At 47.2% G+C, this 60,392-nt stretch overlaps 3 protein-coding genes and 1 non-coding gene across 5 annotated transcripts; 3 read left to right on the forward strand and 1 right to left on the reverse strand.

Annotated features, from left to right (window-relative positions):
* Window positions 1–1,893: 1,893 nt before the first annotated feature.
* On the reverse strand, window positions 1,894–16,160 carry PIDD1 (p53-induced death domain protein 1). The gene is made up of 15 exons (XM_041421155.1): window positions 15,821–16,160; window positions 13,673–14,086; window positions 12,822–13,025; window positions 11,916–11,970; window positions 11,534–11,735; window positions 10,745–10,873; window positions 10,272–10,451; window positions 9,545–9,692; window positions 8,404–8,539; window positions 8,024–8,174; window positions 6,636–6,759; window positions 6,168–6,286; window positions 5,642–5,749; window positions 4,495–4,700; window positions 1,894–3,766 (listed from the first exon to the last, which is right to left on the reverse strand). The coding sequence occupies exons 1-15, from the start codon at window positions 16,092–16,094 to the stop codon at window positions 3,529–3,531; spliced, it is 2,688 nt and encodes an 895-aa protein (XP_041277089.1). The 5' UTR covers window positions 16,095–16,160; the 3' UTR covers window positions 1,894–3,528.
* Window positions 16,161–20,164: 4,004 nt separating this feature from the next.
* RPLP2 (ribosomal protein lateral stalk subunit P2) lies at window positions 20,165–24,745 on the forward strand. 2 transcript variants are annotated; one of them, XM_041421180.1, is made up of 5 exons: window positions 20,165–20,259; window positions 20,689–20,815; window positions 22,530–22,578; window positions 24,118–24,216; window positions 24,628–24,745. In XM_041421180.1, the coding sequence occupies exons 2-5, from the start codon at window positions 20,693–20,695 to the stop codon at window positions 24,702–24,704; spliced, it is 348 nt and encodes a 115-aa protein (XP_041277114.1). In that variant the 5' UTR covers window positions 20,165–20,259; window positions 20,689–20,692; the 3' UTR covers window positions 24,705–24,745. The 2 variants fall into 2 exon arrangements, with proteins under 2 accessions (XP_041277114.1, XP_041277113.1); XM_041421179.1 differs by having other exon boundaries at window positions 20,219–20,265; window positions 20,692–20,815.
* On the forward strand, window positions 22,712–22,844 carry LOC121344885. The gene has a single exon (XR_005953894.1). It is a non-coding gene; the product is annotated as a small nucleolar RNA SNORA52 (small nucleolar RNA).
* A 5,943-nt stretch (window positions 24,746–30,688) lies between the features above and the next one.
* On the forward strand, window positions 30,689–59,890 carry PNPLA2 (patatin like phospholipase domain containing 2). Its single transcript, XM_041421211.1, has 9 exons — window positions 30,689–31,052; window positions 46,182–46,414; window positions 46,600–46,665; window positions 50,626–50,835; window positions 51,770–51,830; window positions 52,507–52,674; window positions 53,113–53,245; window positions 53,650–53,772; window positions 54,595–59,890. Exons 1-9 carry the CDS (start codon window positions 30,866–30,868, stop codon window positions 54,857–54,859), a joined length of 1,446 nt encoding a protein of 481 aa, XP_041277145.1. The 5' UTR covers window positions 30,689–30,865; the 3' UTR covers window positions 54,860–59,890.
* Window positions 59,891–60,392: the final 502 nt, after the last annotated feature.

Below are 60,392 nucleotides of genomic sequence, written 5' to 3' on the forward strand. Positions count from 1 at the left end.
TGTGCTGAGTTTTACAGCATTACTGCCTGCCCACAGTAAACAGAGAAACTGAACACAGCCCCTGTGGGCTCACTCTCAGTTTTGTATTTCAGTCAGGTCTTTTACTGGGAATTATACAGCATTTTACTGACAGGACTGTGTAAACAGTTTAACCCCCTGCAGAACATAATCAAGCTTCCCCTTGTATTTTTTGTGGAATTAATAAACTGATTTGAGCTTTGCCTGGGTTTTCATTTCTCAGGGATTTTTTTATTAATATCTGTAGGAGCTGGAAGCATCTTACCTGGATCTGTCTTCTGGCAGCTAGAGGACTGTCATGGTTAGAAAAAACTTCAAGTGGTATGTGGGAAACATCCAGGTCATTTTGCTGGAGATCTGCAAGTTTATGAAGTAGAAAAGGGTTTAATTATGACAGTTAAAGAGCTATAAATGTTACAGCCAAAAAAAAAGAGAAAAAATGTTCTCACTTGCAAACAATTTCTTACTTTACTTTTAAAATTTTTTCACAAGTAGGCTTTTCCTGGTAAAAATTTATTTGGGAGAATTTTCAACACATCAGGATCATGCACAGTAAGAACCATAAAATCTGCCAGATCATCTGTAGGACACTGTAAGGTGCATATTAGGCAGCAGGAAAAGCCAGATAGCTGGAAAGGGAAAGATACTACTCCACTATGTGATGAATTCATGACAGAAGTCAGAAAGGAATGCCATATTTTGATTCAAAAGATAAATGCCAGGTTAGTTATTTCTTTTGCTGTTTCAACCATCTACTGCAACTGTTATCAGCCATAGCAGTTATGGGCTTATGAAAGACTTACTGTGCCTCAAAGAGATTATTGATGAAGATAACACACCTCAAAATAATGTTTTCCACTGACTCTATTCCAGGTCAAATATTTGCTGCCAAGTCAGCTGAGGAAAGAGGAGTTGAACAGTTGTTCTGATTTCCCGACAGCACCTCGGTGTCCTCAGCTGGGTGCTTGCTTTGGTGTCACTCCAAGGAGAAAGCCAGATGCCTGCAAGGAGGCTCAGACCAGCAGCTATGGCTCAGCAGGAAAGACTGGAGATAACAGTTCTTTTCTGGGGTACAATACTTACCTTTCCTTAAGTTATCAGCCCAAATCCCGAAGAGCTGTTCTACTGATGGAACTGTCTGGGGTTTGGTATCTGCTGTGGCCTGGCCTGGCTGCAGCCCACTGCAACAGTAACATGAACACCTGGCACCAACCTTCCTCTCTCTTGGCACCAAGCTGTTTTCCTGAAGAGCTGTAGCTCTGCTGATGCCTGGATGAGTCTTCCACAGAGTCCAGCCTACCTATCCTTTATTCCAGCATTGCCTCAGCTCTGGTCTGACTATCACAAATGGAAAGCTAAGTGCAGCCAAGCTTCATCCTGTTGTAGCTGTGGATGTTGCCTAGTGCTTCCTGTAGACTTCTCCCACACCTTCACTGGAGGACAGGCTTACCCTACACACTGTCCCTTCTAGATTAGGGACAGTGCTTGTTGCTCTCTAGATCTGCTCCACCTGAGCCTCAGCTCATTCCCTGAATGTTTTGTTTCCTGGTTTAGCCCCACTGCAGCAAAGCCACCCTCCAGGGACACCATTAACTCAGCTGCACTCTGTCCTGTGCTTTGCAACCAGCAGTATCCAAACAGGAGCTCTTCTCCCATTTCTGCACAGCACAGCCAGGCTCACCCGTGCTCTCCTGCCAGCAGGTTTAAAGGGACCAGTCTCCATCTCACTCAAGGCATTTATGGAATAGCAGACCATGCTGTGAAACAGTTAAGTGCTGATTTTATTCCCAGTGAGAGCAATATGCTCAAATGCATCTCTCCAAAACTGGAGGAAAGAACAAATACCTTGTTGGTATCCATGAAAATTACAAACAATAACATATGACACAGAATACAAGAGAAAATGTACATTCAACAGAGCACTGCTGACTTGAACCCAGCATGAAACTTGGGGCAGCACAACCTAAGAAACCAGATCTGTGGAAGTCCCTAGGCCCAAAGTGACAGCTCAAATCTGCAAGTCCTTGTCCAGTGCTCTGGACTGGACAGTAAGCACTCTGTAGCCTGAGATGCTGGAACAGCCTTAAAGCAGAACGATTTTATGCCTCTTTCAATAATACTGATGGCAGGTCTGAAGCAGCATCAGGGAAGCCACCAATGATTCTTCAGGAGGGGTAGAAAATGCCAGGTTTTATCCAACCTGCAACAGCACGCTGACTTTGCACGTGCAACCTGGCATTTTTAAACACACTTTTGTTTTTTCAGACTAAGAACAGCCCTTTAAGTAATGTTTAGAGAGTTATGCTGAATTCAAACCTGTCTTGAAAGACTTGAATTTATTAAATGACAGCAGTCTTTCAAAAAGCTTGCACTGTCATTAGTGGGTCATTAACTGAGGGACATTATGAGATGGGGAAGAGAAGGGCATCTCAGTAATAAATCATTGAGCAGCTAAAAAGCCACAAATGCTTCCAGCCTTATACATGATATTCAGGCTGAAAAACTGGGAAGTTAGCTCACCATGGTTCATGCCAAACACACAACAGTGCCTTATTTCAAGCTGGTCAGACCAGTTTTTAAAATGCAAATTAAAGTAATGCTTTTCACCAAACTTCAGGAGGGGTCACACCTTCACCACTACACAGTCACATTTCACTGGGAAGATGTGAGGACTACCCCTTGGAAACTACAAGGAAAATTTTAATTTCACTTAAATTAGAGTCTGTCACAGAACAGGTCACGGATTTTTACTTTTTTGTATAAAACAAAACTGGAACTTTGTCAAATATCAGCAGTATGTAGGTGTCATCTAAAAAGGTGCTTGCAGGTGCAGCAGGCTATTTGTTTCATGATAGCTTCTGGAGCAAAACAAAAAAAAAGAGTAATTTTTCTAGAAATCAGTTTCTTCTTTCTTCCCCACAAATACTTAGGTTTTGTTTGGACTTAAGGGAACTGGAAGAGATTTGGAAAAAAATAGAAACCATTTTCATGGGGAATACAGTTCACATTTTCATGTGAGCAGAACACATCATTGACAGAAATGACTGAACAGTCCCCACCACATCACAGGCCTTCAAAACATGACTGCATCTCCACTCTCCTATCAAGCACTGGAGCACAAATGGACCCAAAGGCTCACACCCAGTGTTTCCAGCAGTGTTTCCAGTTTCAGGAATAAGTTATAAATAAATACAAGTAACATGAGTATTAACTCATCAAACACTACTTAAGCCACTACTCAGCTGACAGACAAACACTCCAGTCTCTAAATTTCTCCACATTTCTGAAAGCTAAAGCTGAAGGTCACAAAGTGGAAGTAGAAAAAAGGTTCATAAATGCACTCTAAGCTTCCTGGGATTGGCAGAAGTGGCATGTGAGTACAGACCCGAGAGAATCAATGCCCAGCTCCTCAGGAAGACGCTGGCCCTTGAGGAGGGAGCAGCCCTCAGGCGCCATCACTCTGGGCACACAGAGGGGTCCCACACAAACCCCATTTTTCTCTGCCAGGTGCTACATCATAGCTATTGCAGAGTCCTCAGTGCTGCTCTCCTGCTCCAGGCCCAGCCGGCGGATGGACTCGCTGTATTTCTGCCGGCCCAGCTCAATGATGGCTTCAACCTCATCAGCGATGTCCTGGCGGCCACTCTCCTTCATGGCTGTGATCAGCTTGCTCACACAGTCAGGATCCTCTGAGTTCTGCTGAGCCCACGAGAAAAGCATGTCCAGGATCTGCTTATTGAGGTCCTCTCTGAAGAAAGGAGGAAAGACAGAAGTTACCACCATGCTCTCCTGAGTAGCAAACCAAAGAGACCTTACCTAAGTCCCAGCCATGGCTAGAGCCTTAAAGAAGCCATCCAGACACACAAAGCACTCAGTGGGCCTGCCTCTTTCCTACCCAGCCTACAGGAGTTGCAGTTCCTGCATGAATGTTTCTCTACAAAATATTGTCCTTATAGAAGTATCCAATTAAGGCATTCTGCTTTTGAATATGACTTCCTCACAGGAACATTAGGTTGATTATAACAAGTCTAATTCTCTCCTACTGTTTTGGCTTTTCAGTCAGACTGCATGTCCCGTGATGTACCACAAGCTCTTTTTGAATAACAATGATATTCAGAATTAAAGCCATAGATCATTTCTCTTTGTAAGAGATGGAGTCTGGCCAGGAATCTGATCATAGAACAAAACAGGAATGCAACTCAGCTGAACTACAAAGCTCATCTGGTTTGTTATTTCCCAATTTTGTTTTTCAAACAAAAAAGCTTTATTTTATAATGGCAAGAGAACATAATCAGCTTTCCATTATAAAAGGTATTATTTTCAGAAGAACCATTAGTCAACCCATCTTTAATCCAGTGAAACAATTACAGTGGAAGAACTTTCAACCAGCCAAGCATTGATTTATACTATTACACTGCAGATAGATGGACAGACATATATAATGCATCACTGTTGATTACTGTGTCCTATTCTCACCTGTTATTGTATCCTATGCGCTCAATCTGCTGGTAGGTCAGGCCCAGGTTGAGGCCGATGCTCTGCCAGTCAGCTCCCACGCGCCTAGCAATGCTCAGCAGGTTTGCCTGTGTCAGGTACCCAGTCTCAGCATTGCCCAGGTTCAGGGGAGGGAAGGAGAAGCCATACAAGGGACCAGGGTTCTCATCCCACCGGGGTTTCAGTTGCTGTGACACAAAAAAGAGAGAGAATGAACAGTCTTTCTTCTCATAGAGGAGAGTGTCTGGCCACTCAGTCTCCACAGTGAAATCTTCCTTCTACTGGGGAAAAAGGAAGTACTTGGGGCTGAAAGGTCAGGCTGTAAGAAGCAAGGAGGACTTACACTGGCAGTGACCAGCAATGCTCAATGCCTCAGGAACATATCAAATTGTAATGCTCACAGTCATAACTCACATCAGAAATTTCCTTTCCTGCATTTACAGAGCAGTTTAAAATAAGCCACATCCCTGGAGCATATGTGCCTCAGCAGTAAGAGAGCACTTAGTGTAGGTTTGTAGTTGAGGTTGCGTGTGTCAGAAAGGGATGTGAGATCATCACACGTGATCGGAAGGGAAGTATTCAGCCTACCAAGGTATTTATTGTTTTAGGCTTCTCAAATGTCACTTAAATTCCGTAAGCAAAAGTTGCATTTCTCACTGTAACCTACAGCTCAGCCTTTACAGCTCACAACATAATACCTACACTCAGTGTCTATGTTCAAATCCAGCACAACTACCTCATCCTCTTCCTTTTTTTTTTCCTGCTGCATGAGCTGTGCGACTAAGAAATTTATAAAAAAAACATTTCCTTAATTATAGCAAGCTTCCTTGCTACCTTCTCATTTATTCAAAGGATCCACCCTCTCTGACTCTCTGACCAACCACCCAACAAGCCTATGCTTGAAAGGCAAGATGAGCAGGAGAGGTGGAAACCACTCCCAGCTCTTCATGTTCTTGTTTCAGAAGAGCTCGCTCACAGGGAGTGCAAAATCTCCACCATGACACGGCTGGGCAGCTATTTCTTGTAGTTATTCATTGCATGCCTTCTCATGGAGGAAACAAAATTAGCTGAGCAGGAATGCCATGCTCTTACCTCATCTAGATTAATTTTTCTGTAGGAGACAACTCACAGGCAGTTTGATGGGCAGAGTAGCAAGCCAGAGGGAGTCTGGACCTTTTCTCCTCCTGCTGGCATCTTCAGGGATGCTGTCTGGAACTGCCCCTCGGTAGAAAGAGACCTTTGCAAAGAGAAAGATTGCAGTGAGACTCTGATTCAAGCACAGTGGCCCAGCCTATTGGCACCATGTCTTTTCCATTTGGGAAAGAATGAATTCAGCATTCTCATCGATCCTCAGCCCACAAATATGGCCTCTCAATTATGTGTAACTGGGAGAAGCACTGAGGTTCTGCCATAAAGGCTGGACTTTCTGCCAGCACCCCAAAAATTAATGGCAGGAATGTAAGTCAGACAGTTAAGTGATGAGTGATCCTTTGAGATTACACTTCTTGATTATTCAGAGTTTAGTCAGTAAAATGCAAAGCCAGAGAAAGAGGGTAGGAAAAGAGTCATGCCCAGCACTCAGAGATTATTATAATGAGTACTGTAAAAGCAATGATGAAGGAGGAAACAAGAAGTCGGTGTAACTGGTTGTTCACCTGGCCTTTTACAGCTTGGCCTTTTCTGTCCACAGGGGAGGTCACATAGATTTCCTTCATGTTCTTCAAGTGGGAGTAGAAAATAAATGAGAGACGTCCATCCACACAGTCAGGGCGATCTGTGCAGAGAAGCAGGAAGCATTCAACTTGTGGAGAAAAAGCGTGCAGAAGCAGATCAGTCATAAAAATAAACCCACCTGGCTATTGCCCTCTGCAGGCTTACAAGAGCATGAGAAGAAATGAAAGTCTGCAAACAGCACTTCCATAAGGAAAAGTGGATAGAAAAGTTACGTGACCAGAGAATGTGACAAGTTCAATGTCCAGGGGCTGGCTGCTGTGAGTAGTGGGGGAGCTGGAGACAGAGAGGAATGCCATGGAGGAGTACAACCCACAGCAGAAACACATCTAGGGCCAGAGCAGGACAAGAGGGAGGGAGGTAGGAGCAGAACAAGCCCCGTACTGCCATACCCATATCAATGCTGATGCCTCGCTCAAAAGCTGCAAAAAACTGCTCTCCCTCAAACATCTCCACCATGTCAGATGGCTCAGGTCCTCGATAGCGGTCCTGCAGCTTCTTCAGCACTGGGTCAACCTGACAAGGATGACAGTGTTTGGTCAGAAACACATCTGTCCCCCAACCCATGTTCCTCTCACCTTCTACAGGAAAGACTAATTTACATGAAAAGGATGTAAACAAATGAACAAAGCCCATTAAAAAAGCATTAGCACTGTCTCTGTCTTTTTAACAGGTCTTTTTAACTTCAAAGACATGGAGAGATTTACTTGCAACCATATGCCACTCACTATTCAAATACATTTTCTCTGCAAAAAGACACATGCTACAACAGCATACAGCTGAGGACATCAGAAAGCTTTCTAGCCTGTGATCACAGTGGCAGTGCAAGAGTCAGATTAGATTCTTCTTTCTATTCGTAACAATAAACCTCTCTCACTCCATGACCATTCCCAGCAGAACTACAAACACACCCAAACAACCATCTCACTCTGAGTGTCATTGATGCCTCATCTGGAGACAGTTTTAGCTCAGAACCCAATACAAAAAATCCTTGCAGATGTTTGTGCCCACAGGTCACTTTAACACAGGAGCACAGGTAAAGAGAAGGAGCAACCAGAGCAGAGAATTAAGCAGAGCTGGATATGCAGCTCAGTAGTGGCACCTTCACCTCACCAAGGTGCACTGCCTGCCAAGGGACATGTTCTCCACAGCTGTACACTCATGCTCACACTAATCTGAAACAACACTGCTGAGGGCTGATACCCCTAGGAAGAGGCAGCAGAAAAGAATGTATGAGCACTTCCCTTCTCCTTCCTGACAAAACCAGATTAGCTGACACTCATCCCATAAACTAACCTGATGTTGCATTAAAGCAGACTAAGGAATGCTTATATGTTCTGTTCCAGGGCTTGAACTGAGAACAGCAAGGAACATAAGGAAAACTACCATTTCTAACTACTCCAGCTGAAAACAAAGCAGTGCTGCTGCCCACACCACTAGCTCATGTCAGACAAGTGACATGTAAACTTTGACTTAAATTTAATCCAACATGTTTTACCTCATGTTTGCTGGATGATAATAGCATACACATGGCCAGTAACTGTGGTTCAGCTGATTTTAGCAGCCCAGTCCTCAGAGTTTGCAGGGGAGGAAATCAGTGCATGACATTTACCACTGCATAGAACGAGTTTTTTTCTTCCCCCAGTTCCCTGTGAGTCAGTATCACACCACCAACAGAGTGGTGACACTGCTGGTCACCCTTTGGTGCACTGCTGCCTTTACATCCTACAAAGGGAAGCCTGGGAAGCTCAGGAGCAAGGCAGTGCAACCCAGATCAGACCTTGTGCTTGGGGACACACTGTAGCAGGACTTGCTCGGGATCCCTCTTCCTCTGCAGCGCAATGAAGTTCACCTGGTACAGACGCAGCCGCTCATAGACCTTCTTGGCAATGCCTCCAATGTAGGTCTTGGTGGTGTACCACAGCCAGTACCTGGAGACAAGGAATTAAAAACAAATGAGGGACCCCACCCAGAGAAAGGTGCCAGTGTCACACCCACATCATTGGAAAGAATGACAGGTAGAGACAAAGTGCTACACTGGGCCTGACTTGTAAAAAGAAAAGGGAACAGAGAGTTAATGTCATGGCCTCTGGTCAGAGTGTTGGAAAAGCAAGGCAGAGGAACATCCCATCTTTTCCTCAGGACTAATCTTGCACTTACCAGGAGAAGTGAGTGACTTCAAACACTGCATAAAGATGGGTGAATTCCAGCGCCACCTCACTGGTGATGTCATTCCAGGTTTGGCCCTCCAGGTCACCATGGAGAATATGCAGCCTTGACCGATCCAAATTCAGCCCTAAAGACACCAACGGTCACAAGATGCTACATGCAGCAGAAACCTGTATTCATGACTTTACAAACCCAGCCACAGGTTTGGGTGATTTACATTTTAAAGCCATCAAATAAGGGTTCACAGCCTTCTCTTCAGCATCCAGGACTGAACTTTGGTCAAAGAAGAGCAGCAATAACAAGACCACACTATCCCATTGCTTTTGGGATATTCTGGGAAAATATGCAGAGTTAAAATGATAGTGTGCTCATTCCCACCAATAGATTAATTAGACAATTCTCATCACTAAAATCTAGGGTTATTAATTAAGTTCTATCTCTTTCTAATGTACATCTAGCAGACTTTTCAATCCTGATGCACTTCAGGCATACAAATACCAGGTAGTGTTATAATGAAGGTCATGTATTTCTTTACAAGAAAACCAGGAGAGGTCAAAGAAAATAGGAGTAAGGACATGCAGGGTACTCAGCAAACAGAGGAATCCTTGGCATGACTGAGGCTGTTTTTAGCAGTTTTCAGAGTGGGATGTGGCTCAGCATACAATCATATATTTCTAAATGCAGTGGCTCAGCACCTGATTCATATGCAAAGAAAAGAGAAGGCAGACCCCTGGAGGCAGCACATTCATTTCTTCCTTCAAGCTCTTCCCAATCATGAATCAAACAAAGCCCTTTTACAATGCATCTCCTCAGTGGGCAGGAGTGCCTCTCCAATCCATCACAGTAAAACCAGCAGTTAAAATACACAGTGGTTTGGCAGAGAAATCCTTTTGCCAAGACCATTCTCCCAGCTTGTCTGGTCTGTGAACCCCAGCCCTGATCTGATGGACCTGAACTACCTTCAGCTCCCACCGCTCTGCACCCCCACAGAGTCAGCAGACATACCTTGCTGTTCCTGCAGGGAAAGCAGCAAGCTTTATTAACAACAGGAGAGGCAGATAAAATTCTCTCTTGCCATTTGTGGTTTTCCAAATATGGCATTTCCCTTTGTCAATTTTGGGAATAAGCTGACCTGTGACCCCAGGTGGAAGAGGCAGCTGAATTCTCACTGGCTTGAGAAAATCCACCGTGGAGTCCTGGGAGAGGTAGAGCAGGGGACTGGCTCTGCACTCTGCATGGGCTGTGATTTCCTGTATCTCTTCTGCAGAGACTGGCAGCACCTGGATGTGGCAGACAGCACAGTGAGCAGAGCAGTCAGGCACCAAATTCCCACACTGCTCACTCAGCTCCTCCAGCACCCAGCAGGCAAATGCTGCTCTTGCTGCAGGGCCCGTTGAGAAATAAAGCACAGTGAACTTCAGCTGAAGTCTGGCAACCTGTCAGGCTGGGATGGACTTAAAGTATTAAAGTATTACAAGAGCATCTAGCAGCTCTACAGAACAATTCATTTTAGTGGGGTGATTTTAGAATTAGATCCACATTAGATTCTCCCACCACCCCCAATTCCCACTGAGCTGTTTTGTTAGGGTCAGTTTTGCAAGGGAAAAAGAGGCAAAATCTTTTTGTGCTCCCTTCATAGCAGCTACTCACTGGTCTGCTGGAGATCCCTTTCCCACACAGGGCAGCACAGAGCATGGCCCATGTTGCAGGGAAGTGAAGAGAAAAGGTGATATGAGATGGGTCAGCCCATGAAGCATCCTCATCTAGACAAGAATTACCCTAGGGCAGACATCTCTGCTCGGCTCTGTACTGAACAGGAGAAAACAGCTGCACCAGAGCTCACCAAAAAGCATGCATACCTGCAGCTTGACACTACGAGGCTCTTTGGTGACTCCAGGAGGAAAGATCACTTTGATGTTTGGATCCACAGTGGAAAAGAGTAATGTCCCCTCTACTGGCACTTTGCATTCATTTTGGACAAGTCGAGACACAACAAGGAACCAAGAGAAGTGAAGGACACAACAGTGGGCCACACACTTCTGTGACAGAGGAAAAAGAAGAAAACATATAGGCATATAACTTTGGAAAATGAGTACCAGCCAAGCAGAAGAAAGTACTAAATCAGGGAAGAAACATGGCAGGATGCAACTCATCAACTTCAGGAGGCACACCTCCATGAGAGAGGAAACCTGGAGCTGAAATCCAGTACATTTCATAGCTGCTGGTCAAAACACAGCTCATGAGTTGTTTCAAATAGGTTCACTCTTGGCTGGACAGAACCAAAGAGGGGAACAGGAGCAAAGTGTGCCACTGGTAATTTCAATCTGCTCACCTTTGATTTTCTCTTCTGTTTCACTCTCGTTTTCAGATCATTCCAGCTCTGCCCACTGAAGGTCCGAACAACCACCTCATGCTGGTGAGGGGTTTGAGGTGAGATATATGGCATCCAGATCTGCACCTCCTGGCAAAAAAGCATTCCTGTGAGACACCAACTTAAAGGATAAAACCAAGGCCAGCTCTGCTCTGTGGCTTCCTATGCAGATGAGGAAGGGCAGAGCATGGCCTGTTTGCAGGGAATCAAAGAACCTGCTTGCCCTGCAGTCTCTGGGGAGGTGACAGAAAATGTCAGGTCTGCTATGGACTGTGATGGTAGGAAAGGTTCAGCAGCTTCTGAGCAGAAAGGGCAAAGCAACTTTTGCAGTGAGTTGCTGTCAGCCATGATGGGGCTGGTAGGTGGTGTAACTACTCCCCAGCTTGAATGCAAACCACACAATCAGACTTTTAGAGAAGGATGCAAAGCATTCTCCTTTCAGGCTAAGGCCAGGTGCTGGACTTATCCTCTGGTAGAACAGGGGGGTTGTGAGTGAGAAAGGTTATAGCTCAGATCAATCAGGAGCAGTGGGGAAGGCAAAGGTGCCAGGTCAGCACAGTATCAGAGAGGCTGGCTATGTCCTTTCTGATTCTCTGCAGCAGGGCTTCTTTGAGAGGCAGTCCTGCAGCTACTTAAAAGCACCAGGGATGGGAGTAACTGTCTCACAGGCCCCACAAGGCGCTCTGAGAAGACTCTACCGACCTACTGCAAAGGCAGATTCATAAGGAGGTGACCTGGGTGTATCCTCACCTGCTGGAATTGGACCCCATGAGGCTGCAGCTCCAGGACTCTACTCAGCAGGACATCGTGGTGTCTCAGCTTTACCCACTGCGGATCCGGTGTGAGGGACTGGAAGTGGATCTGCAGAGGAGCAGAGGCAGCCCCCAGCGGAAAGTAGAAATGGATGCCACAGGCCAGGACCACTCTGCAGCCTTCAGAGGTGACAGTAAAGCTTCCAGAAGACATGCATGAATTTATGACATTGTGCAGTGACTTCAGCCCTCCAAAAACCGACAGAAGAATCTCATACTTGTGTTTCACTGGCCTACCAATGCTATAGGCTCCTACACATTTCTGCAATACCCACCATGCACCTTGTCTGTAATGTAAGTTCTTAATAACAGAGGCTTACCTGCCCTCTCCTGATGGAAGGAAGATTCTTTTCAGCTTTCTGGTACTGGATTTATCTGTGGCAATAAGAAGATTTGGGTAGGAGAAGCAGACAGAGGTTACTTAAACCAAGGTAAAGAAAGGCTGAGCAGTTTTGGCTTAATCCTAATCTGACAGAAGTCATTAATGGAATCCTGGTCACACTGCAGTGGGCTCCAGAACACACTGCAGCAAGAGGATGGCATGTGGCCTCGAGGTCCCAGGACATACTGAAAATGCTAGCTCTCCTCCAGGGAAACTCAGAAGCAGAGGGAATTCAAAAATATTTCAGTTTACCTCTGCAGCTATCAGGGCCATGTTTTATTGCCTGGGGCCACCCTGAGAATCAGTGCTTGCTCTTGTGAACATGAGCACCTCTGGGAAACCCTGCTCAGATTCCTGCTCATTTCATCACCTTCCTCTTGGACTAAGAGCTGCTCCTCTGCAGCCTGTGAACCTCAGGAAAGAAGGAGGTAACTGCACAGCAGAATGACCCCTTGCTGCTCTCTGAGGTTCTAGCATGAGCCACCACAGCCTTAGGGCCATGCAGCAAGTCCAGGAACTGGTGCTCACCTCTGCTAAAAAGGCTGGACCCCTTTAGGGACCTCTCCTGATCTGTTTCCTGTGAGTCCCATTTTCACTTTCACTGTGAAACCCTACCAAGAAAGCCCAATTCCAGGGACCACTGAGCGCTTCAGACCAGGATAGGCCTCATAAGAACATAACTAGAACTGTCTGTATCCTTACAACTTAATAATTATTCCAGAGAAATAAATGCTGATCTGATTCCCCCCTGCTTGTCTTCTCTAACCCAAACTCATCTACACATGCTGGGCTGAGTGAGGGAGCAGCTGGGCAGAACACACAGCAGCAGAAGCCTTGCAATTACCAGCCTGCGGGGATGGCTCTGTTTCTCCCAAGGGATTGCCCCGGACGTGCACGAACGGCAAGGTCTGGAGCTCAGCAGGGATGGCACGGAGGCAGTTGTTCTGCAGATCAAGTCTGGACAAGTTGGGCAGGCTGGCAAGAGAGGCAGGGACTGTCACCAGGAGATTGCTGTGGAGATGCAGGCGACGCAGAGACTTCAAATTGGCTGCAGGTTGGAACAAGAAGTGACCCCCCATCCGTGCTGTTAATTGCATCGCGTATCAGCTCAAACCCTCGCTCTCTCCTCAGCCCATGTAAACACACACATAATGAGAGAAAAGCACAAAAGCTTAACTTCCCTTTAGCTCACAAAATAAATGAGTGCAAGGAATTAGCTGAGAGGCAACACAGCCTCCTCTGTCCTCTCCTTTTTAGCTACAAGTAACAGCATCCAAAACAACCTCAGTCACTAAGTAACACAGGACCCAGGAAGCTGGGCAGCAGAAGCCAGAGCCCAGTTCTGTGGACTGGTCCACACTGGACAGTCTGATTTCAGGCCCAGACTCTCATCCCATCAAACCTCAGCGCTTCTGCTACCCAAAACCAGCCAGGCCAGATCCTCAGTCACTGTAAATTGTATTGAAATCTCAGCAGTGTCGCTGATTCACAGAAACAGAAAGTGTGGTTCAGAGAGTTGTTAATGCTTAAAGGCACTGACTGAACCAAGCATGATCCTTCTGGAAAACCCTTCCTTTTGGCTCCAGTATAAAACAGTTTATGCTAACAACTCTGGGGATAGAGACCAAGGGTCTCAGAGATTGTACCAAAAGCTTGGCAAGCCCATGTCCTTCTCTTCCCCAATAAAATACATACCTAGGGAGTCTGGGATGCTCAGTAAGCGATTCCCAGAGAGATCCAGCTCTGTGCAGTTGTGCAGATTCCCAACTTCTTCAGGGAGAAATTCCAAAGCATTTTCTGAGAGATCCAGATCCTGCAGCATTGACAACTCCCCAATGCTCTTAGGTAAGTCTTTCAGCTGATTTTTCATTGCAGAGAAGAAAGACAGTTTGCTCAGACAGCCAAAGTCCTCAGGAAGTGTCACCAGGCTGTTGTGGCTCACCAGGAGCACACGGAGGCTGGGGAGGTGGAGAATGCAGCTTGGCAAGGTGGAGAGTCTATTGAAGCTGAGATCCAGGTGCGTGAGACACCTCAGGGTCCCAAAGTCTGGTGGCAAGCTTGTCAGGGAGCCATGCTGATAGGAACCAAACTCATCCCTAGCATGGCCACCTGGGTGGAGGGAAATGGAAGAGGTCAGTACGCTACCAGGAGAGCTCACCAGCCTCATGTGAGACTCAGCACAGAGATCCACAAGACTGGGAGTTACTGATAGCAATGAGCAGCACTAATCACAAAGTACTCAGAGAAGTGAGTTTTCTGTTCCGTGCCTCAGTTTCCTGATCAGTGAAAGTGAAGAGCTGTTATGAAATCAGGAGAAGCCACAGTGAACCAGTACAGCTCTGCTAAACACATCTGGAGTCAAAGCTCAGAACGAGCCAGGCCACCCCACACATTTACCACACTTCAGCAGGGTGGCCCATATACCTCCAAGATCCCACCCCCCTTCCTCACTGCTTCCTCACTACCAGTGGCCAACACACAACACTTTATGGATCAAGGAAATAGTCCTTGTCCTTAAGGATTTATCCATGCTGCTGAGAAGCAAACAGCCCTGCGGACTGAAACCTGCCCTTGCAAAATTGGAGGGCACACCTGAGAAAAGAGCAGTGAAAAAGTGGGAAGGAAAAGTAGGCAATTCAGTATTTTGTAGGGCAGACAGCACAGAGTGGGAAGAATGAAAGTTCCCTATCCCAGCTTCTGACTCTCCAATTACAGAAGGGCTGCACCCCTGGAAAGTAACTTGAGCAAACAAAAGAAAACTTCCAAACTTTTCCACTCGTTCTTTGTTTCATACTCCTTCTCTACTGTCTTCTATTTATAGCCATATACAGCAGAGGGCACCAAACATTTTTTTATGCTGCATAATGGTACAAAATGAGAACAACCAAACAGGCACATTGCACTTTGTACATAAGATTTTACTGAACTACTTTATTGCACTTCAGGATGCTCAGGGTGTGTGTGCATCTCACAAAACAAGACTGATAAAAGGTACTGCTGTTATTGCCACTTTACTAAAGGGGGGAAAGACAAATCAAATTATTCACATGAGAAATTTGTGACAGATAGAGAAACAAACCTCACACTTTTCAGTTTTCAGCTGGAACCTTGAATTCTGCCCCCAAACACCCCTTTTGTTCTCATTTACTTTTAAAATTCTACCTCCCAAAGAGCAAATTATTCAGTCTGAAACAGAAACTATACAAATTGTATTGATATCCTACCACAATAAATAGATGAGACAGTCGACAGTCAAAGAATGATCTAATATTTATAGCTCTAACAGTTATTTATTAATTTGCCAGTTAATTTGCCAAATTACAAGCACGCCCTGTGTCCCATTTTAGATAAAATGTTGAACAGCCTCTTCTGGTGTGTCTTGAAATTTGCTAAACCTACAGTCACTGACAGTAAGCAAGGATTAAGCATGGATTGATTCAGGCAGAAACACAACAAAGACAGCTTATTATAGTCTCAAAAATGAAATAGGGGCTGAACATTCACCAAAAAATTCAACACCTTTCAATCCCCCTCTTCTTGCATAACTGCGAAAAAGCTCTTCTTCTAGAGAATGGCTACAGAACATGCTTCAGCATCAACCCAATGAGACTCCAAAAACCCAGTCCCCAGGCAGCTGTAAAAACAAAAGGAGGAAATAAGAGTCCAGAAGCTGTATCTTTTTGAAATCTGCATTCAGCTCTGAGCAAGGCTGAGCCAAAGCTGAGCTAAGGGGCACTGGAACAAAACACTTCCAAGGGCAGTTTGTCCTGCAGATGTGGAGAGAAGGATTAACAAAAAATCTGAGCCCAGAAAAGCTGGATGGTGATGGGCCCCGGAATTTACCTTTAAGCACCAGGGATTTCAGGTGCTTCAGATGAGGAAGGTTGCCCAGGGTGGTGTCAAGGAGGCAATCGTTGCTGCTGAGCCGGAGGAACTCAACCTGGACCAGCTCTCCCTGTTGCTCCTTGAACAGCTGGAGGAAACGGCGGCAGCCGTCAGGATAAACATCCAGGTTCAGTCTGTTGTCAGCAAGGCAGGAGCCAGCGAGGGCAGGAGCCCCCAAAGTCCCCTCCCCGCACTCATCACTGAGCCCCAGCAGCTCTGCCATCTTCTGCATCTCATCCACAGGGTCCAGACATGCTCTGACTTGCCAGGCAGGCAGGCACTGGCAGCACCACAAGGCAGCTGGGACAAGGAGAGGAGGAAAGATGGCTCTGAAAAAGAACATAGGTGCACAATGAAGGCTCCTGCCCCAGTCCAGAGTGGCTAAAAACAGCTCATAATCACAAACAATATGGTAGGAAAGATTATATGCATGTTACTGAAAGCTTTGGAGGCAAGGAGCAGAGAAATGCAGCATGACAGATGTCACAGAGCCTTCTCTTAGAGAAAACCTCTGAATTTTTCCAGCCAGCATCTCAGCAGAGAATGGAGCAATTATGCATCATCAGAATAAAGACCAATATTAACTTTAAAGACATAAATGTAAATGCCTATGCCTAATGCAGATTTCAAGGTGCCTTAGTAGGAAGCTTTACAAGTAGAGAAGAAAACTGGGGCAGGGAGTGCTGAGCCACAAGCAGAGCCCAGAGGTGCCTAACAGACTGTGACAGGTCCTCATCAAACCCGGTTGTGAAACCCAGTGTCAATGAAATTAAAGCAAGTGGACAAAGGGCAGCAGAGAAAACGTGTCAGGGCCAGCAACAGGGTTAGAAAAGGCATGTTGGTGGTGCAGGAGCAACACCTCCTGAGCTGGCAATTAAACTAGCTCATGGTGTGAGTATCAGGAGCTCTTTGTAAACCCTGCCATGGACTGAATTGGTAAATAGAAGTTTTCCTTTGAGTGATGCAGAATTAGAACAAACTTGGCTCCAATGTCTGAGGCCAGCAAGCCAGAAACAAGATAATGCCCCAGCAATACCCTGAGGAGCAGTGCTTTTACTGTTAGCCTGTGGGACATGACAGCACTGATGTTCCCAAGGCACAGTCTGGGGGAGGCATCATCTCCTGAAAGGGCAGAAATGTCTCACCCTGAAAGGACAGAAATGTAAAGGCAAGAAGAAGAGGAGAGAGGCAGCTTGCAAACTGTGCTGGGTCCTCGTTGAACCCGGTTTGTGAAACTGAGTGCCAATGGGATAAAAGTGAAACTACTGCTTTAGTATAAAGGTGAGCATTTCTTACAAAGACGTTGTGCACAAGATGTACACAGCCCCATTACAAACATGTGTAAGAAAAAAGCCCATCAGCTATAGCTTTGTAAAACTGTCAGTGGTGAAGGAGCCAGAGGGCAGCTCCAGAAGCCACAGAGGCAGCCTCGGAGCCAACAGACACAGACAGATGTGGTGCCACAGACATTCTGAAACACACCCCTGCACATGGACACACAGCCCCGCACATGGACACATAGCCCTGCACACGGACACACAGCCCTGCACACAGACATACAGCCCTGCACATGGACACACAGCCCCGCACACGGACACACAGCCCCGCACACGGACACACACACAGCCCTTCACATGGACACACAGCCCCGCACACGGCCACACACAGCCGGGCCGGGCTGTCCGCAGCACGCTGTGCCCTGCCCCGTCCCCCCACGGCCGCTGTGCAGGGCCCGCAGCAGCCGCAGCCGCGCCCCGTGCCCGGCCGAGCACGGCCCCGCTTGTCTCACCCCTCCGCACCGGCCCCGGGCACTCGGCAGCCGGGGCTGGGCTGGGCAGGGCTCTGCCCGCCACTTCCTGAAAAGTTCTCGGGAGCTGAGCCGCGATCCGGGGCGGGACGGGACGGGGAGGTGCCAGAGGCAGCGGGACATGGGCTGGACGCTATGGGGGACCGTGTCCAGGCGTCCTGCTGCCGCAGCAGGGGCACGAAAGGAGATTTTCCCGACACGGCCACGGCCCTGGCACCGCAGCCGGTCCCGGTTCGGCTCCCCTGGGCTCCAAGGGAGCGGGAGGCACGTGCAGCTCTGGGTGTTGTGCTTATTCCATACAAATCCAGGGAGAGAAATGCGCCTAAGAGGACGCAGGGCTGGGGCTGCCCTGGAAGGAGGTTTGCAGCCAGGTGGGGCTCAGCCTCTTCTCCCAAGCAACAAGTGACAGGACAAGAGGACATGCTCTCCAGCTGATGTCCAGGTTCAGGCTGGACGTCAGAACTGCTTCACAGAAAGGGGGGTCAGGCATTGGAATGAGATGCCCAGGGAAGTGGTGGAGTCACCATCTCTGGAAGTGTTTAAGGAAAGACTGGACATGGCACTCAGTGCCATGGTCTGGGTGACAGGGTGGTGTTGGTCATAGGTTGGACTTGATGATCCTAGCAGCATGTCCCAGCTTCTTGATTCTGGGACTCTGGATGCAAGGTGCACTGGCCCTGAGGGAAATTTCTCTTCCTACAGGTAGTAGACAGTAATCACTGACTACTGCTCCAAGCTCTGGCTCAGTTATACCACTCTGAGTCTGGCTGTTTCCTGAGAGCACCTGAGCTCCCACAGAAGCCCCACCACACTGGGGATCTCTGGGGCAGCCCCAGGGCAGCAAGGCAGGGACAGGCACAGCCCACACACAGCCCTGCTGCTGAACCAGCACTCCTGGTTTGTTTGGCTCCAAGGGGTTTCAGCACAGTGTTAACTTTTTACTTTTATTCCTTTCCCCAGTGCAGGAAATCAGGTGAACAAGCGCAGGTGGTGACTCCCATAATCCCATGGTGAGACCTTGCCACAGGATTACCGCCTCCCAGCACGGAGAGCAGCCCTGTCCCTCTGCGGAGAGCCGTGCCTCAGTGTGCTGTCCCACAAGTGGGTTCTGTCACCTGGGGGCAAGAAGCCACTCCACACACGGAGTTGAGGTGTTTCACAGAACCACAAAGTCATTCAGATTGGAAAAGACCTCCAAGGTCATTCAGTCCAACCCATGACCAAACACCACCATGGCAACTAGACCAGGGAACTAAGTACCATGTCCCGTCTTTCCTTAAACACCTCTAGGGAGAGTGACTCCACCATTGCCCTGGGCAGCCCATTCCGATGTCTAATCACCCTTTCAGTGAAGAAATTCTTCCATTCGAATATATAAGCTGAACCCTCCCTGACGTGGTTTGAGGCTATGTCCTCTTGTCCTGTGCTAATTGCCTGGGAGAAGAGGTCAACCCTGCCTTTCTACAGCCTCCTTTTGTACAGAGTGCTAAGGTCACCCCTGAGCCTCCTTTTCTCCAGGCTAAACAACGCCAGCTCCCTCAGCTGCTCCTCACAAGACTTGTGCTCCAGACCCTTTCCCAGCTCCATTGCCCATCTCCGGACACTCCAGCACCCCAATGTCTGTATTGAAGTGAGGGGCTCAGAACTGGACGCAGGCCTTGAGGTGTGGCCTCACTTGTGCCAAGTACAGAGGGATGATCACTTCCCTCATCCTGCTGGCCACTCCAAGATCATCAAGTTCCACCACTGACCGAACACCACCGTGACAACTAGACCAAAGCTAACTGGTATGTCCAGTTGTTCCCAGAACACCTCCAGGGACAATGGTTCCGCCACCTCCCTGGGAGCTTTTTCCAATGCCTGACCCCCCCCTTTCCATGAAGAAACCCACCGAGCCAGGCGCTGGCTTTCTAGATTCATCACACACTGCCCGTCTCTGCACTGACATGAAATAAACAAATATGAGGACTCTGTGTGGATCTGCCTCGCGTGCACCTGGTGGGGACAAATGGAGGGGACTGTGGTGACCCCACCAGGCCAGGGCAGGATTCCAGAGGTGAGGGGCAGTGTTAAACTGTGCCAGGGGAGGCTTAGGTTGAACATCAGGAGTAATTTCTCCACAGAAGGAGTGCTCAGGTGTTGGAACAGGCTGCCCAGGGCTGGTGGTGCAGCCACCGTTCCTGGAGGTGTCCGAGGAAAGGCTGAATGTGGCACTCAGTGCCATGTTCTAGTTGGCAGAGTGGTATTCGGTCAGAGGTTGGACTCGATGATCGCAGAGGTGTTTTCCAACCTCATTCACTCTGTGACTCCGTGATTTGAGGAATCACAACCATCCCACCACAAGCGACAAGGCCGCACTGCACGGCGGCAGGATGGGCAGCCCACGCTCTGCGCATGCGTCACCGTCCGCGCTGGCGGCGGCCGCACCCGCGGCTTCCCATTGGCCTGCGCGCTCCGGTCCAATGGCAGCGCTCGTTGTTGAGGGGTGGCGGGAAGAAGGCGTTGCCGAGGCCCCGCCTCTTCCTTTCGCCGCCGCTCTGCCCTCGCGCGCGCACGTCCCAGGCCGCTGTCCCGCGCCGCCGCCGCCGCCGCCCAGGTAAGCTTGCGGCGCTCCCCCCTCCGCGGCAGTGGTGCCGTCCGGCCCGCGCGCGGCAGCTCTCCGCGGCCGCGGGGCTCGGACGAGACCACTCGGGGTGGGGGGGGTAGGGGGGGGGAGCGGCAGCCATGTGCTCTCCCGGCCTGCGCCTGGGCCGCGGCTGGCGGAGGGCCGGGCCAGGCCGAGGCGGAGGCCCGGGCGGCAGTGCCGCGTTGCCGCTTCCTTTCGGGAGAGGTGTGCGCTGCCGGCGCGGGCGGGAGCGTGTGCGGGCCCCGTGCTGGCACAGTGTGCGCAGCGTGGCCTCGCCGGCCGCGGGGCCTCCTGTGGAAGCGGAGCCAAAGGATTGCGGCTCGGAGGGAGCAGGGATGGGCTCCCTCCGAGAGCACGGAGCTCGGCCGGGTGAAACCCTCCTCGCCTGTCTTGCAGGATGCGTTACGTCGCAGCTTACCTGCTCGCCGTGCTCGGCGGCAACGAGTCCCCCACGTCCAAGGACTTGAAAAAGATCCTCGACAGCGTCGGCATCGAGACGGACGATGAACGCATGAACAAGGTGGTGTTGCCTCTTAATTCCAGAGGTCCCAGCCAGCAGCAGACATGGGAGCTCTTTCCTTCGCTTCAGTGTTCCCGTTGCCTCCCTACTGATCTGCTCTTAGGCTATTCAGACATTTGGTGATCCGTACCAGTGTGAATTCTAAACACTGCTGAGCCAATCATAAGTTTTTACAACTTCTGTTGAAAGTCTGGCTTTCTTATTCAGTACCTCTGCAAAGGTATTATTCAACACTTCTGCCAAGGTGTCTGTCAGTTGTTGCTGACTTGTGGTAGTTCAGGCTAATCATCCCCACTGGGATGGTGGCTGCATATCAGGATGCACTGAAAATGTTCTGGCGTGGTGTATAGTGTGCAGTGAAGGTTCACTTCTTATTTTCGGTCAGTATCGATTCAGAGCTAACACTTTTGGAGGCCTGATACTCAGTAATGCATCCTTATTTAGTGTGCTGCAGAGGAGCCTTTGTTTCCTCACCAAGAAACATAGGCAAGTCCTAACATGGAGATTAAAGGTATTTGAGGATAATATATAGGAAGATTTTGGAAATTAATACAAAAGTGATTGTGTTGAAAGACAGACTTCTAAAGAGTATATTAATTAGAATGCTTCTTGTGATATAATAGATCTGCAGCATTGTGGACCTAAAAATAATTGGTGATAGGGAAAAAAAACAAGAACCAATAAAGTTTTCTTATGACTTGTCACATACTCCTATGTGAAGTGTTTCCAGAAAGGTAAAGGTAAAAAGAAACTATTTTCCCAGTATTTTATCCTTGGCCCAAGGAGACAGTGCATTGGCTGAGCTGACAGCATCCTGTGGTTTGGAATGCTGGTTTGAACTCATGGTGCTCCTGTTTAAATGTCAGGTCTTTGGCTCCTTTAGGTGTAATGCCTTAATGAATTAATTGCTTTCTCTCATCCTCCGATGTTCAGAAAGCTGTTCTGTTTTGGTCATAATTAATTTTTGGATTGTCTGTATCTGAAGGCTGTGTTAATGTAGCGAAGCGTTAGAAGCACCTTTCTCCTGGATGGAGCAGTCTGCAGGCACGTAGTTTCACACATCACAGGCTCTGTGTAAGCAGAAGGTGCCTGTTAAAAAGCTCTTGGCTAAAATCCTTTAGCTTTGGCCACTGACTCCTGATAGCTGGGACTCACCAGTAAGTTCTGGACCATTTTTTTTAAGTGCTTGCTTTAGCAGTTTTGGGGATTGTGTTTTGCTTTTGTCATCTCTGGTTATACAACAATGGTCCTAATATTAAAGTTGGAACTCTGTGTTCCAGGGCAAGGATACAGTAGTTTGGCTTTTAGCATTTGGTAGGGCTAGGAATGGGACCCTGTGGTTTTGGGTCCAGAACCCAGTGCTTCAGAGCCTCCTGGGGGCCATTAAGCAAGAAATGTAAACAGTCCCTCAGTGACTTACACTGTTGGTGGGGCTTCCTAATTGGTTCCACAACATCTCTATATCCTCTTTTTTTCAAGGTCATTGGATTAGTTACGAATTCAGTAACAGATTTCATGAAAATGCTTAAAGTATTGAAGACTTAGCTGAAGTTTTCATGTCAGTGTTCTGTTCTGGCACTGAGAAGTGAGGAATTTCGGGGCTAGATAAGCAGCAGGATGGAGGCACTGCATATGATGATTTATCAATATTTGTTTAAATGTAGCTTATTCTTATGCTGTTTGGAAACTCTAACATGGTAAATTTTACTTACAGGTTATTAGTGAGCTGAATGGAAAAAATATTGAAGATGTAATTGCCCAGGGTAAGTAGAGTCTCTGAGTGACCCAGGTAATGCCTCTGTCACTTTGATAGCTTAGACCTGAGAGTATGGAATTGCTGCCAAGTCACAGACTCTTTGTTCAGCATTGTGGCTCACAGCTGAATTGAGTGGAACCAGGTCCATTCTAATTCCCTGCAGGTCAGTGCCAGTACCTGCTGGGTTTCGCTTGTGGACCACATTAAACTGGAGAACTGAAGCATGTATGAGCTTACTGGTAGTCTGCTCATGGTGGAGTTTTCTGGACATGTTGATAAGAGACTGAGCTGTCCTTCGGGGTCTCTAGGAGATGTTGTGTGTTTTACCCACTTGTGTGCACTGTGATGTGAAGCATGAGGAACAGGCAGTTGGCAGTGGGGTGCAGCTCCACCCTCTGTAATGAGCACAAGCTGCTCCAATGCACATCTCTTAGAGTCCAGTGTTTCCTTTTCCCTGAGGGCTGATTTCCATAGAAATTTGTGCTCTTACTGAGGCTGGAACTTTTTACATGAATTGACTGGGTCATAGGGCTGAGGTAGTGCAAAGGTTTCTGATTAATGAATTTTTATTTCTTGAAAGTGTATAGGCACAAGGGACTTTGCAGGCATATTTTTGTTTAAAGGTAGCCAGGACTTTGCCTGGCCTTGCTGTCAGGAGCAGGCACTGGACATTTCTATCCATGTGGTTTGAAAGACCTAAGAGAGCTATTACACTCGTGGTTACAACACATGCTGTCTTTTTCTGTAATACTTTAAATAATTGTTTCTTAGAACATACATGCATATGAAACATGTTTGTTTACTTTGCTAGTTTAATTAGATCTTGAAGTAACAGGGAATTATTTAGAAACTGATTCCCAGAAACTGGAATAGAGGCAAACATAGTGTTTACGTGACCTTTGAATGCCAAGGGAGCCTTGGTATGTGAAAGACAAGAGGCCAGGGAACTGGCTGGCTGTCCAAATACGAGCAGAAATCAGAAGTCTCCAAGGAGATGCAATGGGGTTCATAGGGGGCTGAGGAATTTGTTTAAAATACTGTACTCTTTGCCATAAATAAATCAATCTTTCTCTCCTGTAAGTGTGATCCACTTATGCCCTCAGAGTTCTCTTTACCCTTAAAGTGGAAAAAAAAGGAGCAGGGGAAGCCAGTGCTGCAAATGTGTTACTTCTGAGGTACATTATCACTTTCTGGGCTACTGTGCTGTATTCAGAGAACAATGTGGGTGTGCAAAATTGGATGTGTTTGCTGCTATTTTTATGATAGCTTTTGGAAGAAAGACAGGGACTTTTTGAACAGAACAAAACTTACTAATAATATGCTGCCAGCGTTCTTGGGATAAGCCTTTGTCAATCTTAAAATTCCCGAGTTTTTCACAGAACAGTTTATATTTATCATGGATGCAGCCTCTTGTTATTTTCAGCAGATTAGTGACAGGTTCAGTCCATGAGACAGGATCGGTTTTTTCCTGCACTCTTCCATTTCCCCTGACTTCTGTGCTTGGGATGAGCTTGTAAATAAATACCTTCTCTTGTGTCCCATTCAGGTAATGGAAAACTTGCCAGCATGCCGGCTGGGGGAGCTGTGGCAGTCTCTGCTGGAGGGGGCTCTGCTGCTCCTGCCGCAGCTGCGGCCCCTGCTGCCGGTGAGTGTGAGTGGAGAGGTGTGGCTCCGGGGCAACTCCTTTTGTCTCTGGTAACAGCCTAACAAAACAACTGAGTCAGCATTTCAGGGCTTTTCCACTTCAGCAGTTCAATGGAAGCGTCAACTGAACAGTTACTTTTCTTTTGGACAGTCAGAAACATTTGCTCTTTGTCTGCCTTAGGATTGGTCTTGCTTAAAACAGAGAATCAAAGAGACTTGGTGTAAAGCACATTCCTGCAGCAGTAGTGTCTGTATATGTTCAGTGATATTTGGTTGCTGAAAGGGAATGAGATGAGTCCTGGAGGCTCCAATAGCAGTAGGCAGGGGAGCTGTGAACACCAAAACTTGTACCTTGATAATCTGTGGTGCAATGTTAATACTGACTATTCACTTGGGCTTTTTTTTCCTTCAGCTGAGGAGAAGAAAGAAGAGAAGAAGGAGGAATCAGAAGAATCTGATGATGACATGGGATTCGGCCTCTTTGATTAATTATTTGTTATAGAGAAGTTATTAAAATTCTTTGTTTTAAATGTTTTTGTGTTGTTTATTTTTGCCATGCAAGTGCTCTTGGATTCAGCTGTTCTTGAAATAGCTCTGACACAGCTTTGATTTGTATCTCTGTCTGCAGTATGCGTGTGAATTTTCTGACAGGCTGCAGGACTCAGCTCTGAGAGTACTGAGAAAATGGCAAAGCTTGTGTGAACCTGGGTGCTTGTTTTGACACTGCTGTTTCTTAAACAGTGTGTGGAAGCTGAATCTTCCTGATGTTAGCCTTCTCCATACTATTTTGTTCTCGGTTACTCAGTGAAGCGGCTCATCTCTTCAATAAAAGGACCTTGTTTTCCAGGATCTGTTTATTCAATCGCAAAATGTGAAACTGAATGAACAGTAGGCCTGAATTAGGCCAGAAACATAATTTCAGAGCTAATTATAGTAATTTGGTTTTTAAATATTTAAAAGCACCAATTTCATTACTGTCAGATTTCCAGGATCTAGGGCCAGCACTGATAAAATGGTTGACTAGGATTTCCTGTCACATCCATATGATTTAACAGTCTGTAACCAGAAAAAAAAACCTAACAGCATCCTGCTGTGATGGGACAGATCAGTGCAGAGGTACCCTTCATGCTGAATGGCTGTTCTGGGCTATCAGGACATAAATCGTACCTTGATCTGAACAAAGAAACATGAGAATGGTGGTTTTGGAGAACTGAAACATCTCTGGCATGCCAAGAAGAACATATCAGCTTGAGAGGAAGGTAAGTTTTGCTTTATGAAGTGTCTACTGCTAGAAGGTTGTTTTGGCAGGCAACTTAACCTGGCTTCTTGTGGAAGCCTTCACCTGTCAGTGTAGGTAAGTACAGTGCAAATTGCATGTGTGGTGATCTTCCTGTGATAAAGTCTGCACAGGTAGGAGTCAAAAAGATCCCTGCAGTGTGTATACTGAGGGGCTTTTCTAGCAAAGTTGTTTTTGGGGAAAAGAAATTGCTGATACAGCTGTGTTCATATGAGTCATTGGACAAAGCATGGCAAGTACATCTGGGAGTAGAGATGGGTGAAATCCAAGTAGGAAAAACTATTTCATCTGGTGTACTGAGAGCAAACACCCTATACTTCACAGCCAAGAATACTGCAAGAGAGCAGTTGGAAGTTAGAGCTTCAAAATGGCCATGATTTAAGCAACTAACCCTTGCTGCCCTTGTCTCCCTGGTGCCAGAAAAATGTACAGTAGTAACAGTGCCAGTACCTTTCACCTACTCTGTCTCTCAAGTGCCAGCCTGGTGGTTTGATAGCAATGGAAACCATTCATTGTTCATGCTAGTTCTCTGTCAGACCTGTAATGGCAGTGGTTCAGCCCTGGGAGCAGGTCTGTGTTGCTTTTTTCTTGGTGATTTCTCCATTTCAGGTCACTAAAAAAGAGTGGGTTTTGGATGTGGTTTTACTGAGAGGTGCCCCCCCCTTCCCCAGTAGTGCCTTGCTTTGCTGCTTCAAGAGCACCATCAGTGTTTACTCAGGAAGGGATTGCCCTGGCACACCACTCAGTAGGGTTTTTCCGTGCACAAAGGAATTTATTTGAATGGCACTGAGCTATTCGATGAGTTTGCTGTGCCCAGGCTCACGGGATGAAACAAACGTGTGGTGCCAGTTGCTGGCTACTGTGATGAGGGGTGTATAACTACCTCTAGACTAACTTACTTTTTCACCCTGTTTTTCTCTATCTTCATATAACCTTTTAACCTTGAGTTACGGGCCTTATCCTGCAGTGGGTGTCCTCTTACAACCTTTAAATTCCTTTGCAGAAGTGCATGATTTTAATGAAAATTGTCAGTTAACCTGCTCTGAGAAAAAGGATAGCTCATTGGAAAACTGTTCTGAAAAGGAACTTCTGAGGGCAGCTCTCGGGGAAAGCACTGAAAATAGAGCTCTCTTTACAGTGCCACAAGGAGTCAATGTAACAACCACCTCGTAGGTTTTTCTTGAGAAGGTCAGGGCGTGGCTCAGCTCTGCGCCAAGATTTCACACACATTTTGCAGAATTTGCTAAAACCTCTTCATAGTGAACATTTCTTCTGAACACGAAATCAAGCCTATTAAGTTTACTTCCCCCTTCCTTACCTATTTATGAAACTGTTGCCACCTGATGGCTTTGTACATGAGCAGTGATCTGCCTGGAAGTCTATTGCACACTTGTTTGGTGCTCTGCATGGAGTTCACTCTGTTCTGATTTCAATGACCTTCAGCTGTGAAGGAGATGGGATCCCTGCTTCTGCTCTGGAGTCACCATTCTGAATTTTCAAGTCTCAGTGATGCCCTTTCAGACTTACCAAAGGCAAGGTGGGGTGGTGGGGTGGGTGCATTGTATTCGCTCTCTCAGAGGAGACTAGTGCCTGCTAATACTTGGACTTGTGGCCTATCTGTCCTACTTACAGATTCAGTTTTAGCTAGAGAAGATTTCTCCTGAATTCTTCATAAAATATGGACTCGAGGGCATTGCAGAGAAAGGGAGGGACAGTCTTGTGCCCGGAGATTACACTAGTAACTGATCATTACCAAATTGACACCAGGGGAGAGTGATTTAGTCATAGGCTTGACATTGAAATGTGCAGGCTTTCCTCCCTGGTACACAAATGCCATGCTGTCTTAGATCAGCTCTCACTGAACATCATTCCTTACAAACGCCATGGGGCAGGCAGAGGGACAAGGCATCTCCACTACTTGGAAAGAATGTCCTGGACACTACCATAAAGCAATAAGTAATGGCTCCCTGGGGCCACTCTCAACTGGTTTCACTCTTACTACCAAGGCCCAGTTTTGCAAGCTGCTACATGCAGGCAGGCCTGCTGAACTCATTAGGTTTGACTTACGTAGGTGCAGGGATGGCTGTAGTACCTTTCCTAGAAGAAAAATTCAGTCCCAAAGGAGCAGGACTGCTCCTCTGCCTCAGGACATGCTCCTATGAAGCAAGTGCCAAGAGTCTGCCATGGAATGACCTGATGTACACAAACATCACAGGTAAGAAAAAGACATTTAACTCCGGCTTTCCAGTGATGTTGAGAGCACTTGGGTTGCACTTCATGACTGGCGTGCTTTTCTTGCTGGCTACGGACAACAATTCCATAATTGTAACATTCTGGAATCAACATTGTAACGGGCTGCCTTTGATCTTCCCTGGAATTCCCAATGGCCGGCAAAAACACAAGGTCTTGCCTGAAAAAGCAGAGATTGTTAGCCTGTATGTTATTATCTTGTAGGTACTAACAGCTCACCATTCACTAGGCTTGAAAAGAAACACAACAAGGAGAGATTGCATGTGAAGCTGTCTCTGTGGCACCTCGACTTGCAGGGGCACGAGTGGATTTGAAGAGTTTCAGTTGGAGTTTGGCACACAGGAAAAGCTGCCCTGTAAATCCTTCTGATCTGGCTTACTGCTGCATTGTGAGCAATAACAGAACTGTAGCACTTTCTAACTGGGGGGAAAGATATTAGTTTTGGGGGTTAATTTATTTTTTGAGAAAAGCACAGTTGTTTGTCAGCTTGCTAGTGCCAGTACCCAGGCAGCACTCCACAAGAGATTAGTGTTCACATGGCTGGTTTAATCGACCTGTTTCAACAGGGCAGCATTAACCTCCTCAAATAAGTAACCTTGAGGGCCAAGGCAGAGCGATGTAAACAACTCAGGATGAGATTGCTGTTGGGAAATCAAGTGAAACTAACTCCAGCATTGTCGCAGCACTGTTGTTTCTATTTTTCAGACATGCTAGGAACATTAAGGCTTGTGAAATGCTGGAAAAAGAGGGAGCAGCACTGGCTCCAGAATGAAGATGTTCCTGTGGTTACAAGTGTTTGGGAAGTATCTGCACACAAGGTTCAGTGGTCAGTTTTGCCACTGACTTCTGCTCAAGTCATAGCCCAGTAACCAGCTCTTCTGCAGAACAATCCCTGCTCTGGAAAAGGCAAGACACAATGTTTCCTTTGGGGTTGACTACATGAAAATACCTTTCTGTGTCATCAGAAGCATGGGGTGGAAGCTCCATGATGGCCTTGGTGTTAAGGGCCTGTAAGAAATCATGGCTCAGGTGTGCCAGGGCTCACCTCTCCAGGTGGAGATGAGGGCTGACAAGGGTTACGTAACCACATCAAATGCAAGGGAGGAAGGAAATTACAAAAACAACTAGGGGTATGAGAGGAAGGGAGAGAAGGCTGGGTATAGAGACAGGACTAAGGTAAGCAGGGTTAATTCTTTATGTACTCCAGGATGTTAATATGTTTAAAGGGGAGTTATGGCAGCTAGGTGAGGTGGTGGGCTTGGGGGCAGGACCTGAAAGAAAGATAAAGCTGTACTCCTGCCTGTCTGATGAAAGCAAAGGGCAAACACTTAATGAAAAACTCTATAGAGGCTGGAGTATGATGTCTAACTTGAACTCAAATATTGGACTTATGCAAGGGTTACCTGCTGAATTTATCTTCCATCACGTGACTGTAAGGCACTAGACTGAGGCATTAAACAGCTGTTCTTGCAACCTGGATGGCCACTCTTTAGGGAGGGTATTAGCTTCCCTCATATCATTTGAAAGGATGTTTGGAGTGGAAGGAACAGGAAGAGGGGTTATTTGGATGACCTCCACTAGCCCAACTGGTGAAAGAGCTGTTAAGTACACATATAACACTATCCCAAGTGAGAAACTTCTGACCAGTTATAAGAAACAAATTCTAATTGCTTTATGCCAACATTAATGAAGTAGATTTTTAAGCTTTGGTAGAAAGTGCTTTTCCCCCTATGTTGATTCCATTAAAATTTATGCTTTTTGTTTCGTATCTCCCAAACCTCCCTCCTGCTGATCTTGCTTCCTAGCTTTGAGTAGAGCAGCTCTTTCTCTTGCTATGTTGATCTATTTGATGTCTCTGTAAGCTTTCATACTTTCCTAATGATTTGGATGACTATAGTCTGTATTGTTTATGGCAAGGGAATCTTTACAGCTTCTGAAATATATTTTCATGATCTATAGTACTGGCCTCTCACCCAGTGCTGCTCTAGTGGCAACCTTGTGCCTGCTGAAAATCACAGTTGCACTGACTAAATGTAAGCATTTTGCTGAGCTTAGAGGCATGTGGAGAAAAAAATGTTGAGAAAAGGTTAGGAAAGGTAAGCAACTGTGTGCATTTTGGTGATTAGTGTACAACAGTCTACAACTTCCTTGTGAAGAGAAGAGAAGAGGCAGACACTGATCTCTTCTCTCTGGCGAGCAGTGGCATGACTGGAGGGAATGGCCTGAAACTGTGTCAGGGCAGGTTTAGGTTGGGTATTAGAAAAAGGTTCTTCCCCCAGAGGGTGGCTGAGGACTGGAACAGGCTCCCCAGGGAAGTGGTCACAACACAAGCCTTAACAAGAATTTAAGAAGTGTTTGGACAATACGCTTGGGCACATGGTGTGACTCTTGGGGACGTCCTGTGCAGGTCTAGGAGCTGGACTCGATGGTTCTTGTGGGTCCCTTCCAATGATTCTATTAGTTTTGAAGGGGAACAGGGAGATTACCTTTTTTTCCAGTTCTTGCTCTGTGACAAGACTTGTCTCCTTCTGACTCCTCAGCTTTTTGTGAAAGGGAAAAGCTTTTCCTATTCTCTCACGTTTCTTGCCCGATCCCTGAAAAACAAGGGAAACCCCAAGGACTTGGAGCTGATGCCAAGAATCAGGATGTTCCGTGAGGGAAGGACAGCCTGCTGCCCCGGTGCTGCGAGCAGCCTCAACCCTCTCCCTCCGAGAAGCTGGCTCGGCCCTTGCCGCTTCAGGGCGGTGCCCTGGCTCGGCGGCCGGCGAGGGCCCGCAGTCCCCCGGGCCGGGAGAGGGGTTCACCGGAGGAAGGGTTGGCAGGAGGGGCCGGGCGCTCCCGCCCGCGCCGGGGCTGCCGAGGGGCGGCGGCCATGTCGGGGGCGGGCCCGAGGGCCGGGCCGCCGCCTATAAAATTGGCAGCCGGCGCCGCTCTCCCAGCGGCAAATTCTGCCGTGTTCAGTGGTCGCGTCTCCGGCGGCGGCGCTTCCCGGCTGTGCCGCCCGTCCCGAGGCGGTGCGGAAAGAGACCCGCGGCTTCGCTTCTCCGCCGCGGCTGCTGCTGCTTCCCCCAGCACCCTCCGCCTCCAGCGGGGCGCGGAGGCCATGTTCCCTCCGGACTCCACCTGGAATATCTCCTTCGCCGGCTGCGGCTTCCTGGGGGTCTACCACGTCGGCGTGGCCAGCTGCCTGCAGGAACATGCCCCGTTCCTGGTCGCCAACGCCAAGAAGGTGTACGGCGCCTCGGCCGGGGCGCTCACCGCCACCGCCCTCGTCAGCGGCGCCTGCCTCGGTAAGCGCGGGCCGAGCCCGGCGCTCCTTCGCCTGTTCCCTTCTAATTTGTTAATTAGAGCACCAGCGAGGGGGTGTGGGTGTACATATGTATGTGCGTGTAAATAGCGCTGCGCCCGCCTCTTCCTGAAGTGCGAGCGGCGCTTTGTTTTTAAGGCCTTTCCCCCGCCCCGGTCCCTGACGGTGGCTGAGGTCAGGGAGGCCCTGACGGTGGGAAGGAGCACAGGGCTCCTGGTTCTGGCACCCAGTCACACTGACATGTGTAGCGTGGACTTGTTGCGCTCGGTTTGTGGGCTTACCTTGCTTGGGTGTAGGTCTGGTGGGGCTCTGGGTGGGGAGAGGAGCCTCTCACGGGGTGCACGCTGGCCTTTAGTGGCTGTGAGCGGGAGGTGAAGCGGCTGGAGATGGAGACATGGAGTGTGCATGTGCAGATGGGAGCTGGGCAGCATCTCTGAGGAGCACAGCCTTCAGTCTGCATGTTTGTTTCTGCAAGAGTGTTGTTCCTTGGGTTCTTGAGCACTGAGGAATCCTCTTGCCCTTTGCAAGAGCTAGATCTCCAGTTTAGCTAGATTTTTATCTCTGTTTTCAAGTTACAGAATAACCTTAAAAAGTTATCTCTGAAGCAAGCACACAGTGTATGCAGTGTGTCCCTATGCCTGGGGAACAGCTAAAGAAAATGGTCTGTGGTGCCTCCTGGCTTTTTTGTCGTTTTACACATGGGAGAAAGCTAACAAACACGTGTTAGAGTCTGTACTTGGAAGCTTTTATGTTGAGAATAACAAATGCAGAAAAATTTGTTAAGCTTGAAAGAGGATTGTGGTGTGAGACAATCGGTATATCTGTTTAGTCTCAGAGAACTATGAGCCTCTCCTAGAGCTAAGGGCAGCCAGAGCTGTTTATTGCTTGAAGTTCTCTCACCTTGACAGGTGTTTTTCTGCAGCACTCCTTGTTGAGATGTAGCCCTCAATGCAGCAAAAGTTAGTGTTTTCTGTGTAGTTAGGTTTGAAGTTTCCCTTCCTGAGCATTTTGTTTACAGAAATGCCCAGTGAAGTGCAACCCTAACTTCTGGAGCTCTTAACAGCTCTTCAGTCCCCAGTCTGAGGTCTGGAAGGCTGTAGTGATGCCTTAGTGCCAACTTTTACTGTGGACAAGGGATAATAATCCCTAATCCCTTCTTGTGCAGGGATCCATTTGCAGGTAGCTGCCAGGGATTTAGTTGTTTAATTGCTCTGTTGAAGAGGCGACTCCCCAATTAGTTCCCTAACCAGGTGATAGCTCTGCCTCTCCAAGGTGTGGCACAAGTGTGAGACAGGCTGATGGTAGTGCCCAAATCCTTTGCCTTGCTCAGATGCCATCCTGAGTGCTGAGCAATCCTGTTATCATGTTTACTTTGTCCTGGCTATTTATATGTCCAGAGCATCATCCATGGTGTGGCAGGCACTGCCCTGAGGGAGGCATCCAGCCTGGTGGAGAACTTTCTGTGGATCAGAATAGGTTTTCCCACTCCCTGTGAGGTATGCTGGGAGTGTAAGAGGACTGGGTTAGGGGCCATCTTCTGGGAAGCGTTCACCTACCTTCTGAAGGAGGGCAAACCATGCTCTTTAAAGCTACCCAAGGCTTGGGTCTTGGGTGTTCCAGTTCTGTCTTCTGTTTGACTTCTCTGTAATTGTTTTCTTCTGACTCACCTGCATGACTGACAGGTGTCTTGGGTAGAGAGCAGCTCTGTCTAAGGCAACGGAGTTGGCTTCTGAAAGTAAAAGCACATGGGGTGCGTGGCCGTACCTTGTCCGTGTCATAAACCCTTCTGACAGTGCAGCTTCCAGGCAGAGGTGCAGAGGTTAGAATGAAATCATAGGGGTGAAAGAGGACAGGGCAGGAGGTACAGCTAGGCCTGAACTAGGAGAGCAGTTCATTCTCATGCAGGCTCTTGGAGGGTCCTGAGTACCTGTGTTTGCTGTGCTGCTGAGAGCAGATGGTAGCCCATGGGCTTTGAATCCCGTGGCAATTGATGCTCTGCACTGTCAGTTGCCCTGTCCATGAAACTGGAATGCTAAATAGTGTCTCTTGATGAATGACAAAGGGGGGAATTTTGCAGAAAGAAGCCTTGCTTATTTAACTGTGTGTAGATAAAGTTAGTGTCCTCATGCCTGTGACCTCAAGAAGACTCTCCTGTGCAGAGACAAATACTTGCAGGGGAGGAGTGGAAAAACCTCTTCCTTGGGGGTTTTTCTGTGAGTCCAGTCTTTTGAGACCCTGATCGAAGAGAGTAGACATCTTGCTTGACTTCAGAGAATAAGACCCCACTTAGTGGATTCTTTTCCAGCTTTTTCCCTCTGGCCTTTGCATCTGTTCAGCTTGCCTGTGAACTCATTCTGCTTTCTCTATTAAGACCTCAGTGTCATCATTTGTGTAGGACAGGAAGGCTTTGCTATGGGTTGACACTGAACTAAAAACCCTGACCAAGTGATCTGCAGCCTTCAGAACACACTGTGGGCTTCAAAGGCGTGCTTGAGAACACCAAAGAGAACAACATTGGGCGTGCATATTACTTAGGCAGGGCACCTTATATTTATATAAGAGATCAGGAGGTATTTACAGTCTGATATGACCTTGCCTAGCTCTGGTTAAGCACTTTACCATTAATTTGTAGGGATCTTGGATTTGTTATTCAGGGTTACAACAGTGATGTTGCCTTGCATCTGAAGTGCTCTCTCTCTCCAGCTTTGAGGTTCTTCTGTTTGCTGGCACGAAAAAGCAGTGCAATTATTCCACTAGAATAATCTGTATGGCAGTAAAGGTGCATTGGGCAGTCTCCTGTGTTTACAAGTTATTTGATTCTGCATAGTGCAGTGTTGTGGCATGAGTAGCTTCTGCCCTAAGGGTATTCTGGAAAATAGCCTCTGTCATATCTATACCATCTCTTGGGGCTCTTGAAGTCCAGCACACAAGGAAATGCACCTTTATATGCCAAGCAAGTGAAAAGTTCTCATGCTGGCATTGCTCTCTCCTCTTTGTGTGTACCTCCAAACCTGCAGCTTTTCACACATCTAGGTGTGGAGCTTTGAGGATGGTCACCTGTCTGTATAAATCTGAACGTCACCAGTCGGGATGAGAAAAACTGGCTTATGCGACGTGGTGAGACCGTCCTTTTTCAGTCACCAGGAATGCTAAAGTGCAGCTACTGTAGGATTCTTTCATCCCTAATACTGAGTAGGGAATGTAGTTTTGGTAAGGTCTGGAATCATCTCACTTTGGTGAGCTGTGCCTGCTTTGGGAGCATAGCAGCCTGAATAAATGATGGGATGTGAAGCTGTATTCACTGAAAAGCTGTCTTTGCGCTGGTACTAAGGTCCCTCTGACTCACAGTTAACCAACAGCATCTCAATTGTCTGCGTGGCATGTGAATGTTGTCCTAGACAGCCCTGTCTGAGGGTGGGTTGGAACTGCTGAATTGCTTCTATTTTGGGGGGAAGAGGTGGGTTCTGCTGTCAAATGCAAAGCTGGCTATCAAACCCCATCTGTGGAAGGTAGCTGTTCTCCTAAAGCATGACAAGACATGACAGAAAATGAAAAAGCAAGGTGAGGAGATGCTTTTAGTACTAAGAATACAGACAGGAAGCCGTGTGTTGCTAGATTGGGTAGCTCTTTGGAAACAGGGCTGTTGTGTGTTGTTTGGGATGCTCTTTGGAAAGCACTTCCTGGGTTGTTTACAGCATTTTTAAATTTAATTATTTTAAATTGCTATCTTAATCAGGACCCATCTCAGGATTGACGTGAGATGAAATAACAGTTATTTGGCATTTGGGTTTGCTTGTCAGCTGTCATCATGTGACCACCAGGAAATGTGCTGCTGAACTGTAGAGACATTTTCCATTGAGTAGCAGGAGGAAAAAAAACCCCAGTGAACAAAACCTTTTGAAACTGAGATAATTAGCAATATCAGCATCTTAAATGTTGTGCTTCTGCAGTTTGATTATGTCCATGCAAAGGCTTAAGAACTGGTCATGGAGATTTACTTTCTCTGTGTCTGTGTAATCTCACCAAATCCCAGATTGACGGAGGGAAATAAACCAATTTAGAGTCTATGGAATCCTCAGAGCAATGGCAGTTTATGCTGGCCAAAGCATGAATCAGGATGCTTATACGTGATGCTGTCTTCTGTGGCTGTGTGAAGAGAGCTATGGATCTCCACAGGGATGCACAGGAAAGTTTTGTAGCATCTGTGGTGTCTCAGTAGTTAGGTCCCTCTTTGCACAGGTGATGGGCACTTGTACCTCCTGCAGAGGCCCTCCCTGGAGAAAAAGTTGTTGAGGTCAATGGCTCCAGCCCAGGAAGGAGAGAGACCTTTGTGTACTCGCATGGAAATATGGATATAATTAATGGGGAACCTTCTGGTGCTTCTTGGAAATGGTAAAGCTCTTTTCTGTGGTGGGAAGAGAGGTGGAGGGGAGATGTTCTGCTGACATAGACGGAAATGTTCTCTGGCTTGGTGGAGAAGCTGCTGAACCTGGATCAGTGCCCTCAGCAGTCACAGGGCTGTGGGATCAGGTGTCCAGAGGAGTAAGCTGGCAGCCAGACCACCCTGCAGGATCTCTTGATGGGAGGGAAGGAGCTTGTTCCTGTTGTCTGCCTGGCTCTAATAAGAGCCTTCCTTTTCTGTAAGGAAAGGTGCTCTTGCAGGCATGTTGTTGAATGAATGCAAGGAAAGCCAAGGAGCCACTTCTAGCAAAAAACAGTCCTAGCAGGGCATGTGTTTATTCTTTTGGCACCCCACACAGACAGCAGGTGTGCAGAGCAGCTCAGTGCCCAGCCTTGCTGTCAGCCATGGCAGCAGCTGTGCAATGTCACTGGTGGCAGCACAAGAGGGCTTTGGTCATTCTTCTGACCCGTAGCTTCAGCACCTCTCTTGAACTTGCAGCATGTCTGACCTGTTCCACTTCTTTCTGCCTCTTAGCTCCCCAAACTCTCCAAGGCAACTACAAGTCATCCATGTAAAATAAGAGAAGCTGTTATATGTTCTTTAGGGTCCTGTGTCTGCTTATTGGTTGTGTTTGGAAGCTTAGTCCTGATAAATCAAAAAGCCTTCCTCAAATTTCTTGCTGTGTTGTTCAGTTCCAAACTCCTGCTGCTGCCTGCATGTCCAGTAGCTGGTGGTGGTGGTGCTTGTTTCCTGTCTGTTGGGAGGGCTGTGTTACCTTCCAGTGCAGTGAGCTTGGATTGTACTCAGATGCTGGGCCCCTGCTCAGTCTGTGTTTCTTCATGTTTCTCTCTGGGCTCTCCATGAAGCACAGAGGAAATGCTCCCTGGCTTGGCTAGAGAGGTTTTCCACCTCTTCTGTGATTTCTACAGAACTTGAAGAGCACCCTGCAAGGGCTGGAAATGGTAATTAGTCTTCTTTCTGGAGATGGGAATGGGTGGGCCATCTAATTACAGAACCTTTGCAAAAGCTCAGAAATGTTACTCCAAGGAGCAGTGTGAGTGGGTGACTCCTGTTCACCTTGCTCTTTGCAGTATAAGCCCTACTCATGGCTGAATTCCAAAGTGGCCACCACTTCTCCGTTGAATTCTCTGCACTTCTACACTTTTGTTGCCCAGCTCTAATACTTATTCTCTTCATTTCTGCTAAGTGTTCTTGGGACTTGAAGTGAAAGTCAGGATGTGTGTTCAATTATGTGGGAGTCAGCAGAGCCTATGTATTTGCCTTGGGCTGTGTGCCTTGTCAAGCAAGTAGAGTGAGAGCTAGTGAAAAGGAGGGGCAGAGGAAATGATTCCATGTGGAAGGCCATAAATAAGTCCATGTCCCTGGAAAAAGGCAGAACGTGTCCTTGAAGTAGTAGAGTCTGAGGCAGTAGAAAATCCTTTCCAAGGAGCACATAGGAGAGGCAATTAGTGAGCCTGGGAGTGTAGAAATGTTGTTGGAGATTGTTGTAGCCCTGCCATTTGTAGCTGCAAAGACCAGAGGAACGGAGGAGAGAGTTTTTGTCGCTTGTGATACAACAGCTGCTTGTGGCAGGCCTGATCCTGTCCCTGGGGTTGTGCTGATCTGTGGTGCAGTGTGTGACACCAGGTGTGGGAGCTGGTAGCTTTATTAGAACCCAGGGCTTTGTGCTGCCCTCTGGCACTCTCCCAGAACTGAGCTGGTTGTGCTTTCTGGTATAGGTAAAGGCCAAATCCCCAGTGATGACTTCTGCCTGACAAGACCTTTGGAATCTGCAAGCTTCATGAAGTCTCTTCTGCCACTGTTTCCCAGGCTTTTAGCTGTGCTGTGCCTGGAGGATTTCTTCTGAGAATGAATCATTCTCTTTCTCTTCATACACTGAAGTTTGTTTGGATGGATATTGGTTTTGGAGGCCTTTTTTAGGCTTAGGATTTAAAGGATTGAATATCATTGAGGCATTGGAGGTTCTGGCAATCTCTTTGTTCGCCACTCCTGTGGATTGTCTAGTTTAGCATCCTGAAGTAGAGGAGGTGACATCTGAGTATGTAAATGAATCAGGAATCCCTTTGCATATCCCATGTTAATTACAAGGGCCAGTCTTGCTGGCTGCATTGAATGCTGCTGATTCAGTGCTGGGCCTGGCAAAAAAAATAAATAAATTCCAGTGTATTATGGAGGCAGAGTGTGGATTCAGGCTGCCGTAGTTATGCCATGCATGGAAAAACTTGGAGTCCTGTTTCAGAGTGGGCTGTCAGCACAGAGATTTACATTGATGTATCTATCCTAGTGTTCTTAGGCAGCAGGATTGGTAAAATAATCTTTAAGGGAAGCATTTAATTGCTAGCCATATTTTTGCACACAGAAGAGGTTATGTGTCAAATGTTCATCTGAACATCTGTCTTGCTGTTCTTGTTTGTGTGCTCAGAGGCTTTTCCCCTGCCAGGGTCTGTGCTGCCCTTTGTGAGCAGCTCCTGTCCTGCTCACGCAGTTGTTTTCAGAACCTCAGTCTTTTTTTGGCTGGGGTCCACTGCTGATGTCTCTGGGAGAAAGGTAGTATCAGTTTCTAGATTTTTCTTGCCATGGTTCCCAAGGTATGCATCCTAACCTTGTGATCTGCCTGATGCTGCTCCAAGAAAACGAGAATCATTCTAGAGCAAAATGCCAACACCTCTTGCCAGAGCACTGCTTTGGAAACTGAGCTTTTGATTCTCACTTCCTTGCTGGTGTCTGCCCTGCTTATGCCAGGGCCAGTGGGGAAGAATTTGAGGTGTAAGGTGACACTTGACCTGCCTGAGAAGGGAGGGCAAAGCAGGCCCTGCGCTCACAGGCGCACAGGGAAGGGCTTGGCGTGGATTGGAGCAGTTGGTGAGCCTTGTGAGCATGAGAGCTGGGCATGATGCAGGCTGAGAGCCGGGGGAGGGTGCCAGGGCTGTTCCTCTCATCTGTGTTAGGGTTTTAGCCGTCACACAGGTGTACAGTGGAGAGGACAGGGAGGAAGACAGGCTGCTGTGCGACAGAGCCAGCCATGTTTCTGGTGTCATCTCTGAACATGAAACAATTGCCACCTGAAAACACGCAAGAAGGCTTTCTGCAGGGCTTAGGCTGATAGCTACCAAAAGCCACCACTTCTGCCTCTGTGCAGACCAGAGAAGAAAGGTAATTTCTCATTACAACATGGATTTTGGTCTCTTTCTCCCCTCCACTAGTTTTCAAAAACTCTGGATGAGTTTTTGAAAAAATTGCTTCAAACTCAGTATTACTTGGTCCAAAGTGAGCAGCAAGGATCTGAGCTGCACTTTGTCTACTCTGTGAATCCCCTTTTCTTGTCATCCCATGCTGTCTGAATTGCACTAGAGCATTGACAGGGATTGATGCATGGATGAAGATGGAACATGGCTTTCAGTTCAGCTTGCCTGGAGTCCTGAGCAGCTTTTCCTTTTCATACACTGTAATGTCATTTAATTTCTCTAATGCTATGAACAGAAATGCAGCGTTAAGCCTCATATTAGGGCATTACAGTAGGGAAAGATTAGACTAGTGGGTGTTGCTGTTGTGCTTGTGACAGAGGGATCCTGGCTGGCTGCCTGCACTGGGCTGCCTCCTGCCCTTCCTATCGATTGTTTCACAGCAGCAGCTGCCCTGTTTTCAGATTTGTGTTGCAAAAATAAGCGCCCCTGTCCTGACCGCAGAAACCAAGCAAGTCTCAGCATGCAGAACAGCAGTGCTAGCGAGGCTTTGGTGTGCCAGCACGTCATCAAGTCCAGTGCAGAAATTTAGCTAGAGACCTCATCCAGCCTGTGAGTTCTTATGCCTGCTCTCCCCGTTTGCTTCTGTACAAAACAGAATAATGGGCCTTAAGGTGAGGTATGAGTGGTGTATCTGCACTTGGGCTTGCAGGAGGGTCCTACCCTGCAGGTACCAGCTGATGGATGGGCATGTGGCAGTCACTGTGGGCTGCATTGTGAGCTGTTCTGTGCAAGAGGTAAAAACCCTGGCAGCTTAAAAGCAGATCTTCATCTTGTGTTCCTCATATCTAGCATGTGGCAATAGCTCTGGTTCATCTATTAACTGGTATCTAGAGCACACTAACCATATCTTTTGGCTCAAATGGGAGAAATGTCTCCTTTTGGTTTGGCTTTATTTAAGCAGGTAGCATAACTGACAGTTTGTTTTCCACCCCCCCCCCCCCCGCCCCCCCCCCCAAGTTGAAATAGAAAAGCAAACATCTTGGGACAAACATGTTAAGAGGAGGTTTCTGGTTCTGAAGCAGTTGCAAATGATCTGAATTTACGTAGCCCTCCTGCTGCACAGTGTGTCTTGGGCTAAACAATGTGTGTGTCTGGTCTAAGCAATGCTGAGCCTGAAGAGTCTGAACCATAAGGTAGTGTGGGCTGAGCCCTTCTTTTAGCATCTGCCTCTGGCTGCAAGAGCTGACCTTACTTGAAAAGCTCTTTCTTGAGCTTGAAAGCCTCTTTCTCTTTGTGTTTGCACTTGTCCTACCTGTATGGTCAGAATAGGTGTTGCTGGATGTATTCTAACAGGGATCCCTAGGAGCTGCTCCAGTAGGGTGTCAGTGCCTCTCATTCCCTAGTAAAGGGGGAGAAACACCATTATGTACCCCTGGTGGCCAGGCTTTCCAAGAACTCTCCTTTACAAAATTGTTTGTTGAACTCTGAGGCTAAATCCCTGCACAGAGCCCCTGATCTTGCCACAGGGAACAGCTGGTCAAGCAGTAGGACTGTCTGTAAACTGAGTGTGTGTGGTTCTGAGGGGAGTTGTGTTTACCTCCTAGGTATCACCAAAAGCAAAAATAAGCTTCCTTCCTGTATCTGTTATCTGGAGCCAAGTGAGCTGAACTGTTTCTTACCTGGTAGCAAAATAGTTGGAGAGGAGGATTGAGTGAAGACCTTAAATAAAATAAAAAATATACATCAGAACAACAGAAATTAGGGAAGTCGCAGAGGAACAGCTTGTTCTGGTACATGGTGTTTCTCAATCACACTGGCTTACAGGAGGATGTGCACAGATGTGAAGAGCGTTGGTGGTTTTGAAGACTTCACTGCTAGCTGTCACCCCTCAGCCTCAAATGTTTGAAAATGGGTGCTTTTTATTTGTGTCAAATAGTGGCAGTTTTACAACTTCTGGCCAGTGAGGGATATTCTTTCCACAGCCAGTGCTTTTAGGTGTCTGTCCAGGATTTCAGATGGAAATTAAAGAGCTGTCACCAGCAATGGGGTACACCTATCACCTGAACATGTCTAATAAGTGCAGGTTGTAAAACATTGCTTTTGTTTCCTGCTGGCATGGATTTGTCCTTGGGGCCCCTTTGACATCTCTTCAGGCTCTCTGATGGACCTTCAGAGAACATCTTGGGTCAGGTTCCCATTCAGGACAAGCTGGCCTTTGTTTAGCTTGGCTGAAATGTTGGCTGCTTTTTGCTCTCTTGGGACAATAAGTGGAAATCGGGTTGCTTCAGCATGAGTGTGGAAAGTGGAACAGAAGTCTACCCAAGCAGTGGGATCTTTCACAAACTGAGGTCGTTGCCCACAAGAATTGGGGTTGTCCTTGGGTCACTGGCACATTGGTGTGCAGTGCTCCTTGGGATGAACAAATGGGCACTTCACGATGATCTGAGCTACCCGAGAGGAATCATCCAGTAATGTTCTCTGTTAATTATTTTCTAGATGTCAGTTTGAAAATTTATAGCTTTGTGGGTTTCTTTTGGGCTGGTGACAGGAGTGTGTTGTAATTAGGACTATATCATCTCCTGGGAGAGGCCAGGCAGGAAAGCGTGTACATTCCTTACTCTCGGTACTTAGAAAAGAAGCAAGTGCAGGAGCTGTGCATGCTGAGCTGGAGCAGTGTAAGGATTTGTGCCCTGGAAGATCATGGAACAGCTCTCCTGAACCCCTCTGCTCATTGTCAGAGACTGACTTTTAGCTCTTCCACATATGTGGCACAGAACAGCTGAAATAGCAAGAGACGAGCAACCGAGATAAATTAATGTTGGGGAAGATCATGGTAATAAATTCCTTCTGACTCATCCTATTCTTAAATTTACATCCAGACTGGGATCTACCAGTGGGATAATGACAATTTCAGCAGTGTTCAGCAACCAGCTGCATTGAAAGCAAAGTGTGAAGATTTTAGCTGGGGACTCTTAAAAAGGACCTCCGTGCTGAGTATCACACAAACGTCCCTGGAACAGAGAGCTGAGCAGAACATGAGGAGTTCTGGAATGAGGTCCCTGGTTATGGGATACAAGGCTGGCAGGACTCCTGTCCTGAAAAATCTTACAGTCAAAATAGCTTGGTTGTGTGATTCTAAGCTGACAAGGCATAGGGCTGTCCAGGGCCTGGGGGAACAGCAAAAGTACCTGTGCTTCCTTCTGCTAGTTGGCTTCCTTTCAAAGCTGTTGGTGTGTTGGAGCCTTAGCTGGGTAATGGGAATGAGGAGGGAGGAGTGTTGCTGATGTGTAGGAAGGAGTCCATTTGTTGGTGTTGAATGAGAAGCAGGTTTAGTGAGGATCTGCAGCTTCCTGCCTGCCTCACTAGTCCAGGCAAGTGATGGCATCTGCAGTCTGGGGTGTGACCTCTCTGTGCTTCCTGCCAGCAGGGACAGAGTGCTGCCCCTACATCCACCAGCTCTCTGTGCTGTCCTTTGCTCTCCATCCCTGCTGAAGAACTTTTCCTTTAGGCTTGTGTCCTATTTACTGTTGCACTAGGCAGGGAGTGGGAATGTCCCTGGCACAGGTGATCTTTGTGCTGACACAGAGCTCTCCCAGAGGGACCTGCAGTGTCATGGGTGAGCTGCAGGGTTGAATATTCAGAATGCCCTTCCCCCTGTCTAGCTTGCTCTGCTGCTATTTTTGTCTGTGTCTTAGGCACTTTTTTCCATTTGAGATACTTGATGGGTCATCTGTGATTTTACTGGCTGGCAAAGAGATACCAATATGGTCTAACGTGGTTTAACAGGAGACCATCATGGTGCCCTTGGTGCTAAAGCCCTGCTGCTGCAGATTGGGTCTGAAGAGACCCTTCTTCCCCACTTGTCACCCCTCCTGTGGAGCGGTGTTCAAGCTTTGTGATGGTCCTTGTCCTCATGCACTGCACAGGTTTGGAGTAGCCTTTCTGTTTTCCCCAGAGCCCTTAGCAGCAGTGAAGGGTCTTCCCAGCTGCCTGGCTAACAACAGTTTTACTGATTTATCTTCAGCTCTGCTGCCCCAGAGGCAGAGTCACAGCAGGCTGCTCTGCCGGGGTGTTTGTTTACAGTTATAAATAGCATGTGCTGCTTGAATGCTTTTCAGGTTGGAGTTTAGGGGATGCCAGGCAGTACAGACTTAGTTACTGGGTTGTTTTGGAGTTGAGCGTGACTGATAGAGATGAAAGTGAGTTGTTAAAGGGAACCATCTAACCCTGTGTCAATAAGCTAATGTGAAGCTGGATTGATATAGCTTAAAAATGAAATGGGAGTTAGCAGCTGCCTTCATGCTTTTCCCATGAGTGCCACTACCTTGCCCCTCGTAGCCACTGCAGATGACAAATCAGCAGAGTGGGGAGCAGTTGGCCTCTTTTCTGGCAAGGGACATGTTAGGGTGTTTCAGGACACAGTTGTGTGATGCTCCTTTGCGTCATCACAGCTGAAATTCAGATAAGGACAATAGCCCTGCAGTACTTGGGTTTATGTATAACAACACCCAGTGGGGCAGTGATGGGGGTGGGGGTAACGGGGAGTGTGGGTTTTCTAATGGAAATTAAATATTCCACATATATTAATGCAACATTTTTGAGGAATATTGGCTTAGTAAATCTGTGTAGGGAAAGGTGTTGAATTAATTGGTTAGTATGAGAAGAATGAAATGTTTTCACAGCAAACACTGCTAACTGTTAGGGATTGCCTTTGCCCTGTGGTATGTACCTCAATAAGGAAATATAAATTTAATTCAGCTTCTTCACATGACTCTGTGTCCTGAATCACTGGATCCATAAAAAACAATGAGAATCTTTCCTAAGGGCTGCATTTGGTACTGGAATAGTCCTAGAAATAATTGAGAGCTGTTGGCTGACCCCTGTAGGAGTTGTCTCTCTTGACTGCCTCTAATTCAGCTGCTCCCTCTGACGGACCGCAAACAGAATTTGAGCCGGTTTTCCTGGAATAGCGCTTCTGGTAGTAACAGGATTAAAACACTACCACGTCTTTTCTTTCCTCCCAAATGTATTTCCAAGAGGACTTGTCATCTGTCGTGGATCTTGCTACATAAACCTGGCTACTTTGGCTGACCCCTCAGCTGGCCTTATTTCCCGGAAAGCTGGTGGTACTGCAGGTCACCCTGTGCCTTCCCACAGAGCCGTTCCACATCCAGCTTTGGTGCAAGTGATTCAGCGAGTCCAACAGAATCACACATGTCTTAAACAGAAGTGCCTCAAAGCTCCTGTGGGTATGCATGTATGCACAAGTGTATAAAAGGAACCCAAAACAAAAGAAAGTATTCAAAGAATGAACTTGCTAATCATCAATAATCTCATTTGCCCTCCTGGGTATGAAACACTGATAGAGAAGGCAGCTGCAACTTGGGGCTCCCCTCAAATGCTGTTTCCTGGCATAGTCAGGACTTTGCTCTCGTGGGTTTTTTTAAGAAAACCCAAACCCCTTCCAGCTCACATTTTTTGTTCAAACAGTCATAAGCTCCATTTAGTTGCAGTTGTTTTCAGTATTGTTGTCACATCTTTCTGCACACGGAGATGCCAAGCCTGAAAGCATTGTTCCCACCATCTCCTGGACAATCCACACTCCCCCCAGCACAGCTTTTGGACACAGGGGTCTCCCCTCAGCTGCATGCTCAACACTCACCCACCCAGTGGGGGTTTCAACCAAGCCAACAATTCTCTGCAAGGCACTCAGTGCAGAGGATTTTCTCTTTATGGGGTTGTGTGACTAAGGTGCTGGGCTGGGATTCCTTCAGGTTTTGCTTGTTTGCAGTTTCTTTCGGTGTTTTTCCTCCCCTTGACAGACATTAAGGTGTCTTAGGGAGCATTTTGAGTGCTAATGTCTCAGTGATTGTAAAGTATATTTCTGTGGGGCTGACTTCTTCCATGTTGGGAGGGATGTTGAACCGTGTGGCTACTATCTGAAACAGGCTGGGCTCAATGGCTTACTGCTAATTGAGTAAGTAAGATCAGAATTAGACTGCTAAACATTGCTCTAGGACAGAAGACTGGGATTACAGGGCTAAAAATTGCTTCAGAGGGGGAACTTTGGCTTTTCTGCTAAGTTGCTACCTCACAGTGCCTAAAATCCTGACCTCAGAATCTCTGGTCATGTTCAAGGGTCCAGTTCTCTGCGTACTTGAGCTGCTGGTGTTGGTGGGTTTCCTAAGCCCAGAATCACGTTCCCAGGCTGCATGGATGGAAAACATGTTGCTGGCACACGTGTATTGCAAAAGATTGGGATGTGTCAACATAGCATTGAGGGTTTTTGCTCTTATCTCCATTGTATTTATTAACCTGGGTCTAACTTGAGTTCTTTCATTCTGCTGCCTTGTTTTTGCAATTGAGAAACTGAGTGGAGAGCGAAATGAGGGGACTTCCAGTTGGCTTGAACTGGTAGTCTTCTGTCCTTTTCCAGGAAATGACCTTCAGTTTGATTGGAGAGGAGTCTTCATTTGTAAAAGCATATTTCTTTTCTCCTGGTTTCTCTAATTCTCCCCTCACATTCTTCTCACATGTAAGTTCCTGACACTCCTTGGAATGCAGTGATTAGCTACTACTTAGAGGAGCTGTTGTATCTCATCAGGCTGGATGTGTGTGGAGGCAGCAGTAAGTCACTGGAGAGGGCAACATGCTGGATGCTGTAGTGTTGTATTTTTATTTCCTCCCATCCCTTTTTTCTTACTGGAGAGCTCTGATGCGCTTGCCAGATGGAGCTCCTAGTGACTGAGATAATGGGCTTAGCAGATACCTTCCCTTTTGTGCAGCTGGGATGTCTCCTCTTCTCAAACCCAGCTGGGTCACTGTGTGAAAGGGTAAAGCAAGTCCTGCTTGCCATCAGGGCCTAGTTTAGTGCTATGAAATTGGATATGGAAGGGATGGGACACCAGAGGCTCTGCAGGAGGAACTAAGTCTCTGATTCCCTAATGGAGCTTTAGTCCCTCTTGCTCACTTGCGATGTGGCTGACATTCACAGCAGAGTTGGGATCACTTAGCTGGAAAGCACCAGCTTTCCTGTTCTGGCACTTCTGCCTACTGGCTGATGATTTGTTTTCCTGTCAGGAAAAATATGCTTACTGGAAAAGTTTTAATGGAATATATTTTGGAGGGGATTTATCCATAAGCTCAAAACTGTTGGAGTATTAGCCTTGTTTTCTTTCTCAGTCTGTTTTCACCAGCCCTGCATTGGCCAGTGCAACAGGATCTAAAAAACAGTATGAGGCCTTAGTCAGATGCATGTGATCTTCCTTGACTTCATAAAACATAAGGAGGGTGGTTCTTTGTGATGGGGTGTGTGAGGGCCAAGACAGCAAACTTCCATGACTTTTATAACATCCCCTGTAAATAACCTCTTGGTTTGAGTTGTGTATTAACCAGTGGGGAGAAACCTCTGGGGAAAGCTGGGAATGAGGCTTTCCTGTGCCTAGTTTTGTAAAGGAGAAGACTGGTTTTGGTAGCATTTCATGGTGCATTTGTCTCGTTGCAGGTGAGGCCGGTGCCAGCATTATTCGGGTGTCAAAAGAAGCCCGGAAGAGGTTCTTGGGCCCACTCCACCCCTCGTTCAACTTGGTGAAAACCATTCGGATGGTTTTGTCCAAGACGGTGCCAGACAATGGGCATGAGGTTGCAGCAGGACGCTTGGGTATTTCCCTGACGCGGGTCTCTGATGGGGAAAATGTGATACTGTCAGACTTCAATTCCAAGGAGGAACTGATCCAGGTGAATGGACTCTAACTGCTGGGGTGGGTAGGAGCTGCACGCAGTTTTGTTTTGCCTTGGTCTCCAAATGTCCTTAGTACTGGAGTATAATTGTCAGCACGTGCCAGCATGGTGTTCTGAGAACAAGTAATAGTTTCAGTAGGCTTTGATCTGGTTGTTCAATTCTGGATGTCTTTCTCCCTCAGGCCTGTATCTGCAGCACCTTCATCCCTGTCTACTGTGGGCTGATACCTCCAACCTTGCGTGGAGTGGTAAGTAAGATTCTGAGATAGTCCTTCATTAAATTACATACTAGTGAGTAGGTTTTGACAATGTTATTGTGTGCCTGCTGGCAGCATTTATCTGAAGAGACACAAGAAATTCCCAAATAAACAACCTCCAGCGTGGATAGGCCTTCTTTCCACTGCTGCCTGCATCGACTATAAATGTCCTGAAGACCAGTGGATTTAACATATAGTGATATATGCAGTCTGGGGAAGGGCTGGCTGGCTTAGCAGAGTGTTCTCATGGCTGCATGGTACACTTTGCATCACTGAAGCTCCAGCTGTCTGCATGTCGAAAGAAGTTCGGCCCAGGATAAAAGTCATGTGTGTAGTCCCTCTCCCATGTGCCTGGCATTTTCTGCAGGGCTTTAACTAGTGGTGTGGATACTGGCTCTCTTTTCTATGGAGTTCTTCCTGTCCTTTCTCTGACAGTAATGCTCTGCTGCATGCCAGAGCTTTCTTTGAATTGTGTCCAAGGCTGTCCAAGAGCAATTTATCCCTCTGTGTTTGCATGTTAGAAATGAAAATACATGAAAGATGTGCAGAGCTGCAGCATTTCTGGATATTGCAGTCATGCTTTGAGGGTCTCCTGGTTGAGCTTGGCCTCCCTTGTGCTACACAGGTTAATGAACACGTTAAAAGGCAGAGGTTTTGCAAATTGCACAGTCAAAAGTGAGAGGAAGAAGTGCTATAAATAGGTGCCCTGATTTACCATAAGTGGTCTGCCTCTGTCAGAGCAAAGCATCAAACCTGCTCTGATTTCTACCTGTGTCCTAAAAGTGAGGTCAGTTTTGCTCCTGCTTAATACACAGCTTGGCTGGTTTTGTCTTGTGCAAGCATGTTGGTCAGGGAAATGACCTGGAGGAGATGTCCAGTGTTATCCAGCCCTTCAGAGAAGTGACAGAATCAGTCATGGTTTGGTGTTTGCTCAGCAGCTGCAGCCAGGGCTTTTTCCCTTCAGCTGGTGGGACCATAGCAGTGGCTCTTGCCTTACACCTCTTTGGGGGCTAATTAAGGTCAGTGTGCATCAGGAAAAAATCTCACCATTCCAAAACTGTGTACAACATCAGGGTTTCTGGAATGTGCAGCTGCCCTGGCACACTGAGGGATAACTTCTCATGGGAAAAGGTGGGGAGGAAATATGAGATGAGGAAATTTAATTCCTACCTCTTCCCCAGAAAAGCATAGCTCTGAAGGGGGATTGTGGATGAGGCGAGAGGTTAAATTGGGTTGGGTATGAGCTTGGGAAATGGTTTTGAAACAGAAATGCATGGTTCCTAGCATGCCTGTGGTGAATGTATTTGCCACAGAATAAACTGACAGGCTTGGCACAAGGCAATGTTTTCTCAAGGCAGTGTTACTGTGTGCAAGATGCAAAATCCATATTTTGCCTTCCTCCTAAGTTTTTTCCAGTGTTCAGTTCTCTGAGATCTGATAGTCTCATGGAGTGGAAGATGGAGATGGGCAGGGGCATTTAAAAAAACCCAACAACTTCAATACTGAGAAATCGAAGTCAGTAACTGACCTGCCAGCACGCACAATAATTGTGAATTGTCTGCAGCGTGTGGGTAAGATGAATCCCCGGCAAGGGTCACAAAGCTGATTGTCAAGTCATGCGAGCGAGGGGCCCTGTGCACGGGATGACATGCTAAGGGAATGGAAGTGGGCACCCTTGTCTATGAACCATCCCCTAAAGCTGCTGCTGCTTGTGCCTGCAGGAAGCTGGTGGCTCCAGCCTGTGGCTCTGGGCTGTTCTGGGCTTTGCAGGAGGCTGGAGAGTGGTTACACTTGGGCTACTGGATGTTCAGGCAAAGGATGTTCAGGCAAATCTAAAGAAGTGGCAGCTGAGCTTTACTGAGGAATGTTAGTCGGCATTGCTTGGAAGCAGTGGACTAGAGAATGAGGTGTGCAGGTGCACTTCTGGATTTCTGTGGAGTCAGAAGGGTTTGCCTGTCAGCTGTTGTAGTTGAGCCATTTTTCTAATGGCATCTGTGCAGTGATGCTGCCACCCTCAGGGAAACGTGTCTTCTGCATCCTTGCTGTAAAACTAGTGTTGTCCAGCACTAAAGCTTACCTCCTTTTTCTTTAAACAAAAGTGCATACTGCCTGCTTTGCTCTGTTCTGGTCCCAGTCAGCATGTTGGAACTCATCCTTGCAAAGGGAGTCAGGCAGATGTCTCCAGCTCTAGCTGTGCCTAGTCTGGCTCTCAGTGGAGCAGGTTTGGGAGAGGATGACAGTGGCAGTTTGCTGTGGTTGCTTTAGGCTTAGGGAACACTGATGCCCCCTTTAGAAGGGGGAAAGAGTTCTGTTGATTGTTGGCATCTCTGTTGTTGGAAAACGTCTAGTGAGCAAGCTGTGCTAGTGTTTCTGAGAGGATGTACTTACCCTTGAGTTTATCCTTCCACTTTATTCACTGTCCAAATTCAGGTGGTGTAGGAGTCTCTAAGTGCCTGTCTTGACACAGTGTTTGGCGAGCAAGGGCTGCCATGAGGATAAAATGTCCTGTGCTCCGAGTTTGGGCTGCTGTAGCCTACAACTGTAATCACAGGCCGTCTCCAATGGAGCTGTAGGCTCTATGCAAAGGTAGCCCTGAGGTTTAGTTTGCCTCCCAAGAAGGGAATGTGCAGTCCACCGTGACCCTGTTGCATTAATGGCAGCTGGCTTGCTGTAGCTGAATTTAATTGCTTTGAGCCCATGAGCCTGTGAACTGTTCCCCAGGCCCAGAGAAGCTGCTTGAGGTCTCTGTCTTGTCTGCCTTCCAGAGCAAGAGAGAGCAAAGTGCAAAGCACCCTCCAGGCAACACATCCGATGTTTTCCTAGGCATTGTGCAGCAAAAGAGCAATGTTGGTGGTGGTCTGTCTGTGAGACAAGAGGAAGCAGGATGCAGAATGGAGCACCTCCTCCTTCTATCAGCATTTCTGTTCTCTGCCTGGCTTTAGCCTCTACTGGCTCAGCTTCTCACTCAGCAGAGAGCAGAAAGATGTTTACAGCTGCTACTTGTGGGGTTGCATAGCCCCTGTATCATGATTTGCGTTTGGGTAGGAAGGAAGCAGATCCAGGCAGCAAATTGCAGGATCAACCCTGATATGAAACCAGCAGAACTCTTCTGTAACTGAGGTTCACAAGAGCTGGAGTTGTTGGTCTGCAAAGACTCCCAGCTTCCTCTTCTTTTGGCTTGACCAACATCCTTTTCCTGTTATCTTTTGCATGTTGCTTACTCTGCCAAAACCTGTGATAGGGATCGTCTTGCTCAGCTCCTTATGCAATTACAGTATCCAAGGAATGTTTTGAGAACATACTACTGGGGTTGCCCTTCCTGCAAGGGTAACGCAAATGTGTTTATGGTACAGAAGTACAGAACATTCTCTGATAAGAGGGTGCCTGTTGAGAGCAAAACCCAAGTCCCTTGTGCTCTGTTATCACATCACAGCAAGTGGATTCCCAATGTGTATGCATGTGTTGGGATTGCTGCTTGATAAGCCCACTAGCAACAAATCAGCTGGTTTTACTCACAGGTAACAAACCGTCTGCCAGTGGGGATTTGTGTCTGAGCTTACTAATTTTAAACACAAGTGAAAAATGGCACAATGTCACGGTGTGACAGCTTAGATCAGTGCTAATTTGCACTGCAGGTGGTTGTTGGTGTGTATTATTACTTAACTGGACAGCAGTCAGACCGCATAGGAGATGTAAGTCAGCAGTCACACAAGTGAATGTGCCTTTCTTATTGAACACTTGTGAGCAGCACACCAGCAAGAAAAAGCACATAGCATAAGGAGTTATTATAAACAACACAGCTGTGCTATCACTGGTTGTTACTCCTCCAATGCTGGGGGATATAATCCATTCTCCCAAGTTGTTGGCACAAACAGGAAAAGGGACACGGAGTAAAAATAGCTGCTTGATCAGTTGTGAGAATGAAGATTCCTGCATTTGTCTTGATTTCAGAGATATGTTGATGGAGGGATTTCTGACAATTTGCCCCAGTATGAGCTGAAGAACACAATCACAGTGTCTCCTTTCTCGGGAGAGAGTGATATCTGCCCACGGGACAGTTCCACAAATATGCACGAGCTGAGAGTCACCAATACGAGCATCCAGTTCAACCTTCGCAACCTCTACCGCCTCTCCAAGGCCCTGTTTCCTCCAGAGCCACAGGTGAGTTTCCTGGCCACACCAGAACTTGGGGACCACAGATCTTGGGGACTGGCTGTACTGTGTGCACTTTGGCAGGAGAAGATTCCCGACACTGTTAATTTTGTATCTCTGCTTTGTCTTTAATCTTGATTTACCAATCCAGTGACTCGCTAAACCTTGAGCACATGCACAAGGGTTTGTCTTCTTTTTCTACTTGAATGTCTGGAGTTCAGGTGGTAGCAGGTGCTTGGAAAGTATTCCCATGTTGCTCTCTCTAGAGTAGTCTTTGCTGGAAATCAGGGCTCGCTGTAACAAAGATGTATTGGCCATCCTTACCTTAACACACTGAAGTGCACATTGGCACCAATGTGCACTTCAGTGTGTTAAGGTAAGGATGGAGCTGCCAGTGTGAAGCCTTTCCACTCTTATCAGTGTAGCAAGTGGCACTGCAAACTTTGTGTACTTCTGAGAAGATGCAAGTGCCAAATAGCCCTGACATTTGGACGCAGTAAGCATGCATTCGTGTGCTGAATTACTTGGGCAAGTTTTTCCCCACCCCTTCTCTAGTCTTAGCTGGCTTTATCTGCAAACACAGTGGCCCTTTGTGGCACCTGCAGGGAGGTATTCTAGGCTGCTTGTCAGAGTGACTGCCTGAAGGCTGCCCACAGCAGCATCAGCTGTAGATGGGGCAATGAGGTAGCTGCAACTCTGTGCCCACACTTCAGTAGGATTCTAGATGTCCCTTCCAATCTGTATTGTCCTGTGATTCCCATAGCCAGTGTATTGATGCTGTACCTCCCATTCCTGCTCAAAGCCTGAGCGAGGCTGGCAAGAATGAGACTTACTCTTGGAATAGCTCAGGAGTCAGGAGATTTCCTCTGAAGAATTCCTATTCGTTGTAATAGGTGTTTGCTCAGCCAGTTTCCACATGAAACTTTCCTTCCTCTGCCCACAGGTGCTGCGGGATATGTGCAAGCAGGGCTATCGAGATGCACTGCATTTCCTGAAGAAGAATGGTAAGGCACTGGCTATTTGTAGGGTGCACTGACTTGCCTGTTCTGTGCCACACGTGGTGCCTTGGCTTTGAGAGTAGTTGATGGTGCACATGAAGGGAGGAAAGGAAGAACTGAACTGTGCCTCAGGTACTGGGTATGGAATTCCCTTTAATGAGCCTAGCGCTTCAGGAAGGAGCGGTGGAGTTTCGGGGCAGCGGTGCCGTTTGGACCTCCTGCAGACACCCTGCTGCTCTCCGTGTGCAGCTGGCTGTGCGTGGTGCTGCCCTCAGAGCCCCGGTGCCGGACACTTGGGCGCTGCTCTCCTGCCTCCAGCCGCGCAGCGCTGGGTGTGCGCTTGCTGCCACCTCGTGTCCGCGGACCGGGATAACGCATTGCACTGCAGGAGGGAAATCTTGCCTGCAAGATGGGTGACTGGCAGGTTATAGCAACAAAACTCTGTAAAACAGCACATGCGGAACTTAAAGGGGAAATGTGAGAACTCATGGGGAAGGAGAGAATTAACTGAAACCTCCAAGATTTGTATCTCCTTGTGGTAAGCATTACAAGAGATGTAAGCTAAAGAGGCTGGGCATGACCTCAGCCTGAGGGGAGTTAGGGAGAAGCAAGGACTGACACTCTAAAGGCCAGGCAGGGCAGCTGGTTTGTGTCATCCTTACAGTATAACTTCTCTTCTCAGGTCTCCTTCATCGTCCAAGTCCTGCCCGTCCTCTCCTTGCCATAGAAGCACCTCCAGGAGAGGAGAAAGAGGAAGAAACAGAAGCTGAGGACCAACTAGAGGACAGCACTGCCCTTGCTGTTGTTGAAGAGCACATCTTTGAACACTTGCCTCCCAGACTGAGCCAAGGTATGATTCAAAGGGAGAGATCACATGTAATCTTCCTGTGTTGCCTGGTCTGCCTCAGAAGATTACTGGGATGTGTGGTTATTTTGTATAGCTGGGGTTGGTCATGCCCAGGGACTGAAATGACACCTGTTGAGGGTTAGATGGATTGGGGGTCTCAGATAAAGTCGTGGCTCATACTGTGGAGGCTGGACTGGGAGAGGTTGATTCATTTGACAGTGTTCTGCATGGTAAGGAGAGGAGAGGGTCTTGCTGCTCACTCCTTTAGAGTCTGATAAAGGTGAAACTGCTGGTTTTAGCTCTGCTCAGGGAAATTACTAACCTGAGCAAGACTTCCTTAAAATTGAGAGGTAGCTGCCTCAAGCTGAGGCAACTTCTGAGGTGTGACAAGAAAAGGGTGTTCCACTCGGGATATTCGACCATGTTTTCTTCTGCCTTCAGCTCTCCAGGAGGCTTGTGCTGAAAGAAGAAGTTTCTTTACTGGCCTGAGCAACATGCTGCCTGTACGTGTGGCCACGGCCATGATGGTCCCCTACATGCTGCCTCTGGAGTCTGCAGTTTCCTTCACTGTCAGGTAGGCCTTGGGCTGGTCTCTCAGTCGTGCTCTTCCCAGTGCAGACAAGTATTTGATGCAGCTGTAGTGCTTTAATGGCCAGAGAGTGGGATTCTGTCTAATTCTGCACTGCTGGTATTCCTGGGGAAGAAGCTCTTGACATTTACCAGACATGACTAAAAAAACAACCAAACAAACCCCCGCAAAACCAGAAAAACAAAGAACCCAAAACTTTTCCTATCTTCCTATGTCATTTTTAGTTACATTCAATACTTCCAGCTTGAAGGAAGATTACTGTGTGCTAGAACATGCCCCAGAAAATGGTGATAAATTTTTGAGCCTCAAGAGAGACTTTGGAATTGGTGTTGTTTTAATCATATTCCCTTGCGTGGCCCAGCTAATGGTTGTCTCCTGTCTCTTTACAGGTTGCTGGAATGGCTCCCAGATATCCCTGAGGATATAAGATGGATGAGGGAGCAGATGACAGAAATCTGCAACTATCTTGTGAAGAAAGCCAAGAAGAAACTGGGCAGCCATCTTTCAGCCAGGTATGGCTGCTTTTCTTCACAGCACTGTTCTGGAGGAGCCCTTAATTTCCCCTTACACCTTTGAATTCTAGCGACTCTATTCCACTAGAGCAGAGCAAATAAGGCACAAATTGGCCAGAAGGATTTAGCAGTTAGGCTGAAATGCAAATCTGGTCCATGGTTTCTTGGCTTCCTTAACTGCTGGATAGACTCAACACATGGTCCCATTATAGGGGGAAAAAGTCTCATTGTCCCCTAAAGTAAGTTGTCTAAAGTAAGTCAGATTAAAACAGTATGCCAGCTTATTTCATGCCCCTTCTAGAAGACAGAGGTGCTTGTCTTTGTGGCATTTGCTGGCCCCGGATCCCCTGAAAGTCCTTTCCAAGAAGTACTTGTGTTCAAATGACCTCTTCTACCTAAATATCTCAGCCTGGTTTTTGTGGGGAGGGAATATGGTGGCCAGGGAACACAAGAGAGTTTCCAAATGAGACCGAGTGCTTTGGGTCTAAGTGTGTGCCTGTGCTTCTGGACTGAACTCCTGAAATAGCCCCTGGCTTGAGACTGTGGCAGACTGTTGTGTGCATGAGGATAGGAAACTCTCTCAGTGGTAGTCAGGGGTCCCAGCAGTGATTTGATCCTAGTACGAAGGTGTGATTCTTACCCAAAAGAGGTCATGGTCTGAATAACTGAAAGATGTGAGGGGGAAAATGGGCACACAGAGACTTCTCACTAAAATTTTGTAGTCAGTTTAGTACAAAACAAGACTGTGGTAGTGGAGCTCTAGTCTGGTGACCTGCTCAAGTCTTCCCATGTATTGAGTCTTCGCATGTATTTGCCCTACAGGCTTTACTACCACCTCGAGCTCGGAGGGCCCCAGAAGCTGCAAATTTCTCCCCCGACATCTTGTGGTGAAGCACTGCCCATGTGGATGAGGAGCAACCGCTCGGTTTCTGATGTCATGATGAAGTGGGAGGAGTACCAGCGCCAGCTCATGCTGGGCTTGCTCTGCATCAACGTGGACATGCAAGCCTCCCTCTTCCCTCGGGAAGGGTTTCAGTTAAAGCTTCCACCTCTAGACTGTGCAAAAGAGTGCCTGCCACTCTTCTGAGCCTGCTGCTGTGCGGGGATGAGAGTGGGTGGGAAGGGGAGTAGGGTGGGAGCAGTCTCATCCCTCAGCAGCAGGCTGCCCCGTGCTCCTGAGTATGTTGCATAGGGGACTTCCCTGGGATGGAGACTGGGGGAATTGACTGTAGACGTTTGTTGCCCACTGGGCCAAGCAAGGGACCTTTGTGTTCACAGCCACACACAGGCTGATTCCTTGCTCTAGACTTGTGGTGAGGCCTGGCCATTGCCTGTGGCCAGGCTGATGCTGACCCAGCTGGGCTTTCCCAAATAGTGCACTTTGAATTGCCACTGGCTTTTTACCGCCAAATAACCAGGATGAAGATGACGCTCTCAAGTTCATTCAGCTTTTACCTCCCTTGGTTTTTCAGAGCCTGTGTCTTGATTCCTCTCCTTAAATCATCTGACAACCCTTAGTTCTTTGTGCTATTGAAAGATCAAGTAGCCTCTTGCCAAACCAGTTTTTCTCATAGCTTTTAAGTCTCCTCCAGACTTCCTCCTTTGCTGAAACCATGTCCTTTCCTCTCTCCCTTAATTGCTTCCACACCAGAAGCCAGAGTGGTCCTGCAGCAGACTACACTGGAACTGCAGAAGTGTAGAAAAGTTTTGTATTTTCCCTGATGCTGTCCTCATCTTTCCCTTTTTGATTGGGGTCCTCAGGGAACTACTGTGACTTGAACTGAGTGTTAAGTGATTGAGCTTATTTAAATAAGTAATTTTGACAGATTTTTTTTTCCAGGGAAACATGTTGAATTTGAGGCCCTATTCCTGACTCTTGTGAGTGGAATTGGTGTGGGGTTGCCCTGAAAAAGGCTCAGCCTGGATATCTCAGGATCAGCTTAGCAGCTGAAGCAATATGAAGTGATTGTAGGAAGATGAGAACTGTGTAGGGCATGTTATTTTTGAGTGGTTTGTGGTGGAGTGTCACAGCAAGTGCTGGGGAGGTGGCTGGGGGCTGTACAACTGAGGCAAATTCCAAGTGGGTGATACAGAATGGATCTCCTGCCAAACTGAGGCTTCTATCTCTCTTTTGCTCAGAAAGTTTGGTTGTTGAGGCTTTGGAGTGAGAAGGATTTAGGCTTGTAGCTGCACCAGCATCACAGCTTGCCTGTCTCACCTATGTTGTGGCTCATGGGTCCTGCTCTGCAGCTAGCAATAGCAGGAACATGAGAAGTGAAGACTGTTGATGCACATGCAGCCCTTGGACCTGGCTCCTCTTTGTCTTGCCCCTTAAAAGACCAGAGCTGAAGCAGAGCAGGACTCTGCCTTGAGGCACTGCCTTCTCTGCAGTGGCCTGGTCGTGGCTTGTGTGAGAAGTATGAACTCCCTGTTCTTCACAGGGTGAGATGTGGCTTCCTATGGAGATTGCATGCACTTGAGCTTAGGTCTTCACACTGACAAACACAGCTCCTGGTATCTTTTTCTGCTGCTTGTCTTGCTACATGAGGCGTCTTCTACCTCTCCTAGCACAAACAGTGTGCAATGGCCAAAGCAAACATAGGCTGTCTTTGCTGGGAAGCAGGACAGGGTATCAGAAGCTGATTATGTAGCCTATATACAGAATAGTAATTTTTAATAGACACTGTTTTGCACCTTAGATTTAGGAAGGGAAAATAAACCCAGAAGTTGTGCTAATCACTGGAGAAAGTGGTAAATCTTCATGAGCAGTGTGGGTGAGGGGGTGGGTGCTGTTTCCTGCGAGCACAGTTGTGCACTGGGCATGGGTTCAGTGTTTGTGTGGAGACAGATAAGCATCAGGACTGTGCTGCAGTGGCTGTGCCAAGCTGGGAGGCAGTGGAGTGGGGCTCTGCCCAGGAGGCAGTGCAAGGATGAGCTTGTGACTTAGATTGTCACCCCACTGCCCTTGCTGGACGAAGCTATGTAACACAAGGGCCTGTGCAGTTTACCAAGCAGGCCTGCACTTAACAAAGTCAGATTTAGTTTTAAGATTTGCATAATTAAGTCAGTTAGGGAACAGGGAAGTCACTACAGGAAGAGAAAAAATTGGAGGATTCCGAAATCAGGATAGAACATTCAATTACCAAACAAGTCGATCTTGTGATTGTTTAAAGCCCACAGAAAAAAAATGCTAGATGCTAGTGGAAGTGAACCAGGAACAAGCTACTGTCACTTAGAGGGGGCAAGATTAATTTAATGAAAATTGGAACTGAGAAAAGGTGTTCATTTAGTGGTTTGGTATGGGATTTCTTTTCTTCCACTGTTTTGGACTTCCACTGGGGGAATGGCACATGCACAGCTACGTAGATTGCTAAATACATATCTCTTGTCCCTAGTGCACACAGAGCAATTGGCAAGAACATAGAGATATTTAGTGGCAAGAAATTAAGGCATTGTGTCCAGAAGCAAAACATCTGAGAGGGGCAAAACTGCATAAGGAAAATCTTATGTTTAGGAGCTGCTGCCCTTTTGACTCTGCCCTTTTTTTTTTTTTTTTTTTTTTTTTTTTTTTGGGTTAATATATGGGTGGAGAAAATTATGCAAGTTTTTTTTATCCCTTCTTCCTGGACTGGTAAAACCACTGAGTGATTATGTAAACCACTAAACTATGAAACAAAATACTCTTGGCAACAGAGTGTGCTAAGAAGTTGCAGCTTGGTACCCTTATCCCTTGCCTTTTGCATCAGAACCGACTGGTCTGGTGCTGACTGGGCTGATGCCACTGTCTTCCAGTGCTCTGATCCAGAAGGCTTGGGGATTTTGGTTCATGCATTTCGAGAGACCAACAGCTGTGCCTGGTAAAAGGCCTGAGTTTCATTCTGTGTTTTGCCTCATCTGTAGTTTAATTTACTATATTAACTTCTCCACGAGAAACTTTTGTGCACTTCAAACTACAACCACAAATCAAAGCCTGGCTTTAATAATAAAGGTCTAACTCTTCACAAGGAAATTCCTGGTTTTCCTATGCTAATTTGCAGGGTGTGAAGGATACTGGGAAAGTACCACTCTGTATTAACCCTTTCTTTGCCCGTTTTTATTTCCCAAATGTTACAATGGCTATTGTGTGATAGTCTGTTGGCTTTATAGATTTGAGCTCTGATAAAGGAACCGCAGATCTGTTAAAATACCTGAAACTAGCCTCATTTTCCTTTTGAAAAGTTTCACCCATTTGCTTGAAATTCTTGCTGTTCATCCATCACAGATTGCAAAGAATGAAGGAATTAGGGAAGATCACATTTTCCACTGTTGTAGAAAAAGGGCTGTGTCAGCTTGTGAATAGATTTTTGTTGTGCAGTGCTGCCTTATCTAGACGAGACCCCACTCTTTTTGAAATCTCTGGAAACCTTGTGATAGGAGAGGTTTTTTACAATAGTGCTCACTAGAACTGTTCAGCCCCTTGTTCTGTGTGTACCTCATGGTGTACAAAGTTATCTTCTGGCAGCCATTGCTGATTAACCCTCACTTGCCAAGGTCATCTATGGCAGTCAGTCCTTTCTGCTCCAAATTGTGTGGCTGGGCATCCCAGCAGGGCTCTCCAGTGTATGGTGAGTGAGAGGTCAGGTTCCTGGACAAAAATTCATCTTGTAGTCCCTGTCCAATGGTCCTTATGGCATTCACTGCAGGAGTCCCAACCCTTGCCCTTTCCACTGTTTCACATAAAGGGTCTGTGCATTCAGGAATACACTATTTTTTCCTCCTTCCTGTGTTATTAATTGCTGCTTTTAACAAGGCTAATGGTGACCTTGTGCATCTAACCAGCCCATAACCTGCACAACACTGTAGAGTTATTTTGTGTACAACAGTCCGTGCCTATGGCACGTTCTGTAACCCACGGTTAGTGTGTAGTGTAATTGGTTTGGTTTGCTGCCTGCCCTACTGCTAATATTGTTGCAAGCTGATTTTCAAGGGATAGGAGAAAATACTGACCACTATGTGTAGGACCTAGGGATTGTTTTCTCATGGCTTCTTGGAAGGCTGTATACCTGCAAGACTCAGAGAATAAAAGAGAATCTGCTGTCTGCCAGTACTGGGGTGTCCCTAGTACTTTTATATTTCCCAGTGGTTTTATTAATTTATAAAAATTATCTAGTAATTTACTACTTCCTTGGAGAAAAGAGCTCTCACTTTTGCCAAAGCAGTTGTGGGAGAAATACCTGAAACTCTGGGGAATAAAACAATAGTAAATTTTTACTGAATATATGCCAGATGTATGTGGTGGGTGGCAGGGCCACCAAAGTCAGCGGGCCTTGCCAACAGTTTTCTCAAGTTTGTCTCTGTCTTCTCCTTAAATCAGTAAGAGAATGGACCACCTCACCTGGCTGCCGTGCCAGCCAGCTTGTTTGTGCCAAACACACGCTGTGCCTTTACAGCGGGCTCTGGCCTGCTGTCCCTCTGGTGTCTGCCTTGCTGAGTGCAGCAGGACTCGCTCCCCTCTCCTCTCCCTCCTTCCCCTTGCCTGCTGGTGGGACATTGCTCCTTTTCCAACCTGCAGGCAGCTCCACTAGGACAGCCCCTAACTGCATCCACCTCACTCTGTGGATCCACATCAGCCCTCCTGCACAGGGAGCACAAAACTCTAGTTCCAAACAGAGGACTTGGAAATGTAACTCTGAAATAAATACCTCTCATTTCTGGAGTTTTCTCTTGTTCTTGAAAACAGCATCTAAAGCAGCTCTTTGAGCTTTGTGTGTCCTGGGACTCCACTGCTGCCACTGAGTTTGAGAAGACCCTTAAGCACACAACAAATGTGGAGGGCCTGTGGAAATTACTGGTGTCAGAGCAGCAACTAGACCAGCAATAGCATAACAAGTTATGTATTTACGTGGCAATGTCACTAAGTAGTGTTCACAGTCACTTTAAAAGTTCAGTATTAAATTGTTGATGCTTTTTTTTTCTTCCTGTTTCTATTTTCTAATGTTTTGCTGAAGAAAATGTAACTATTTATTTTGGCAGAAATGTATCTTCTAATAAAAACTTTCTCAGTATATTTACCTGGCTCTGGTAGGCTGCTTCTCTTACTGTTTAAAGGTTTATTAAATATTTTTTTGGATGTGCTGTATGATGTGGGTTTGTTTTGCTAGGCCCAAGCTCATTCAAGTTCCTCGTGGGGTCAACATTTATCAGTACACAAATAAAGGGGGCATTGATCTCGAGATGCCTTTTTGCATTTTTACTCAAGCCTAAGTGCCCGAAGTGTTGTTAGCCTCTGTTTATCAGAGCTCTGTGGAAGACTGGGGTTTCCAGGAGGAATTAAGCACCCTCTTGTGGGAATAGCAGATGTTTGGCACCTGTAAAAGGGTTAGTGCAACGTTATTCACAAATCTGGAACTTGTCCTTTGCGGGACCACCTCCTGGGGAAACTGACCTCTGTTTCTAGAGAGTCTGTTTCCTTGCTGGTGAAATAGATGGTCCTGGCTCTTGTGTGTCTGCCTATTGTGACCGATACCGAGGTCTGCCCCGGTTACTCCAGCTGGATTGCATGGAAACCACCGGCCCTCGGGTTGTGGGAAGGCCGGGGCTTTCCGTGGTGCCAGCGCAGGGCTGTGGGCACGGCAGCCGGG

Source organism: Onychostruthus taczanowskii, unplaced genomic scaffold, assembly GCF_017590055.1.
Source record: "Onychostruthus taczanowskii isolate IOZ18803 unplaced genomic scaffold, ASM1759005v1 scaffold69, whole genome shotgun sequence".
Taxonomy (NCBI): Eukaryota; Metazoa; Chordata; class Aves; order Passeriformes; family Passeridae; genus Onychostruthus; species Onychostruthus taczanowskii.

Coding starts and splice junctions, on each gene's coding strand:
- PIDD1 (XM_041421155.1), bottom strand. CDS start 16,094: ATGCAGAAGATGGCAGAGCTGCTGGGGCTCAGTGATGAGTGCGGGGAG. Junction 11,736..11,915: donor CTTCCATCAGGAGAGGGCAG/GTAAGCCTCTGT, acceptor GTCTTCTGGAAG/CTTTACTGTCACCTCTGAAG. Junction 4,701..5,641: donor CTCTGCCCATCAAACTGCCT/GTGAGTTGTCTC, acceptor TTTGTGTCACAG/CAACTGAAACCCCGGTGGGA.
- PNPLA2 (XM_041421211.1), top strand. CDS start 30,866: ATGTTCCCTCCGGACTCCACCTGGAATATCTCCTTCGCCGGCTGCGGC. Junction 31,053..46,181: donor CGTCAGCGGCGCCTGCCTCG/GTAAGCGCGGGC, acceptor GTCTCGTTGCAG/GTGAGGCCGGTGCCAGCATT. Junction 52,675..53,112: donor GCCTCCCAGACTGAGCCAAG/GTATGATTCAAA, acceptor TTCTGCCTTCAG/CTCTCCAGGAGGCTTGTGCT.
- RPLP2 (XM_041421180.1), top strand. CDS start 20,693: ATGCGTTACGTCGCAGCTTACCTGCTCGCCGTGCTCGGCGGCAACGAG. Junction 20,816..22,529: donor ACGATGAACGCATGAACAAG/GTGGTGTTGCCT, acceptor TTTTACTTACAG/GTTATTAGTGAGCTGAATGG. Junction 22,579..24,117: donor TGAAGATGTAATTGCCCAGG/GTAAGTAGAGTC, acceptor TGTCCCATTCAG/GTAATGGAAAACTTGCCAGC.